General features: G+C 30.9%; 5 protein-coding genes and 1 long non-coding RNA gene across 7 annotated transcripts; 3 read left to right on the forward strand and 3 right to left on the reverse strand.

The window, feature by feature from the left end:
- The first annotated feature begins 368 nt into the window (after positions 1 to 368).
- LOC137822904 (uncharacterized) lies at positions 369 to 3,819 on the forward strand. Of its 2 annotated transcripts, none has more exons than XM_068627927.1 (7): positions 369 to 763; positions 856 to 955; positions 1,029 to 1,149; positions 1,368 to 1,489; positions 1,606 to 1,727; positions 2,885 to 3,044; positions 3,129 to 3,819. In XM_068627927.1, the coding sequence occupies exons 1-7, from the start codon at positions 604 to 606 to the stop codon at positions 3,154 to 3,156; spliced, it is 813 nt and encodes a 270-aa protein (XP_068484028.1). In that variant the 5' UTR covers positions 369 to 603; the 3' UTR covers positions 3,157 to 3,819. The 2 variants fall into 2 exon arrangements, with proteins under 2 accessions (XP_068484028.1, XP_068484029.1); XM_068627928.1 differs by having other exon boundaries at positions 414 to 763; positions 3,134 to 3,269.
- Positions 3,820 to 13,822: 10,003 nt separating this feature from the next.
- LOC137821843 (NDR1/HIN1-like protein 13) lies at positions 13,823 to 15,013 on the forward strand. The gene has a single exon (XM_068626618.1). The coding sequence runs from the start codon at positions 14,107 to 14,109 to the stop codon at positions 14,887 to 14,889; it is 783 nt and encodes a 260-aa protein (XP_068482719.1). The 5' UTR covers positions 13,823 to 14,106; the 3' UTR covers positions 14,890 to 15,013.
- A 707-nt stretch (positions 15,014 to 15,720) lies between these two features.
- On the reverse strand, positions 15,721 to 16,278 carry LOC137822839 (uncharacterized). Its single transcript, XR_011083006.1, has 2 exons — positions 16,117 to 16,278; positions 15,721 to 16,016 (listed from the first exon to the last, which is right to left on the reverse strand). It is a non-coding gene; the product is annotated as an uncharacterized lncRNA (long non-coding RNA).
- A 5,020-nt stretch (positions 16,279 to 21,298) lies between these two features.
- Positions 21,299 to 22,219, reverse strand: LOC137822234 (uncharacterized). Its single transcript, XM_068627130.1, has one exon. The coding sequence runs from the start codon at positions 22,217 to 22,219 to the stop codon at positions 21,299 to 21,301; it is 921 nt and encodes a 306-aa protein (XP_068483231.1).
- A 10,363-nt stretch (positions 22,220 to 32,582) lies between these two features.
- Positions 32,583 to 38,513, forward strand: LOC137821186 (probable ADP,ATP carrier protein At5g56450). The gene is made up of 2 exons (XM_068625657.1): positions 32,583 to 33,358; positions 37,585 to 38,513. The coding sequence occupies exons 1-2, from the start codon at positions 33,017 to 33,019 to the stop codon at positions 38,215 to 38,217; spliced, it is 975 nt and encodes a 324-aa protein (XP_068481758.1). The 5' UTR covers positions 32,583 to 33,016; the 3' UTR covers positions 38,218 to 38,513.
- Positions 38,514 to 42,988: 4,475 nt separating this feature from the next.
- Positions 42,989 to 43,734, reverse strand: LOC137821966 (glutaredoxin-C10-like). The gene has a single exon (XM_068626791.1). The coding sequence runs from the start codon at positions 43,581 to 43,583 to the stop codon at positions 43,209 to 43,211; it is 375 nt and encodes a 124-aa protein (XP_068482892.1). The 5' UTR covers positions 43,584 to 43,734; the 3' UTR covers positions 42,989 to 43,208.
- Positions 43,735 to 66,597: the final 22,863 nt, after the last annotated feature.

Here is a 66,597-nt window from a genome sequence, read left to right on the forward strand (position 1 = left end):
CCAGATAAATTGATAATTTTTTTTATATACATGATTAATTTTCGGATTATATAATTTGAAAATCTTTTTTCAAATACGTGTCCGGATTATATAATCCAAAAATTATTTATGAGGTGACAGAAAAAGAATAAAAAAAAGTATTTTTATATTTTCTATGGAGCTGACAAAAGAATTCATGGAGGTGCAGGAAGAAACTCTTGAGCCACCTCAATCTATGAAAGCAGAAAAAAAAATGAGAAAAGGGTGGGACAAAATCACGTTAGAAACGTTGATTTCATAGCCACGTGGGACCTACCTAAATCAAATCAAAACGGCGAAGTTAAACGTACTTTTATCTATTATTTATTTGCGTTTGAAGGAAGAAAAAAAAAATAGGAAGTCAAAATCAGAACCGCACTGAAACCCCAGAACCCAAACGACAAATTTTCTCTTGGCAGTGTGGGGACACTGTTGTGTTGGGAGTGCAAACAGACGAAAACACTTTTTCTCGAAACCCAAACACTCCACCTTCTTTCCTTTCTTCATACCTTGAAACCGCAAAATAAGAAGAAAGAAAGAGCGGTTGAGACAGAGGAGAAGAAGAAGAACAAGAAGAAGAAAACGATGGATTTGGGTTGGGTGATGAATCAACAATGCAGAAGGTGGACGACAAGTCGTGTATGTGGAGCAACGTTTCTGTGTTGCATGTGCTTAATCTTCTTCACTCCCACAATCCCTCGCTCTCCCAAGCACCACCAATTCGTTGACATGCGCAATCTTCTCGGTAACCACCCACATTGTGCACGAGATCATAATTTTGGGGTGAATTTTGTTTCGGTTGCTTCATCCATGTTCTCATGATTTTGGGTTCTCCAGGAGTACCTAACACGTTGAATGTGATGACGAATTTCCCGTTCTTAATTGTGGGGATTCTGGGCCTCGTACTTGCCCTCGAAGGAGGTGTCTTCAACATAAGGTTTTGGTTCCTGCGTAACGAAATTGGTTTGTTCCTTTCCAACCGTTTATTTGACATCGTTGTGTTGTTGCAGTTCCCAAGGTGAGGTTTGGACTTGGGCACTGTTCTATGCTGGAATAGCTGGGGTGGCTTTTGGCTCTGCTTATTACCATTTGAAACCCGATGACCACCGTGTGTTGTGGGACACTTTACCGGTTAGTTAGTATTCTATGTTCTATCTTCGATCCTGCTATTGCTCTATTGTTTTCAAACTGGTTGATTTATTCGGTGCCATGTGAGGTTTTCTGGTTAAATTAACTCATTTCAACACTAAAATTACTTTCCTTGCAAGTTGTAATTAAGTGGGGTCACTCCTTATTGTCTCTGTTTTTTTTTTTTTTATTGTAAAGCTCAATGGTTTTGTGGATGGCAGATGATGGTGGCCTTCTCCTCACTTTTCTCTAGCTTGGTTGTTGAGAGATTTGGCCAGAGGATTGGGCTGTGTTGTCTGTTTGCACTTATTGTTGCTGCCTTTCTATGTTTAGTTTATGAACGGTTAGTTTCTTCTTTCTTTTAATTCATTCCTATTCTGTCTTGGATGCTTATACGCCAAGTGAAGGTGCTGAAGTAGTCAAGTTCTATGCTGAATTCTGTCTGCTAGTTGGTTGCAGAATTTATAATGATATTCGGTTCTGCGTGATATTCCAGTTGACTCTGCCTCTAACTATTCCAGTAATAGCACTCATGTACCGCTCCAAATATACTCACTCAAGATATTGGTTTTTGTCTACAGGTAAGCCGTGGACAATGTAATTCTCTAGTTTTACTTAGCAAAGTTTCTTTAAGACTCTGTTCCTGCTTTTTTATGTGGAGAACTACTTCCATGTATAAATTTTAAATGTTAAGTAAATATGAATTTTTCGAGCCAGTGTCTCATTCAGGGAGCAAGTGCCTAGGATATATCGTAAAATCTAATATAGGAGCATTTGTTTGTTAACTAAGCAACTTGAACTAAAGTAATTTTAGTATCTGTTTATAATGTTTCCTCTTTTGCGACCTGCTGTCATTTCTCTAACCAAGTTAGTAATAGATTAACAGGAAAAGAAGACTATACTAAAATATGTAAACCTTATGTCGTTAATAGCGTTTAAGGTAACACTCTATTTACTGAGTTTGGGAGGATATCTTGTGCTATCTTTAGAATGCTTGATATGAGAAAGGATGCTGTCATTCCACTTCTTAGTCACATTAACTACATAATTTTGAACTTAAATGTTTACTAATAAGGACTTATTTGATAAATTTCTTTATAAGTATTTATTGGTGAAAAAAAAAGGTGAAAAGAATTGAGTATTTTCTATAAATATGTTATATGTTGTGAGATGGGTGAAGAGTGTTGAAGTTGGTTTACAGTTGTGTGATTCAGAATATTGCCTCCAGTCCTGATTTCATGTATATTGTAACACGAAGTAGGTTTAAGGGCATGCCAACCCCATATTTATGCTGTGACATAATTGTACTTTTATTAGGAGACCTTCTCAGAAATAATGATTATTCATGAAGTACACCTTCCATTGTATGTTTATGGGATATAACTCTTTCAAGTTTTTGTAAGCCACCATTTTCAATCTATCCATTAACTTTTATCTCTAATTGGCTGTGTTGTTTTGAATATTATATTGGACAAAGTTCACCGTTATACTTCAGAAATAAATCTTGATGTCTGTATTTCACCACGTATTGCATGTCAGTGTTGTGGTCCTGTAAAAGTTGAAACATGCTTCACTTATAACCCACTGCCCTCAAATGTGTTATTTTCCTGAATTATGCAAATTTTAAAGAAAATAAAGCAGCTGCTAACGTATGATTTGAGGATATCCAAGTTAAGCAGTGACCATAATCTATTAAATGTTGTGCATATGCTCTGAATCCTGAACTTTCCTGCCACAGGGATTTATCTGCTTGCAAAATTTGAAGGTGTTACTGACAAGAAACTGTACCATGTAAATAACTACGTTATCAGTGGGCATTCTTTGGAACACTTGTGCTTAGCACTGATCCCAATTTCACTCACCGTAATGCTCATCTACAGGGAACTTAAGTTTAAAAGGTAATAATCAAAATGTCTTGTGGCTATGCTTAAAAATTGGTATACTGTCATGTTTTTCTTATACGTCTATTGGGTTGATGACAGAGTAGTTGATGTTAAAGATCGACCATGAGAGGCACAGAGAACTGATGATTGTTATTTGCTCCTGGATGGTCGAGAGACGTTGCATTGCAGTAATGAATGAGTGAAAATGCCTTAGGATTATATAAACCATGGTCGGCAAATTAGATGAAGTTCTCCTCCATAACTTGTAAGTGTTACTAGTTTAGCTGTATAGTGGGGCCAAATTCCTTTATCTTTATTTATAAGGGAATCTCTGTAGACACCAATCTGATCTTGCCTGGTGGGTCGTCATGTGTATGAAAGCTTGTGCTTTTCAGATTATATAGGGATGTCATATGTATGGTTGAGGACAAGAGGTTTCTAACTTGACTTGGTTTTTCTTTGTCGTTGTTCATTGCCCTTCTGAAAACTGTGACAGCATTATTGATGCACCAACGTGAGGCATTGAGAATTTTGTAACTAGTCTGCGCAGTGTTTATATTTCGTGAGTTTGTTTTTTGGGATGTGAGAATAACTAACATGCAGAAAGCACGATAGATTCTGCTGTGAACTTGTGACAGACTTAAGATTGCGTTCTTCTGTGTTGGCCTTGTGGATTTATTATGGATGAATCCAGGTGGCAAAAGATGATTGGGATTCCCATTAGTAAATTTCATGGCACGTGTTGGTGCTTTAGATGCTTACCTGGCAAATATATGCTCCCTTCACATGCTCTTGCTTTGTCCTTCTGAATAACTTTTATGTCTGCTTATTTTATGGCTCCTAACATATGCATAATCATGTGCCTTGTACCCATATTCACATAATTACTTATTTGTATTACGTTCAGTGATCTTTCGTTTCTTCTGCCCCCACCCCCTTCTCCATTATGGTAAGGGAAGATCAAATATGCTTTCAACATTGAAAATTTGTAAGATAATACTTAAAAAGATCAAAATCCTTCTTAGAAGGATATGAGGTTTTTCAACTTACTCTCTCATACTTCTCTGCCTTCACACACTAATGCTATGCCTGTAAATTTATTTATAATATTTTAATAACTTTTACAAGGATGGGTCTAAATTAACTAGATTCAATAATCTTAATATCTCATTGAACATTATAAGTAGCTATTGTCGATTTATGAGCCTACATACATCCATACATTACCTGCTTAGATGATAAATTAAAATGTTGGCTTTATAATCCGCTAACGAAGCCACAACACATTTTGTTCTAGGATTAGGAACATTTGTGACAATAAAGCTAAAACGTTGTGTTTTTCCAAGAAAGAAGAAACGCAAATAAAAGTTATTCAGCTTTCATATTGTTTTTTCGTATTTGGGATTCAGCTTTCGTTTGTGTTCTTAAAACTAATTTCAACAGACAAGTTTCACTTGGATAAACTGAAACTTAGTAACTTTTAAAAATGGGTTTCTAGGGCTAGCTACAGTACCAAATTACTATCTCAACCCGGAGTAGTTAACCTCAAATGTAACTTTCATACAAAAACTGTTATATGCTATATCGTTTAAATTCGATAAGATCAAATATGGATTTGAACTAAAAACATAATTTGATTTTAAATAAATTAGCTACAGATGTTAGAGATTCCACATAAGAATTTCATAATATATAATAATAAGCAATTTAATAATTGATTAGGATGAGTTTTAAGGCAAAACAACCCACTTGATTTGACTCTAGAAACTAGAAACATTGCAGTTTAATTTGAGTTTATTTAAATACAATTTCAAATCCAATGCAGTATTTTTTTCTATTAAATAAAACACCACATATAAATAAAAAGGTAAATACGTATTATTTAAATTTAATATATTTATTAAAAGGAAAATTTAGCCAGTGTAGAGTTTATTCGAATTTATTCATTCTTTATATAAACACACGTGTTTTCCATTTATGCATGTTATTTTCAAATTAATTTGTATAAAATCTATTACATGTTCATAATTTTATTTAATTACAATGAAATAAACAAATAATAAAAAATGAACTAATTCAAATAATATTTTTAGTTCAAATATCGAAAAAGTTTCACTGAAATGGTGATTATGTTGCGATGTTTTAGTTCAAATCTAGATTGAAATTATGATCATATTTATTATTAAATTTCACTCGATCTCACAAAGTTATCATTTATATAATAAACATTTTTGTGTTTTACATACACTTTTATAATTATACACATGTAAAATAATATAAATTTATAATGTATTTAGAAAAAAAATATTTTAGTTTATAAATTAGTATTGTTGGACAATTCAAAGGAAGAAATAACCGGAAAAATGTTCATCCATGGACCCGGAGCTAATCACATGAATTAACATGATAGCGTCTTAAATTTAGAATCATAAAATAATGTTTTTATTTATATGTTCTTCAACTTGTCTATGCTTTACATAATTTGAAATTCCAACCTACACTTAAACTAACAATCTTTTTCCTGCACATGGATCCCTTTTACATTGATATATTTTCCTTGGAGCAGAAAAAATTATCATCCCAAAAAAAAAAAAAATATTTGTCATCACTATCGATTTATAATTTTTCCTTAATAATAAACATTCAATCCAACAAATAATAATTTCATAATCATTAATATTTTCTATTCTAACATAATAAATTTAACAACAAACAATTAATTAAAAATTATAGTATTTGTACCGATACGGTCCACACGACCGATATTCTGATTCGGCATTTAGTCAAATACCAATGGACACATCCAAAATTGTTACGTCTAAACATAATTAATAAGAATAATCAACATTTAAGTGCTAGGTATGCATTTCTAAGCATGATCCAGCTTTCTAATATGGCCCAAAAATAAAGGACGCGTGGTAATTGTATAAATAAGTACAAATTCCAAGAATCAGGCACGTCATCATACAATATTAATAGCGCTGAGTGTCGTGTCAAATACCAAATTCTCACTTAAGCGTTGAAGCGTCTTTTGCATGTACCATCTGAGGACGAGAAGTAAAACAACGAAAGGAGAGCAAGAAGTTTGTTTCAAGAGGAAGGAAAGAAGAGTTAACTGACCGAGAGAGTACTCGAATCGTTCTTTTGGTTCCAATCCCATCTGAGAACAGTATTAATTTTAAAAGAATAATTTTTTTTTACATAAGTATTATACAAATTTTATTTTAATACAGTAAACAAATTTATCAGATTTCAATAATAATTATATATTTGTTAAGTTTTCAATAAGATTCATAAATGTTACATCTCCAAATGTCTAATGCCTAAAAAAACGTGCCATAATAATGATGACATTTATCTCTAGCTTAGTGATATATGAAGAGGCATTGGACTTTCAATATTTGACACTTTTAAAATATTTAAAAAAATCGCCATTGAATACTATACTCGTGCTGAAAAACGTACGAAATACAATGTAAGAAGATAAATCAACTCATATCTACGTGTATTATTCAACTTTGCTCTAATATTAATGTAGAATTTTACATTAACTATATATTAATACGAGCATAGTATAGAATTAGTATAAGTAATATGTGATTTGTGAAAATATGTATGTATATATTTGTTATGTATTTATTATTTTAGTTTTTGTTTCAAATTATTAAAATAATCTTTATTTATTTGATATTTTATTTTAAAATATTTGTAATTAGAAATTTTTATTATTGTTTAACATAAAAAAAACAAAATGCTGTTAATAAGACTCCATGAATATTTCTCTCTAACTTTTTTATAAAGGCTAGATAAATGTATTGAAGTCATTTGATTTAGTAATTAAATTAAAATAATTTTAATCTAATTTTTTAATGCAAGGTTAGATTGTTTATCATTAAGAAATGATATTATGGATAAAGTTAGATTTCAAGTTCTTTTTAACAAATTCAATAATAAACTTAGTAATCAGTGTTTCAAAAAATTATATGCAAGAAAGTGTTAGAAATATAATACGATAAAAATGTGATTTTGAAATTTTTATATCAAATAATAAATTAGACGCTTAAAAATAAAACAAAAATAAAGTATATTTATTCTCCCTTTCTTTCATCAACAAATTTATTATTGATTTTTTAATTAATATGTTATAAAATTATTATGTAAATTAATTAAATAATATGACTAATGTGAAAAAAAAATTAGATTTTGAATTTAAGTGTGATTTAATAATATAGAATGGCTCAATGGTTAATGTTAATGTGGGAGGTTATATGTGTATAGATATTGAAAACTGATAAAAACTTAATAGAGATTGGAAATATTAAAGAAAGATGATTATGCATTACTCGTAAAAAGGTCAAATCAAAAGTTAAACCTCATAGTTTATACACTTCTTTGTTTGTTCTTGACAGTCCTTCGGTTGATATTTCAATGGATTTTGGGTTTGTCATGGACTCAAGGAGAGAAATATTTTATTTTTGTGGTTATTGACAGATTTTCCAAAATGACTCATTTTATTTCTCGTAAAATTGATGATGCTTACCATGTAGCTGATTTGTTTTTCAGGGAGGTAGTAAGACTTCATAGATTACCAAGAAGTATTGTGAGTGATAGGGATACAAAATTCCTAAGTCACTTTTGGAAGAAATTATGAGGTAAGTTAGGTATCAAACTTTTGTTTTCGACTACTTGTCATCCACAAACAAGTGGCAAAATAGAGGTAGTGAATAGAACTTTGACTATCTTACTTAGAACTATTTGGAAAAAAAAATTTGAAAGCTTGGGAATTATGTTTACCTCATATTGGGTTTGCTTACAATAGGGTTGTTCATGTAGCTTTCTCACATAGTCGGCCTTAGTCTGTCTTGTGGTGCCTCCCTTTCTCCAGGTTTTCATTGTTAATGTTTTTAATTGATTCCATTCTGTCAAACAAGGTTTGATAAGCCTAAGGATGATCGTCACAAGAATTGGTGAATTCTTTAGAAGATCGCAAGATGAAGGGAAGAACCCTAGCATAAATATATTCTCTCTATTAAATTGTCAAAACATTCATCCTCATTCTAAATTCCAAAAGTGTATAAATACAAATTTAGTTATAGGTCTTGTCTCGTTTGTAAGTAAATAAAATAAAAATACAATCCCTATATTTTAAGAAAGAGTCATTTGTCCTAGTGATTAAGTTGATACTTTATAATTGGTTCAAATCCTAACTCCAAGCATAATAATAAATTATAATAATATTATTTTATTCTAATATTTCAAGCATATTGTGCATGTAATTAGCTTAGTCTTTTTAAAGTGTGGGTCATGCAACAATTGGGTCTCCAAAAGATTAGCCACCTCGTGTTGCAATGTCTCTTGGGCGCCTTTCTCTTGTCATGGGTCCACCTATGTCTATGTCTGGAATTATTTCTTGGTCAAGTTTCTCCTCACCATGCCCTTGGGCTTGGATGTCCACATTATTCCATCCCTCTTGAGAAAGACTTGACAAAGCTTCATCATCCCATAATGTCCTCCAAAAGCGAGTTAGGAATTTTGTATCTCTATCACTCACAGTACTTTTCGGTAGTCCGTGAAGTCTTAATACCTCCTTGGAAAACAAGTCAGCTACATGACAAACATCATCAATTTTTTTACAAGAAATAAAATTAGCCATTTTGAAAAATCTATCAAAAACCACAAAAATATAATCTTTCCCTCCTTTAGTTCGTGGCAAACCCAATACAAAGTCCATTTAAATATCAATCCAAGGACTATCAGGAATAGGCAAAAGAGTGTACAAACCATTAAGTTTGACTTTTAATTTGGCCTTTTTACAATTAATGCAATTTTTACAAAACTTTTGCATGTCACATTTCATCTGAGGCCAATAAAAATGTTCACGCAGAGTGTCAAAGGATTTTTGATCCCCAAAATGCCCCATTAGCCCTCCCTCATGTGCTTCTCTTACTAAAAGATCCCTAATGGAATATTTAGGAACACACGATCTTTTCTCCTTAAACAAATAGTCATTGTTCCTGAAAAATCCATTAGTGTTAAACTTTGTGCAAACATTAAAAATTTCATCAAATTTAGAATCACGTGAATACATTTCTTTTAAAAATTCAAGACCAAACACTTTTGTTTCAAGAGTAGCAATCAACACATGTCTTTTAGACAAAACATCATACAATTCATCCAGTAAATCATCTAACTTGGGAATAGGGTGTATATACTTAGTGCTCTACAATATGTGCACATCCTTCAAGAACCATCCTTTTTAGGCGTCAAAATGACTGGAACAACACATGGGTTCATGCTCTCTTGTACCCATCCTTTGTTCATCAATTTTTCAACTTGAGTTTGGAGCTCCTTTGTCTCTTGAGGGTTGCTTCTATAAGCTGGCCTATTAGGCAAAGATGCTCTTAAAAGAATATCAATGTGGTGTTCAATTCCCCTTAAAGGTGGGAGTCCTCTAGGAATTTCAATTGGAAACACATCCTTGAACTCCTGCAAAAGAGAGTCAACACTAGGAAGAAAATTAATTTGGTTAGAATGGTCAAGCAACCAAAGTGTTTGTTTTTGCAATAAAAATGTTTGCTAGAAAATAGCAACTTCTTCACTTCATTCACTTTCAGTAATCCACTTATTTTTCTCTTATGTGTTTCTCTCTTCTTAGGTGTTTCACTCTTTATATGTGTATATATATTGAAATTTGATAAAAAAAAACTTAATAGAGATCTAAAGAAAGACGGTTATGTCTTGCAAAAAAAAGGTTGTTTGTTGGCCATCAAGAGTGTGACAAGAAAATAACTCCAAAAATAGATTGAGAAACTACTCGTATAGCAATTGTCTTGGGTCAAAGTGAGTGTTTATATCATATTTATTATAATCGAATGTACAATATGTGAGAATCATAGATAATATCATATATTTAATATTTTTTTATCACTATACGACTATAAATTAATATAAAATAATTGACTAAATTATGTTTGATTTCTTGCATATATCTTATTGTGTTGTTTTAAATCACTTTAAAAAGATTGCTACTTTTAAATCATTAACATTTTATTAGTGTTTTTAATTCTTATTACTTACTATAACTATAATTAATCAAGCACAAAAAGATATAAATTAGATTTTTATTAGTATAAATTGTTCAGACATCAAGTTCCTTGAAAATAAGGTTAAGGGAACCTCGTTTCATTTATGGAACCTCGTTTCATTTTCACATACGACGTTAATGTTTCGACATCAAGTTTGTTGAGATATCATTGCTATGGTCAATCACCGCATACGAGATATTGTTCGTTTTGGAGTTTGGAGCTCTGTATGGTTTTGTCCTTAGAAGGCGTCTCGTATGGTTAAAGGAGGAATGTGTATTTAAACTGTCATTGACCTAAACCCGCAAGCAATGTAAGACCATCAAGACGTCTTTTAAGAACAAAACTATGACGAAACTCTGAACTAAAAAATGGACAGTACCTCAAATGCGCTGATGGATCCTAGTGATAATATCTCAATAAACTTGAAATCATAATATAAATCAAAATATTTAATAATTTTGTATAGATAAGATAGTTATATTTTAGTTTTCATCATGTTCTATTAACACTCTTGTTATTTATGATAAAAAAATCTTATGAAGAATCACTTGTATATTATTTCTAAAACAATAAATCATTTTTATTTTTAAAATATTATTTAAACATAACTAGTACATGAAATATTTTCTTTCTAATTATATATTATGAATAAAATCTTTTTACATTAGTTTTAAATGGTATACAAATGAAAAAATTATTATTATTTTTGTATTCCATTCATAATTTGTAATTATAAAAACATAAAACATATATAATGATTTTAGTATTTAGAGATAAAATTCATATTCATGATATCTTAGAAAATAAACGAGTTCACAATAATTTAAAATTTAATATAAAAAATTATATATAATTAGTAAAATTACAAATGCTTAAATAAGTTATAATTATTTTCATAAAATATAATGTTAAAAGGTAAATTATTGAACAAAAAATCTACATAACTATGTTATTTATATCAAATAATGAATATATTATTTAATTGAATCACATATGTTAAAGAAAGTTAGTTATCCTAATTTAAAATATATTTTTGTTATTTTAATTAATGTTTTTGTTTTGTTTTAAGCGTTATATTAATTATATTTAATGACAAAAGTCATTAAAAAATGTCATGATCTGAAATTAATAAATATTTTTGCATAAACTAAAAATATATTTTAATCGATAAAAAAATTAAAGTTCAGAAATGGTGGGACTACTGATTGGAAATTTTATTTAGAAGTTTAAATAGTGATATTTCATTTAATGCAACTTTTCCAACTTCCGAGGTAATAGTTATAAGTGTTGATAGGAACTTGCCCCCCTGTCAATATTTTTTTAACACTTCGACTCTTCAAAAATGTATCTTAACGATACAAATTAATAGTATTTTGGAAATAATTAAGATTAAGTTACCAAGTTACGATGCTGTGGTACTTTCTTTTCCTCATAAAACCATATTATTTTAATTTCTTAATTAACTTTTTTAAAGATATTAGTTAGTATTTTCCTTTGACTTAATTTTTTTTTATAAAAAGTTGTTACAAACAAAAACTCATGAAATTTGACATGCCATGTGTACTTTTTAGATCTCTAGAAATAACTTTTCTGTCACACTAAACATATCTATTCTATCCATGTGAAGTTTAGTGAAAAATAATAAGAACAAAAAGTGTATATACTAAATACTATTATATAAACAATGTTACGAAAAAGATAAAAGAAAAACAAGGAGTGAAAGTTATGATCGTTAATTTATATAACATTTGGGAGGAGACATTTGATGTTGGAGTGTTTTTTATTTATAAAAACTAAATAAATAAGTTTATAAACAAGTTAAGTTATGAAGAAGAGAATAAATCTCTTTGAGATAAATTTTTTTTATATATCTTTACATTTTTATTTTGGAAAGTGAAATTATAAATATGTATAATCGTTTTTGTTAGTATATAGATTTTGGTCTATTTTTTTCATATTTTTTCTTTTTTAGTAATATTTTTTTTATGTGATGATAGATGATTATTACTGCTTGAGAGGTGTCAGTTTAGCTGAGAAGTCAAGTTACATAATGATACTTAACATGAAAGTTTTTATAAAAAAATTTATGAAAAATATATTATATTTCATCTCCTTAAAAAATGAACTTAAATTAATGAGTTTTTTATTAATCTATATATTATAAAAAAAAATTAATTGATCTGTAATATCAGCAATACTCTCTTACATCTAAATCCTTCAATTTGGTGATTATATATTTATAAATGATTTGATATCAATTTAATAGTAACTAATATGATAAGTGAAACAAATTTTAATTAAATAAATTCTAAATAATTGTGATATTGTCGTAAAAAATGAAATTTAAATCTAGTTTAATTAACTTATAAACTGAATTTTTGCATTCATATTTATATAAAAAAAAATTATTTTATTTTTAATTAATGAGAGTTTTTTAACAAGTCTAAAATATTAAGATCACATTTTTATAGATTTTTTTACAGCTTTAGTATTTGTAACTAGTAGGAAACTTTTTTACTCTTACTTAAATTTCAAATAGTATTTATGCGAAATCCTCTTAAAAATTGAAAGAAATAAAAATGCAAGTGTCGGCGCTTCTACCCTGACAGTAGAGATTTGGTTAGGTTGGGATAAAGCAGATAGCCACTCACTGCTCTCATCCTTTTGTGTACAAAACCATTCATACTTTTTTTATTTTCAACTTAAACCTCTCTTTTCACTCTTTGAATATTACCAATTGCTGAAGAAATAAAGTATGTATCCAAGTAGGATTAAAGTTAGAAATTGAGCAGAAAGTAGGTTGAGAGGTAAGGTAATTATTGACTTTGGAGTCAAGCAAGTGCAACAACCAAATTCATCACAAAGCTAATACTTATTATAGTTACACTGTCAAGTGTCAATCACCACTGAAACAAATTCAATGTCATCCCTCACAAAGGGTTAAAAAGAATCAATACTTCCTACTTTTAGCCTTATTCTTTAGTAATAATAATAACAACTCAAAATGATTAATAAATTATTGCATGCCAATAGTCTTTCATTACTAAACTCCATCCACTTAACCATCTGATTTTGACCAAGCATATTTCTTCTAGTTACACTTTATAAAAGAGTTTAAGCAAGTTCTTCCTCTAAAAATAAACCTCATTCAAATATCACAGTACATTTTCTGCATTGAATACATTTAGGAAAGAGTTAATATTTATTAAAAGCATTTATAGTGTTACAACTTGAAATATTTAATATTTACCTTTTCAATTAATAGAAAAATTTAAACGATATTTAATATCTGGCTTGATACAGAAGGAAAAACGTATGGCCATAAAATCCTGAGACCTGTGTTATTCTCTGTATCAAGTTGTCAATTGAATGCAAGTATTTTCTTTACACGGGTGTTTCAATTCGTTTGTCTTTAGCATGTTATGTAAGACATTTGGCGAATTTAATTCAAGTAGAGCAAACTTAAGACATTAAATTTTAATATAATCATGTTTTTAAGAACAATTCTTGGATTTACGCCGTAGTAGGTTCGATTTGTTTAATGTAAATAAATGGAAAAAACAACATGTGTGAATGTGAATAAAAAAAAATGAAAAAGGAGTGGACCCAAGGTTACCGAGAGTTCACTCAAGACGACATGTTAGGAGCAACAAAGTGAGTAGAAGAGAACATAGGAGAAGCAAAACTTGACTTGGTTTTAAAGTTTTATAAAACTAATAAGAGCTTTATTAAGTAAATGAAAAGAAAAAGAAGAGTTACTGCAAAAGAAGGAAAATAAAAAAAAAATGAAAAAAAAGAATCGAAATTGGTGAGGTGGAAGCATCCACTTTTGGTTCTGGGTACCTATCTCTCTCCATCTCACTCTTCTCTATAGCCTCTACAAAACTTGTTCCTCTCTCAACCCTTTTTTCCTCACTTTCCTTCTTCTCTTCACTCTTCACTCTTCACTACATTTTCTTATTTCACATTTTCTTTTTTCTTTTATCATCGAAATGACGGACCAGTCCTCCAAACCCAACGGAAACGGCGCAATTAACGGCGCCGCCGCCACTAACGGCAATCCCGCACCCGTTAAGTCCCAATTGTACAACCCCAACCGTCAAGTTTACCGACCGCAATCTCACTACCACCGCCGCGGCCAGCGCTCCCACCGCAACATCTGCTGTTGCTGCTGCTTCTGGACCATCCTCACCATCCTCGCGGTGGCGCTCCTCGCCGCCATTGTCGGCGCCGCACTGTACGTACTGTACCGCCCGCACCGACCCGAATTCTCCGTCACCAACCTCCGCATTGCCAAGATGAACCTCACCTCTTCCGCGGACTCGCCCTCGCACCTCGTCACGCTCTTCAACCTCACTCTCATCGCCAAAAACCCCAACAACCACCTTATTTTCTTCTACGACCCCTTCGCCGTTACAGTCTTCTCCAATTCCGTCCCCATCGGGAACGGCTCCGTTACGGCCTTTACCTCCGACAAGAACAACCAGACGAGCCTCCGCGCGGTGCTGTCTGGTTCGCAAGATCTGGACACTGATTCGTTGACTAACCTGAGATCGGGTCTGAAGATGAAGAAGGGTTTCCCCGTCGAGATACAGATGGATACCAAGGTGAAGATGAAGATGGATTGGCTCAAGAGCAAGAAGGTCGGAATTAGAGTCACGTGCGACGGAATCAAAGGAACGGTTCCCGCTGGCAAGTCTTCAGCGGTGGCTTCCGTCGCGGACTCCGAGTGTAAGGTGGATCTTCGAATCAAGATCTGGAAGTTTTCATTTTAATATTAATAATAATAATAATAATGTCTTTTTGGTTGATTGATTGTTATTATTATTGCAAAATTCGTTATTATCATCGACATCTTATCAATTTCAATAATCAATCCAATCATGGATTCCTTCTCTCTCTCGTTTTTTTTTTTCCTTTTTGATAATTGCCTTGAGAGAGATGGATTGATTATGATACATGCGGCGAGAATTGAAGGTGAAATTTGTATGGAGGAAAATGAATTTTGAGCTTGTAATATGAGATTTAGGGCAGCAGGTCCTGAATTTAGTTTTTTTTTTTAATTCGTCATTGTAATTTGTGGATGTAATTTGATTCAAAGTTCTTACAGTGATGCAACTGAAAATTATTACATGTGGGTTTCGAAATCTAAGTGCCTAATCTGACCAATCCCGTGTCTGGTTTTCTTCAATAGATCTATGTTTAATGGATCCCCGATCTGCCCATACGAGATTCTGTACATTGGTTTCGGTGAATCAGAACAATACACGATGTAAACAATTAAGTAACCAATAAAGGAAGCCAGAACACTGTATATTGCTTCTTCATTTACCAATAAATCATTAAAATATACTTTAAGTTCCAAATGTGTAGAGCTTTCAAAAATAATAAAAACTATAGACCTTAATTTCGGTATATCTGTAATGTTTTAATATTATGAATTAATTAAAATATACTCTAAGTTTTAAATAATTATAATAAAATTCATAACTTTTAATCATACTACAATTAAATAAATAATAGGAATAACATAATAGACACATGCTTAACTTATTTTTTACATATTTATTATATGTGATCACTTTATGAAGTGAACCAGTGAGATGTAACGTAATAATTTATAGTAGATTATATATGCGTAAAACAATACATTTTGAAAATAATGAAAGTTAGAAAGTGACAATGTGTTCTAACGAGTGAAGTTCTGTTTGGCATGGCAATGAGAATGTGAGAATAAGACGAGGAAAATGACTTTACGAAGATTTGAGAGTATGAAGTTTGAAGGCATAGAAGGTTCAGGACTTGCTGCCAAACGCTGTGCTTCTTCTATCTTTCTGAATTCTGAAATGTGCCCCCACCCAAATTGCTTTCCTACGCGCCTTACTCTCTCCATTGCACTGCACTGTTAAAACCAGTTCCACCCTTTAATCGCTTTTATTCTGCTCACCGAATTAAACATCTTATCACTCTGCACTTAACTCATAATTAAAAACAGCTTTTACCTTTTTTGGCCTCCAATTAGCAACAAACGAAACAAAGATTTGGAGTAGTACACAACACAAACACTGTTGCTGGGTTTAGTTAGGTAATGATTGCTTCATCCCACGCAACTTTACTCGTGCGCATTTTGATTGAGACTTTGAAGTCGACCTTCTTTATCAAGATGTGGCATAACCCAAATGCTGGAATGACTTTCTTTATCAAGTGGAGTGGTCAAATTTATAAAGATTTTAATTTTTTTACATTCATTCCTCTTTTTTTTTTATATAATTCTTCTCTTTTTCCAATACACAGTGTGTCATGATTTTGACTTTTTTTATTGGGGTGTGAGAAAAATGATATCTGAAATTTCACTTGGGGCCAAAGCAGAGATCCCAAAACATTGTGGTAGTGGATCTGAAGGCAATGGGTCGTGGTTAGTGTACGGATATTTAAAAGCTTTCTATTTTGTGCCCTTCCTATGGGTACCTATCTCTGCCGGGGAAATCCCAATTTCCTTCCTAAACCACATGTGAAGACTGATGTTGCATTAGATCCCAGGGACCTACCTGCTACATTGATATCAGATAGAGAGATCCTAATCAGTTTTTAGAAAAAATGAGCGAGACAAAAAACAAATAAGGAGAGAACAAGTTTTCTATATACTCAAGAGAAACCCCTTTCTTTTTTCTTCACAAACAACATCTGTATAAGGGATTTTTCATTTATCACCATCAAGTGAAGTGCATGACAGTGATAGATAGGGGTGTCATAATTCAGATGCACGTGGTTACCATGGGTTCTTGGTCTAGTCGGCAAGGCAGTTAGATTTTATATATCTTCCAATTCTTTTTCTCAGTTTATGTTCCCTTTTCCCCCATACTTTTCTTTTCCTTGGTCTGCTCGTGTTCCTTGCATAATATACTTACTCATAGTTCTGATATGACTTAACTTCCTACCTAAAAAATACATGTGTTTTCTCTCCCAATGCAATTGTCAATGACACTAATTAACCCAACCAACCACGTGAACCCATTTGAATAACAGCCGAATCCGGTTTCTCAAACTCACAAGCAAAGGGCATAGCTATATATATATATATATGTGTATCAAATTTCAGAACAGAAAAAGCGATCCTGAGAGTGACATCATGCTCTAGTTCTGATTCTTGGGAAGGGTGCGTGCTCCTCCAAGTATCAAATTTATGTTCATGGGTTCTTCGTGTTTAAGTTATAGTTTTTGTGTCACACGCATCATTTGAGCATCATGAGAAATTACGTATAAATGGGAAGGAGAGCGGTCGTTTTGATGATTGTGACTTTATAGCTATAGATTGAGCAAAGAATGAGAATGCTAAAGTGGATGGTCAATGCAAATGATTTGTTGCTACATGGTCAAGTAAATGATTGAAAGCATTGTTCAACTGCATTAATCATTGAACAGTTCTAGCTAGCTTACGATCAAAGAAACTATTTTCTCAAGCCTTATATATCTAGTGTTGTTTTGTTTAAGAATTAATGTGATTAAACCTTTGTTTGAACCGCAGACAAATAAACCAGATCCAGCTGTGCTAGTTTGTTTAACAAGGTCATGACCTTAATCTGCAAAATATCAAACATTCTGCTTACCTATATATTATTAACTGCTTTTTAAGTTATTGAATTTTGGTCTTCTCATCAACGTGTTAAAAGTTTGAATGTATGATCGATTTCCAAAGATAAAATTGAATTTCTAAGAACTAATTATGAAATTGAATAATTTCTAACTACTGATTATTGATGTTTTGTTTTTTCTTTCCTAATTACTAATCTTTGGTGGGTCTAGTAGAGGTTGGGTGGATCAAGGGTGCTTGATCGGAATTTCTGAGAGGAAGAAAAATATTTGTTAGAAAATGTACAGTTTAGACTAAATCAATCAATGCTGAATATACTAAACTATTGATTAGTTTTTTTTTTTAAAAACTATGATATCCATAAAAATCCACACGGTAAATAAAACCATTCAACAATCCTTTATAATATTATTTTAATATTTAAAATTAAAAATTAAAAATTAAAAATAAAATAAATAAAATATTTATTTATTTATTAAGAATATGTATTTAATGTGTGCAGTGTCAAGGTATCAGGTCCCTATAATATTGTAAACACCAGGTTTATTTAATTTAAGCATAGTTTTTTAATGAGTAGTACCGTTTCTTCTTTTTAAAAATAAAGTATTTTACCCGAGTATTCCCCTATAAAGAAACCCTGCCCCAGTGCTCCTCGCAAATCTCATCAATGAAGCAAGTTCATGAAAATTAACCATCACGCACTCTATTTTAGGTAGAAAAAGAAAGAGAGATCAAACAAAAAAGAGAACATTTTTTTTATAAGTGATATAAGAGAAAAAAATAAAAAGAAAGTGATATGAAAATAAAATAAAATAAAAATAGATTAAAATATGAATTTATACAAATAAATTCTTATATTTCATATAAATGAGATCTTATTATTATTTATTAATACATCTAATACACAATATATATTAATATTACCAATTTATATTGAATTTTAGAAAACTTATTATATTAAATATTAGCTTTAACTCACTCTCTCTCTCTCTTTATATATAACTAGAAATTGAAACAAATATATAGCATAAATATCAATATCATTACTATTTGCTTTCTTTTTTAATATTTTTTAATAACAAAGATAAATTTGTAAACTTACATTTTATATTTTTAAAATAATTTTTAAATTATCTTTCAACTATCACATCAGTCACAAATTTCAATAAACTATCATCACAAATCCACTCTATCATCCTTCAATCCAAACAACTTAACATATTTTTGCACATCTTCTTTACAAAGTGTACCTGAGTGGAGAGATGGGGCCCAGGCACGGTCGGTTGATGTAATGAGATTGCTGACGTAAATGGATCGACGTGTCGATCTTCTTCTCCTTCGGTCGGTCGTTCCTTCTTGGTGTCTCCTTCGGTCAGGCGGGGGAGGGTACCTGCGAAGGCACTCCGACGCTCAAGTAAGTATGAGATTCTAAGCGCGGTTTCGTAAGTGAATGAAGACGTCCCTTTCTCTGGCTTGAGCACAGTATTTATAGGATTGCCTAATGGGCTTTCTATCCCTTGGGCTCAGGGTGGTTATGGATATGTCTTGTCAGTCGTGCTCCGGAATACCCGGGGAACATATCTTCTCTAAACGCATATTCCTTATTCTTCGGAGGTGTATCTTAACCACCTTAGCTTGTCACATAAATGCCCTTACATTTATTGTGTACACGGCCGGTCGGCCACGTGCGTTCGTCCGGTGCCTACCAGTACACTTGCCCCCCAGGCTCGAGGTGAATAAAAGCCGAAGAGTCGTAATAATTGTTGTGCCTTTCGAGTTGTCAGACATTAAACTTAACGGAATGGCGGGACGTTCGCATTCGCGAAGAATATTTTCGGTTAGGCATCGGACAAGCGGCCTGCCTGCATGGAGCACCCCTGGAGGACGACCAGTACGACAGAAAAAATAATAGTTGATGGAAAGCTGGTGCCGATCAACCACGATGATAATTTAAATGAGGAGGCCGAGGGGGAGACCCCTGGCCCACAGCCTGACGCCTCTTTTGAAGAGTTAATGAACAATGTGGCATAGAAAATTGCTGGATCCGACATGTGGGCAATGCACACTTGCATAAATAATTCTGATTACATTAAAGTAATAAGATAATTCTGATGCCGGACGAGGCATAAATAATTCTGATTACATTAGTAATAAGATAATTCTGATGCCGAACGAGGCATAAATAAGTGAATAATTCTGATGCCGAACGAGGCATAAATAAGTGAATAATTCTGATGCCGAACGTGGCATAAAAAAGTCTGATTACGTTAAGGTAATAATTCAGATGCCGAACGAGGCATAAGATTGAGTAAATAATTCGGATGCCGAACGTGGCATAATAATTCTGATTACGTTAAGGTAATAATTCAGATGTCGAACGAGGCATAAGATTGAGTAAATAATTCTGATGCCGAACGTGGCATAAATAATTATGATTACGTTGAGGTAATAATATAATTTTGATGCCGAACGAGGCATAAATAAGTGACTAATTCTGATGCCGAACGAGGCATAAATAAATGAATAATTCTGATGCCGAACGTGGCATAAAAAAGTCTGATTACGTTAAGGTAATAATTCAGATGCCGAACGAGGCATAAGATTGAGTAAATAATTCGGATGCCGAACGTGGCATAATAATTCTGATTACGTTAAGGTAATAATTCAGATGTCGAACGAGGCATAAGATTGAGTAAATAATTCTGATGCCGAACGTGGCATAAATAATTATGATTACGTTGAGGTAATAATATAATTCTGATGCCGGACGAGGCATAAATAATTCTGATTACATTAAAGTAATAAGATAATTCTGATGCCGAACGAGGCATAGATAATTCTGATTACATTAAAGTAATAAGATAATTCTGATGCCGAACGAGGCATAAATAATTCTGATTACATTAAAGTAATAAGATGATTCTGATGCCGGACGAGGCATAAATAATTTGTTAAAGTAATAAGATAATTCTGATGCCGAACGAGGCATAAATAATTCTGATTACATAAAAGTAATAAGATAATTCTGATGTCGAACGAGACATAAATAATTCTGATTACATTTAAGTAATAAGATAATTCTGATGCCGAACGAGGCATAAATAATTCCGAATAATTCTGATGCCGGACGAGGCATAAATAATTCCGATTACGTTGAAGTAATAAGATAATTCTGATGCCGGACGAGGCATAAATAATTCTGATTACATTAAAGTAATAAGATAATTCTGATGCCGAACGAGGCATAAATAATTCCGAATAATTCTGATGCCGGACGAGGCATAAATAATTCCGATTACATTAAAGTAATAAGATAATTCTGATGCCGAACGAGGCATAAATAATTCCGAATAATTCTGATGCCGGACGAGGCATAAATAATTCTGATTACGTTGAAGTAATAAGATAATTCTGATGCCGAACGAGGCATAAATAATTCTTAGTGTCTGCTATGCGGAATGGTCCTTCCCAACTGCTAGAAAACTTGCCTCCTTCCTTTCGGGCGCTACTCCGCATTCGCCATACTAAGTCTCCTTTGTGGAACATTCTTGGTTTGACCTTGGAGTGGTTCGGACGGTTCGTTCGGTCTCGACTTATCTTTCTTTGCTCGGGGTTTGGTCTTTGAGGACTCCGGATCCGACGGCTTTGAACCGTTGGTGGTAATCAATGTGTTCCTCGATTTGCATGAATTTGGTTGCTCGAGTTCGAAGGTCTTCCATGTCTTGAGGCGGCTTCTTGATGAGACTTTCAGTAAAACGGCTCGGCCGGATGGCCGAGACCAAATGGTGCAATGCAACTTCCTGCTTGAGCCCTCGAATGTTCATACATGCTTTGTTGAACCTATCTAAAAAGGTTCTGAGAGATTCACCTTTTTCTTGTTGTATCGCTAGGAGAGACATGGAGGACATGTGATGCGGTCGGCTGGTGGCATACTGAGTAGAGAATTTTACGGCTAAGACGTCGAAGTCGTCAATGGAATTCGGAGACAGCTCTGTAAACCAAGTAAGAGGTTCTCCCTGGAGCGACGTGGGGAATACTTTACACCACACATTGTTATCTGTGGTATACAAAGTCATTTGCGTCTTGTAAACATTTAAATGCTCGTCCGGGTCGGTCGAGCCGTCATAGAGTTTAATGGCGAGGCCTCTCCATTTGTCAGGAAGTGGTGTGGTGATGATTTCGTTTGTAAAAGGATGAGCCCTTTTACTTGACTTTCTTTCGACTGTTTTAGCTCTAGAAGCAGGATTGGTGTCGGCTGGTGTAGGTATGCGAGAGGCGGTTCGGTCGGCCATATGGGATTGGCCTTCTCGTTCGGGATTATCAACCTGTCGCTGGAGTCGCGCATTCTGCTCTCTCAATAAGGCGATTTCCTCCTCTTGGCGGCGTTTATCCTCTTCGTGTTGACGACGGTCTTCCATCCCTTTTTGCCGCAGTTCCTCCATCTGAGTTTGGAGGGTTTGAATCATAGTCATCTGTTCCGCCATAGCGTTGTTGTTGTTCCTTGTTGCAACCATTATAGCTTTAAATATTGAAATCTTGCCTCGGCCCCACGGTGGGCGCCAATTGTACCTGAGTGGAGAGATGGGGCCCAGGCACGGTCGGTTGATGTAATGAGATTGCTGACGTAAATGGATCGACGTGTCGATCTTCTTCTCCTTCGGTCGGTCGTTCCTTCTTGGTGTCTCCTTCGGTCAGGCGGGGGAGGGTACCTGCGAAGGCACTCCGACGCTCAAGTAAGTATGAGATTCTAAGCGCGGTTTCGTAAGTGAATGAAGACGTCCCTTTCTCTGGCTTGAGCACAGTATTTATAGGATTGCCTAATGGGCTTTCTATCCCTTGGGCTCAGGGTGGTTATGGATATGTCTTGTCAGTCGTGCTCCGGAATACCCGGGGAACATATCTTCTCTAAACGCATATTCCTTATTCTTCGGAGGTGTATCTTAACCACCTTAGCTTGTCACATAAATGCCCTTACATTTATTGTGTACACGGCCGGTCGGCCACGTGCGTTCGTCCGGTGCCTACCAGTACACAAAGTGTTTAGTTATGGGGTGACAGTGTAGCAAAGACGGATGAGAGGGTGTCACCCCATTTGTTTGAGTAAACATTTGAGGGTGAGGGTGCAGGGCATAGAAAGTGGAGGATTTATAGTTGGTCCTCTCAACAATGAAGAGAAAAAAGAGTATGTGCATTCAAATATATGTTTTGCATACTCTTTATACATTATAGTAATCTAGATTTTGATTTATTAACCAAAATACAAAATCTATTTAAATATTTAAATTCAAAAAATATAAATAATAAAATTCAATTGATATATTATAGTAATTCAAATTTGATTTTATTAATGAGAATTTGAATATACAAATTCTATAAATAAAAATAATAATATAATTATTTTATTAATGTAATTATTAATTTTTTGTTTTATTAATGAGTATCCATTTTAATATTGAAAATTTAGAATAATTTATATATTTTATATTACACTAGTGATTTGAGACACTCATTTAAATTAAAAATATTTATGTAATTACTTTTTCTGAATCTTTTATTAATCATATTTTAATTATTCAAATTTAAAAATTATAAATATTTGTTGTCATCAACATTTATTTTTTTATACTAGACCATTTTTCATGTTGAACATTGTTAAAATTGTTATTTAATATTCAAATTTTCATGTTATTTATTATTATTTAATATTGCTTTCATACATCATAATATTGTTGAATTTTAAACATACACACAAAAATTCTTATCCAAATTTTAAATACTTGTTGGAGATCCCACAACGACTTGTTCAAGCATGGATATTAATAGTCAATGGATCCAAAGTATTAAGAAATGGACTTTAAGTCTAACTCAACCCCATAAAACCGGCTCTTGAGGTTGAGGATTACACCTACTTATATAAAATGAAAGATTCTAATATCTAGTCGATGTGAGATCTCCAACAATACTCAATTACTTTTTAAAATATATTAACCTTTTCATAATAATAATAATGAAAATCATCATTAATATTAATATTCTTATAGGAATAAAATTATATACTTCATATATATATATATATATAACATAATATAATACAAATTAAATAATAAAATATAAATTATTTTAATTAACTAAAATGTGCTTTAAATTAATTAATATTTTATTTTTCTATTTTTTTATATACAATGGTAAATTTATAATCTTACATTTAACATAATTTAAAATAATTTAAAATACTCTTACAACTATCTCATTACTCACGTATTTCAATAAATTTTTCTCACACATCCACTCTAATGTGTTTGGATTAAGGAGAGGATGTGTGAGGATTTATTTGAGGGAGTAGATGTGTGAGAATTCGAGAGAAAAGTATGAAGAAAGTGAGTGTGTTTGGATTGAAGGTATGCTAGAATAAATTTATAAGAAAAGTTTATTGGAATTTGAGAGTGAGGTGATGGTTGTGAGGTTTTTTTAATTATTTTAAAAGTGTAAAATGTAAGTTTACAAATTTATCCTTATATTTAAAAATATTTAAATAATGAAATAAGATGTATTTTATGTAGATTTGAGTTAATTGGAATATTTTAAATTGTTTTCAGTATAATTGAATAATTTATTTCTTTAAATAATTACTTTCGAAAAAAATAAAAGTTACTTAATATTATCGAAACATGAAAAAAATCATAACTATAATATTATCTAAGCATATACAAATTTATTATTATATTTATTTATGAATTTTGAAGGTTTTTTATATTCATTGATTTATATTGTATGTAGATACATAACCATGTAGATATCTTAGAAGACATTTTATAATAAAAAGATGTTATATATAGAGTGAATTGTACAACAAATTTATTTATAAAAAAGATAAAATATATAGAATAAAGTATAAAATATTATAATATGATGAAAAAAAAAATATATATATATATACATATATATATATATATTATTATATATATTATTGCATGAATGACAAAGTAAAAAAAATGCCAAAAAGGGAAAACACCACCATTTTATGTGGCTTTCCCTTCAAATCTTTGCATATCAAGAGGATGAGAGAAATCAATATTCATGCAGATACACTCTTCCCCCCTGCACATTCCTTTATCTAAATAATGGATATCCCTTCACATCCTTCCTCCTGAACAGTATAACCCTTTGAAGAAAACAAAGCCTAAGGTCTGTTTGTTTCTGTGGATGTATTCTTCAGTGGCAAAAGAAGTAAAAGGATATCTATCATTTGGTTTCAGGATTTTATGACGAAGAGAAAGAAAGGATATACATGTGAACAATAAATATCCTCCTCCTGTAAAAATAAGAGATGCAGAGGGAAAGTCAAGTCAACATGTGTTATTTTTGAATTTATCCTCATTTATTTTATTCTAATATAAGATTTTTAATTAAAAAATAATTTTTTATTTATTTATATAAGATGTGAATTATTTTACAATTTTATTAGTATAAGTTTAATATTTTAAAAAATTACTTCTGTTTTTATTTAATTTATTGTTATGTTTATATTAATATATTTTTGTTTATAATTATTATGCTTATGAGTTATAATTTATTTGATAATAATTTATTATGAAATTCTTTTTTATTGTTAATTACATTATACTTTTGTTGCTGTAGTATTTTTTTATTTTTCATTATTACATGGTTTTTAATATTAAAAATAATATTTTTTATTTATTTATATAAGATTTTATTTATTTTTTGATTTATTTTTTAATATTATAGTACATGTTTAATATTTTAATAAATTACTTGAAATTCTGTTTTTATTTAATTGATTAAATAAATATTTATTTTTTAATTATAATTTTTAAATTATACCTATTTACATTTAATATGTATTTATTTTCTAATTATAATTTTTAAATCTACGAATATGTGAAAATTATTTATTTTTAAACAAAAATAACTTATTTTATTATTATTATTTTTTTAATATGCAAGGATAAATTTGTAAAATAATAGTTTACAAAATTTTTAAAAAAAATTCTCTTACAGCCACTCACAAACACTGGATTCAGAAGGAGATGTGTGGAGATTTGAGAGAGTGCATGTGAGAAGAAAGTGAGGTTGTTTGGATTGATGTATATTAGAATGAATGTGAGGAAAATTTATGAGAGTTTGTGAGTGATGTGATGGTTGTGAGGAAATTATTATATTTTTTTAAAAGTGTAAAATGTTACTTTACAAATTTTCCCTTTACGTATTAAAAAAAATTAATAATAAAATGAGTTGTTTTTGTTTAAAAATAACTTTCACATATTTTTTATATTTAAAATTATAGTTAGAAAATAAATATGTATTAAATATAAATAGTTATAGTTTAAAAATTATAATTAGAAAAAATATGTATTCGACAAATTAAATAAAATTATAACTTGTAATTTCTTAAAAATATTAAACATGTATTATAAAATTGGAAAATAAATAAGATCTTATATAAATAAAATATATTATTTTTTTAATATTAAAAATCCTGTAATAATGAAAAATACTACAACAATAAAATAATTAACAATTGAAAAGACATAAAAAATTAGAATCAACTAAATTATAACTCATAAACATAATAATTATACACACAAATATACTAATATAAACACACAAGCAAATTAAATAAAACCATAACTTAAAATATTTTTTTAAATATTAAACATATATTATAAAATTGGAAAATAAATCACATTTTATATAAATAAATCACATTTTATATAAATAAATAAATAATATTATTTTTAATATTAAAAAACCTTTTACAACAACAAAATGTAACGTAATTAACCATAAAAAAAAATTCTTAAAAAATTATAATAAAAATAAAGATAAAAACGTATTAGTAGTAATCCGATATAATTTAATAAGTAATTATTACTATTTTATTTTATTAAATATTTGTGATAGTTAAATTTATTTAATAACTAATATTTATAATAAAGTGTAGTTTTTATTAATGAATAATATAAAAATACGTGAAAAATATATTAAAAGAAAAATGAAAATCATGTGTTGAAACTTTATTTCTTGTATTTAAGTAATGGAAAAACATATTGAAATTTTTTAAGTAATAAAAATGATTGATATCTAAAAAATTAATTTTTGTTATTGATAAATAATTTTTAAATTAGTATCTATAACTATCAAGAGTTTTAGTTACCAACTTTAGGATTTATATAAGTGGTAGTAGCTAATTAGATACCAATTTAAAAACTATTTATCAATAATAAAAATTAATTTATATATACGAATAATTTTTTTAATCTTTTAAATAATATCCAATTTAATTAATATAACAATATGTTTTTTTATCTCTATTATTTGGTTTCAATCTAATGATTTTCTACTAGTACATGTTACCATATATATCAATATTTAATTGAAATAATTAATTGTCAATATTTTTAATTTATTAATAATAAAAAAATTGTAGAACAAATTTGTTTATTTATTAAATGTTGTGTAGTACGATAATGGAAAAATGTTAGATACAAATTTCAATCTAGGTTAATTTTGGAGATATGAAAAACTTATTTATAGTAAACAATTTTTTATTAGTTCGTAGTATTTTAAAAAAATAACTACTTCAAATATTTTTTTTAAATGTTACTATATAATTTTATATTTTTATAAGTTGTTTCTTTTCCTTCTTTAAAATATTTATTTATCTCTTTTGCACTCATTTGTACTTAATTCATGGTTATATTATATTTTTTTTCATCAATTCATATAAAAGATATAACTATAATATTTTTATCTTTTTTTTACATAAGGTAGAAGTTTCATATTTTTTTATTATTTCGTTACATAAAATATTGATAAGGTCAGAAATTATTATTATTTTTCATTGTTTTAAATATTTTTTATATTATGATGTTTATTTAAACTATTATATTACTTATAATATTTAATTTACATTTTAACATTATACAAAGTCATTTATATTGATAGATGATAAATTTATTTTATTTTAGCCATGGTTATATTATTTTTAGCATTATATTTCAATCATTATACTAATTAAAATAATGAAAGTGTAACGTCTAGCTAAAATATATTATTTTTATTTTAAATTTGAGTAAAAATACTGGAGGTTATGGTATAGTATTAATAGTAAAAAAAATTAAAAATAAAAGAAACAAATATTTGATATATTTATATATATAGTTAGTGTGTCTATATATATATATATTCCAAGATATATTTTATATTGAGATAAAATTAAATTTATATGATATTTTAACATATAGCTTTCTAAAATATTTATAATTGAATAAATATTTTAGCCGCTTCAAGCTCCTAACCAGTAATTTAAAGTTAAGATTTAGTTTCAAATTTTAAACTTATTTTTTCAAAATTTCAACTAGTTTTTAGAGAAATGTTTCGGTAATTGATAAATTAGAGAAAGAAAAGATAAATTCCATAAATGCTGAGCAAAACTAGTCATATAGTTGTCATATGTCTCTTATGTGTGTGTTTTGTGAATTAACTAAGCAAACTTTGTTCATTTTAGTCATTTATTAAAAAAGAAATACCTGTTTTACATATTTTGTAAATAAAGAACAAAAGAATATATATTGTATTGATTAAGTAATTGATTATGTTTCAAAGTACTTTGTGAAATCTTTTGATTTTTTTTAAGAACTTTCTTTACCGTTTATATTTTTTTCAAATTTTGTTGTTTAACATTAATAACTATAAAGAAGATTAAAGGAGTTATGAAGATTTGAGATGAATGAGATTCAATTTATCTTGGAAGAGTGAAACTCTTATGCATCAACCATCCTTCTACGTGCTAAATAGTAGAATATAACTTTTCTTTCAGTTCATGGAATGGACTTTGGTTTCATTTTTTGCTGCTCCTTTCTGTAACTCCATATCTTTTTGTTCCATCCCCAGGTTTTATATTTCAAAAATATCCTTTTTTTAATATTTTGACTACATAATTCAGAAGTTTTGTTCTAGATTCAGAATTAGTTTTCGGATTATGTAATTCGGAAGTCTTTTGTGATTAGCTTCTGGATTACATAATCCAGAAGCCCTTTTTTCATATGTGTAATTAGTTTCAAATTACATAATCTGGAAGTTTTTTTTGAATATGAGATTGACTTCCAGATTATGTAATCTGGAATATATTTGGATTACATAATTCATAGGCTTATTTCAAATCCAAAAAAGAGTTATGGATTTTATAAATCTAAAAAACACTTCCGGATCCCAAAAATATCTTTCGGATTATGTATAGGGGTGGCAAAAAAATGATAAAACATATTTTCACATTTAGTATGAGGTGACACAAGAAAGTATGGAGGTGTAAGAAGAAATAATCTTCATCTTTTGGATTTTCTATTTGGGCTAAATATAGCATGGTGTATATAGTAATATAGAGTCTAAATAGAGTTACAATTGGGCTTCATTGAGCTAAACTGTAAAGGGGTGTGTGTCTAGCAATATGGAGCAATCCCTCTTGACATGCTGAGAATGAACCTTAGTAAGGAGAGCAACATGCATATGATATCTGCTCAATAAAGAGGATTTATACTAATGAAGATAGACCACTTGTCAAGCTCCAATTTGACACAACTTAACACTACAAATAAGAGTATCAATCCTCTTGTAAAAATCAGTTTGAATGAAAAAGTTATGATATTCATTTTTTGTCATAAACATTTGTTTTTAAACTCTTTCTAAGTTAAGTTAGTCTCTTGTGTAGCCTCCCTAAAATCATTCATAGTGATTTAAACTTCAAATTCAGATTTCATATTTTACATTCTCCCAAATCCATATTTTACCCTTCAAATTCAAATTTCTTTTCCTCCATTCCAACAAGTGTTGGGTATGAAATCAGGACCAATTGGGTTGGGCTGAGTAGATACCATGTTTTAGTGAGTGAGCTTAATCATTGTGTCCCTTTATTATCTCTATTTAAAGAGATCATTGTTTGTACTTGTAATTGGTGTGCAACAGAATATAATGTAAACCTAATAGTTGCCCGTGTGGATGTAGGTTGCAGTTGGCGACCGAACCACGTTAAATCTTGTGTCCTTTATTTCCTGCAGTTGATTTGTGATTATGTGTGTTGTTTTCGCGTGCGTTTTTACTATCAAGTGGTATCAGAGCCTTGGTTCGTTTACACACTAGAGATCCGATCAGTAGAAATTAATCGACGAGATGTGAAAATTGCAGTTGCAGTTGCAGTAGCGTCCCAGAGTTAGGGTTTCGCAGAGGCGGCAACAGTGTCCCAAAGTTAGGGTTTCGCAGAGGCGGCAGCAACATCCCAAAGCTAGGGTTTTGCAGAGGCTGTAGTAGCGTCCTAAGGCTTAGGGTTTCCCAGATTTGCTTCACAATAGCGGTGACCAACGACGGTGGTGGTGCGGAGCGCCAGTGCAGTGGGGACTGCGACCAGGTCTGTTGGTGAGTGATTTTGGGTGGTGCAATTTTTGTGTTCTTGATTTAAAAAAAAAAAGATTGTCAAGATCTGAAATCAGTTGTACCGAGTATCTCGTCTAGTCATTTGAGATGACAGAAGAAGGGAGGTTCCGAATTGAAAAATTTGATGGTATAGATTTCAGTTGGTGGAAAATGCAAATTGAGGATTTGCTAGTTCAAAAAGATTTGAACGTGGCTTTGGATGACAAGCCAGAAAAGATGTCTGATGCAGAGTGGGCAGGTTTGGATCGGAAAGTAAAGTTATGTCCGTTATCCGACTCTCTTTGAGTAAGAATGTTGCGTTCAACATTTTGAAGGAGAAGACGACGAAAGGTATCATGGAAGCATTGTCTAACATGTACGAGAAGCCATCTGCTGCAAACAAGGTGTTTCTGATTAGAGAATTGGTAAACACAAGGATGAAAGAAGACAGTTCAGTTACTGAGCACATCAATAAAACGAATTCGATCTTAGCCAGACTTATGTCAGTGGGCATTAAGTTCGATGATGAAGTTCAAGCTTTACTACTGTTATCGTCTTTGCCTGACACTTGGTCTGGAACAGTTACAGCAGTTACCAGTTCAACGGGATCCGATGGATTCACTTTTGAGAAGATTCGTGATCTCATTCTTGGCGAGGATGTCCGAAGAAGGAGTTCTGGGGAATTATCTAGTGAATCGCTATATGTCATGAGAGGTAAGAGAAATATCAGAGATAGTGAGAGCAAGAACAAAGGAAGGAGTCAGTCAAAGACTTGGGATTGCTCAAGTGTAACATGTTGGAACTGCAAGGAGGTGGGGCATTTCAGGAATCAATGCCCAAATGATAAACAAGTCAGCATTGCAGAAGATTCCGCGGACAAGGACCTCTTAGTCTGTTGCGCGGAGAGCAGTGTGGATTCCTGGGTCATGGATTCTGGTGCTTCATTTCATGCTACCCACAACAGTGAAGCATTGCAAAATCTAGTTATTGGGGACTTTGGAAAGGTAAGACTAGCGGACAATAAAACTCTTAAGGTAACAGGTTGTGCTTCAACTAAGGTTTCTAGACGACAGTGGGTTGGGAGAACCAATATTCCAGCGGTTGAAACTTCTACAGAACATTTTTTGTTGAATATGGAGAGTGTTTGTTCTCAGGTTGTTCCAGGATCTGGCAGTTCCTGTAAATGGAAGTTGGTAGGAACAAAGAACGGGTAGTGTTTGTTCTCATTGTTCCAGGATCTGGCAGTTCCTGTAAGTGGGAGTCAGTAGGAACAGAGAACGGTCAGTGACTGACGTGTTGAGACTCAGAGGAGTTTTAACGAAGTCTTCAAAATGATTAAGAAGGCTGGTGGCAACTAGAGGTGGAACATTGAGTTTCGTCGACAGATTACAGAAGTACATGTACACAGTTGAAGCGCAGGTGAACATTGTTCCGTGACTTCAAGTGGGAGATTGTTGGGTATGAAGTCAGGACCAATTGGGTTGGGCTGAGTAGATACCATGTTTTAGTGAGTGAGCTTAATCATTGTGTTCCTTTATTATCTCTATTTAAAGATATCATTGTACTTGTAATTGGTGTGCAACAGGATATAATGTAAACCTAATAGTTGCCCGTGTGGATGTAGATTGCAGTTGGCGACCGAACCACGTTAAATCTTGTATCCTTTATTTTTTGCAGTTGATTTGTGATTATGTGTGTTGTTTCCGCATGTGTTTTTACTATCAACAAGTTTATGCAACTCCATTCAAAGATACAAAACAATGCAAAGAGAAAAGAAGACACCTATCATTTTCTTAAAAAAGAATAAAAAATTAAAGGATCAATTCACCTAAAGTTAAACTACCTGAGCCAAGCCAATCTTTTTCTTAGGAATAATTCCTCTCACTCACGATTAAATTCAACACACTGAGAGGAAGCATTGTTCATCTTGATGCTTGATTGGGACAGGTGAGAGATGATGAGTGACAGAAAGAGACAGAAATTGAGGAAGAAAGCTTGAAAACGTTCTCATTACAAACATGACTCAGTGACATACTTCATTCAAATATCTAAATATTTCTCTTACCAATAAAGGCCCATAAACACCCACATACGACTAACATGCTACTCAACTCATTTCACGTATAAAATATTTACATGTATAAAACAAAACTATCTATACAAAAAAACTATTACATAAATATTCCAATCCCTTAAAAAAAAGATTATGCATAATTTAGGAAAAGATCAAAATTTCTAAAAATAGTAAAGTTCCAAAAGAAAAAGCCAATTTGATTGCCCCAGTGAAAATAAGCAACAACTCTTCTAAAGTTGTTCGCTTGCTCTTACAAGCATTTCGTCAGCATGCATTCTCTTAAAACTTATTTTTTGCAAATTCTTTTTAAATAAAGAACAACATTACATAAAAATGAATTCTTTAATAGAGTTTATTTTTTATTAATAATTAAAAAATTAGTAAATTTATTATATTATTATGAGATTAGTACAAAGAATGAATTGTTTGTGCGAAGATTGAAAGTACACGTGGGTAGATCTATGGAGAGAAGGTAAGAAAAGTATCTTCTCTTGCGCTGCGAGGAGTGTTGTCGATGACAGGCCAGACCGGAAAGTCAAAATGGAATAACCAACGAATTTGTTCCTTCATCAGCCACGAGACTACCACGTCTTCAAATCAACTATCTTTCATCATTCTGCTTTTTTACTTTGCTTTCTCACTCACTGCAACAAAATTGACGAAATTCCGCAAACGGATAAGCTCGGTTCCAAAATGAAATAAATTACTCCGGATTGGGTTTTCTGTGAGATAAAAACAAATGAAATTGATGGGTGTGTTCCCCTTTGAGCAAAGTTTGTGACTTGCAGAGGCGGTGGCAAGGAATCGAAGGATGAGCGCAGAGGACGATGACTCAGAGGGGAAAAGATTGAAACTTGGGCAAGAGAAAGCGTTGAATTGTGGTGTGAAGAATTTCCAGCGCGATCTGGTGGCTGGGGCCTTGATGGGTGGTGTCGTGCACACGATTGTGGCCCCAATTGAGAGGGCGAAGCTGTTGCTGCAGACCCAGGAGAGCAATTTGGCCATTGTGGCGAGTGGGCGTCGCAGATTCAAGGGCATGTTTGATTGCATAGCGCGTACGGTCAGGGAAGAAGGGATTCTCTCTTTGTGGCGAGGCAATGGCAGCAGTGTTATTCGTTACTATCCTTCTGTGGCCCTCAATTTCTCTCTCAAGGTTAGGCTTCCTCTTCATTTCCATTTTCTAACTCTTTTCTTTTTGTTTTGCTTCTCGTTATGTATCTAGAATAAGATTCTTCCATTTGTTGCTTTCGCAAGTTACTTATTTGTGTCATCGCTGTTTGAGGGTTTACTGTGGAGGAATTGTTAGCAGCTATTTTTTTAGTTTATCCCATGGCTATTATGATGCGTCTGCTTTTGTGCCAATTGTTTCTTGTGAGCATATGCAATTAAATACCATCTGAGATTCTGAAAGCACACCAAATTAGTCTCAGAAGTTACTAGCACCCATCAATTTTAACTACAAAAATATTATTTTAATTGGTCAAATTACCAAAGATTGGTTATTTTAGTCCTTTTTCATTTTCTGTAATTTCAGGGACTTTAATAACATTTCTATTGTTTTGGAGATTAGACTGACTGATTCTTGTAAACTCGTGGAATAATTTGGGTTATTACTCAGAAAAATTACAGTTATCGTAGTACTTTTATCTTCTTTCTTTATTATATTACTTTTTTGGTTGAATAAGGGGCTAATTTAGTCATTTATGTTGTGTTTGAAAACTAAAATAAATAACCCTGCACTGAATGCTTCATGTGACTATTTGGAACTTACACTTCATGATGGTATGTTAGGATTCAATTGCAAGGCATGGGACTTGAGTCCTACATTAAAGTAAGGGATTCGTGTGTGGGGTTGATAAGGCCTTGGCTCTAACAATAATGTCTAGTTTTTGTGATGTGGTTCTCCTATGGTTCTTACCAATTTGTCATAGAGTGTTTCAGCACGTGTCTCAGCTGTAAATGAATGGCATTGGCGGTGACACCGACTTTGCAGTGTTCACCTCAAAGTATTTAAAGGGCTAGTGCACAACCGGTCTGTTGAGTGCAACGGATATGGAGCATTGTGGGATGCTAGGATCCAATTGTAAGGTACGGGACTTGAGGGTCACATAATCATATTGGTAGCATGAGATTCTAGTGTAGGGTTTATTTGGTCTTTAGCTCTTCAAACACACGGCAAGCATTTGTGGTCAAGTTCTCCTAAGATTCTTATCATTGACTTTCTTCCCAGCCTTTCATGTGGTATAAAGTCTCTATGGTTTTGTATGGTAGCTCTAACATTACTGATTCACATATGGCCTGATATGTTGAATGGAAAATGTCATGTCCTCATGTCATATTCAGTTAATTAGATAAGATACTAGCATGACTTGAGAAGAAGGGCAAGGAGAGTTGAATCCGTCCATTGTTATTTGGATCCTTTTGGGTTTGGTTATCTCAAGAAAAATTAGGATGGAGGCTATCTGCAAAACTGTTACACATACTGTTTGTATTAATTAATCAGCTAGTTTTTCACTTGTCAACAGATAACTGTATAATGATGATTGAGTCAAATTAGTTTCCTGGAAGTCTTGAATTCACAGAAACATGTTTGTTACTGAGATCCTTTAAATTGTTGTGCAATATATGTAGTTGTCCTGTCCATGTGTTTTAGGATTTTTCATTCCAATATTTTCCCTATTTTAACATTAAAAATGTAAAGCAATGTCAAAATCATATAGAGCAATGCTAAGCTGTGTTTCTTTTAAAATTGTAATTTACCTCCATAGTCCTTGGGAATAAATAAGCATAATAATTTACTTTCAATGTTGTGCTTCACTCATGGCTTTTATTGACTTAACATAACCCATTCTTTGTCCTTCACCATATTATGGTTTTTGTTGTCCTTTATAGTTAACAGATTTTTCTCATTCATCATGTTAACTGTTTCTCACTTCAACATTTTCTTTCTTTTTTTTACTTCTGTCATCCATATACCCTCCTTGCTTTTTAGCACTCCAAACATTTTTTACCTAAATTTCCCAGACTGCACAATGTTCTCCTTGTATAATGTACAGGATGAATTTTGACAAATATCTGTTAACATAATTAGTAATGACTCGAGAAAAAGCTCTAGTGTGCACAGTTTTCAGTCATCAAATATGAGGGGAGAACTTCCTTTTCTTCTGCAATGCCTTTCTCTTTTTCTTGCTACAACAATGTCAAGGCTGATTGTTTCAACTGTAATTCATTCCCTATCTCTATGCAGTAGGCTGACCTGACCTTTTAAAGAGAGAATAAGAAGTAGAATGCAGTTTTATAATGTGCTGCACCTTATTTTCGTGGCTCTCTCTATATTACTTTTTCTTTAAGATGTACCTTTTCCCAGCTCCCTGCCTTTTGGATATTATCAAGGACTGTCCACTGTACAGTTTTAATGAAACATCTCTTTCTTTGTACATTAATAGATTTTACTGGACCTTTGAGTTTTTCTTGAATTGCATGATATTGTAATTGATGTTTCTGAGTTTCTATGACTTTCACTTTCTGCATTTTTAGCATTTATTGAATTTGAGACATAAATTACTCAATGACCAGAAATTTGTTATGAGATTTTGTCTTTTCTTTTTCGTGTGTTTATTAGAAACTGTTTTTCAGTCTTTTTGGTGGGAGTAAGACCTCTTCCACAAATGCACACGTGTGTATGTATATATATTTGTATGTATCGATATTTTAAAATTTTAAACTAATAACAGGATATAAAAATACTTATCAATAAAACAATTGACTCATTGTTCAATAGGAATTTCATCTAGTCGGAACTTCTGATCCTTTTTTATCTGCTTGTGGTTCATTGATTATTTATTTGGTTTGAAGTTTGATTCCTTGATGGTTAGGATTTTCTTTGCTTCTCCAGAATGATACTATATATTACTTTGTGTGAGCAAAATTAATGGAACTTTTCAAATCAATTTGATATGAGATAATTAGACTATTTGAAGCGCAACAACTAATTTAGTAATTTGATTCCATTATTTTATTTAATGAAATGATTATGCAAAAGAAAATAAGGTAAAACTTAATACAATACCTTGGGCGTAAAAAAACTGAACTGAACTGTTCTTATAAAATGATTTGGTTTGTTTTGGTTCCATTCTTTAAGAAATTCAAACATGTGTGAAATAGATAACTGAACTGAGCCAAATCCACAAAAAAACTGTTTTGGAAATACAAACCTCTCCATTTTATAAAAAACAGTTTGACTTAAACCAATTGATTTTATTAAAATGGTGACGTATGGTTCAGTTTTTTTACAAAATCCAATCCTTGCAAAAGCATAACAAATGAAATTGTCTTTTAATCTCAATAAACAATGCCTTCATCTTGTTAACTAAACCCAGCTGCAATTATTGAGAAGAAATGACAATTTTGATTGGAGGATGGTATGAACTATAATTATAGTACTACATCTGATTTTTGTCCAATAAAGGCAGACCTATTACTTATACATAGGTCATGTCCAAAAGAAGAAAAGGGAACTGATGAATTCTGGGCTGAGCTGAGTCTGAAGAAATTTGCTTCTTTAGAAACAAAACACAGGCACTGTTCAGTGAGGTGAATTTCCAGAATATATAGAAATTTCAGAACTTTTCTCTTCTATCCAGATGCACTTTAAAGTTGCTGCTCTTGTTGAAGACCCCTGGTGTAGCTTCCCAATTAATGCAGTTATAGAGATTTCAAATGACAACAGTATTTTTTATAGCAAATAGTAAAGAATGGTTTAAGAATAAATTCTTGTTTAAGGTAATGCATTAGTAAGGATGTGACTTACATGATGTGAATGTGTAAAAGATGTTGTCTTGTGCTTTTGTAGAAGATGACCAGTCTGATTATTGACGTGTGAATTAAAATGTGGACTTTACAATTGTGTTTTTGGTGTCCTAAACTAGGGTTGAGATGAATACATGGAGTGCAATTAAGTGCTAGAAATACCAACCCAGCTATTACACTCTAGAATCAAGGTTAGTAATTAGTACTTCAATTTCCAAAGAAGTAACAATCTTGGAAGTGTATCTTTGTTAGCTTTGGTATTTTCTCCCTTTCCCCTGGCGATTCTTTATGTCCTTTAACAAAAATCACATTTTGAATGGTTCATACAAAGGTGCCAAGTAGAGAATGACTGGCAGAACAACTTCACTATCTATGCGTTTCATGAAATAACACACAACAATAAAAAAAAGTTCTATTTCCATGCTGGCATACTAGAACGTTTATTTATTTTTTCTGTTCTTCTGCCTGTCATCATTCACTCGTAGAACTGTTGAAAAATTATAATTGAAGGTTAATGTTACAGTAAATGTAGAGCCTTGATATTGATAGATCACCTATTGTGTTCAACAGGATCTTTACAAAAGCATTTTAAGGGGTGAAAACTCTAGCCATAATAATCTTTTGCCAGGTGCCACTGCAAATTTCGTGGCTGGCGCTGCAGCAGGTTGTACAACACTTGTATTGGTATACCCCCTTGACATAGCACACACGCGCCTTGCAGCTGACATTGGAAGTACAGAAGTGCGCCAATTTCGTGGTATTTACCATTTCTTGGCTACCATATTCCACAAGGATGGCGTTCGGGGAATCTACAGGGGCCTTCCTGCATCTCTACAAGGGATGGTGGTACACAGGGGTCTATATTTTGGAGGCTTTGATACCATGAAAGAGATACTGTCTGAAAAATCAAAACCCGAGTTGGCATTGTGGAAGCGGTGGGTGGTAGCTCAGGCAGTCACAACCTCTGCCGGGTTGATATCTTATCCGTTAGACACAGTTCGTAGGAGGATGATGATGCAATCTGGCATGGAACAGCCAGTGTACAATAGCACCCTGGACTGCTGGAGGAAGGTGTACAGGACAGAAGGGTTGGCTTCATTTTACCGTGGTGCAGTTTCTAATGTGTTTAGGAGCACAGGAGCAGCTGCTATCTTAGTCTTGTATGATGAGGTTAAGAAATTTATGAACTGGGGAAGATTTTAACAGCACCAACGTTCATTGATTTCATTTTGATACCAGAAACTCAACTTCAATACGTCAAACATCATGTTATGAACCTTGAGGCTTAGGATAATTTTGTGAAGCACAAATGAGCTCCATTACAGTTCATTAGAACGAGTCTTTGATGTCATTCCAACGCTAAGGCCACGCTACTTCTGTGCCTTTGCTATACTAATTTTCCTTTGTAATTTTCAGGACAGGCAAAGATCAGAAATCAGATATGATGAGAGGGGATTTAGATTCGTAACTAAACAAGAACTTCCGGGTTTTTATTCTTTGTAGACATCTCATTCATTGTTCTTTGTCTAATTTTCAAATGCCAGATGTCTGAAATACTAAATTACCACAACTATGTTCCTAATTTACCAATAGTTAGCCTAAAATTCTTAAAAGTAACAAGAAGCCACTAAAATAGTGAAATAAAGCTAGCAAAGACAACACCACAAAGCCACCTTTACAAAAAGGTTAACAAAAACATTGTCTTTTGAAAGAGTTGCTCGACTAGATCATTGGTTGAATGTTTGCATAATTCTATTGATTAATCACGTTAAAAGTATATAATTATGAAAAATCCTATTGTTTAGCATGGCAAATTTTATTGAATTACATATTAGAACTGCAAAGTAAGGATTGGTTTCCTCTAAAGTGAGACACTTAACTTTAGAAGATAAAGCATAATAATTAAATATAAAGTCAACTGCGATGATTCTTAATTTCAAATATTGTTATAATTTTAGATAGTTGATTTTATAATCGGTTATTATTATTATTATTATTATTATTATATTTTATTCTGTAGTTTTCTTGGTTTAAAGGATCAAATTCCCAGTGGCTATACTTACACAATTTACACATTCAATCCATTATTTTTTTTTCTGGACGGAAATTTGATTCAATTTTATGTCTTCACAAGATTTCCTCCTATCAGACTCTCTTTATCAGTCTTAGCTGTTTAAAGGAGATGAAATATAATTTTCTAAACTACAAAGAGTTCCTCCTAATATTAAATAAATCTTAAGGAGTTTTTGTTACTTAACCCTGTTAGAAACCTCTTTTATGACGCTCTGATAAAGTGTATATGGCATTGAACCTCTCCTAATCCAGCAAATGGCAAGACTCCAACAATCCCAATAAGCATCAAAGTTAAAATGACGTAACCTGAGTGAGATAGCCTAGAATTTCCAAAGTGACAAGAAGTCACTAAAATAATGAAAAATAACTTAAAGTTATTAAATGCTTTTGATATATGTAGCGTGCAAAGATTGCACACCTAAGTGACGCATTAAGCAACAAACCACACCCAAAATCTGCTTTGGAAGCACTGAAGCAGAGTTAAGAAAATCCTGTAACCTTTTCAGAGTTGGGTATATTCTTCTCAAGCACAGAATTTCCAAGCAATATCTTCTGCTCTTTTGGGAGTTTTTTTTTTAACAAATAGTTACAACTTCATTTTGATAACTCACTAGATGAAAACTAACAATTGGCTGCTAAACTATAAAGAATTTGGAGACCATCCAGAAAACCAGGTTTATTTTAATCTTATTCTGATGTCTAGACTTTGGAGAACAGTTCCTCACTTGAGTGCCTTCCATCTACCCCATCTGATTTTATACAATACCTGTTACACTCTAACACAGTATTTTTGAACTGAAAATTAAAGATTACTTCTTCAAAGTCCTAAAACTCAATTAAGGGAATAATGTCTCTTCTCACACTAAAACTACTTTCATTAACTTCTATTTTCACATGAGTTAATCTGAAAGTTCAATCATTAAACTAAACACACACAAAATAAGAAACTGAAATGTACACATAACACATTACTATCAACAATAAAGTGATCTTTCATATTATATCTAACTATTTACCTATGCAGACAAGATGAGATGAAAAAGTATAAAAGGGAAGGTGAGAATTCCATCAAAGAGTCTCTATACATGAATAAAGTTAAAATAAATATCACCCCCACTTTGCTAAAAAAAAGATGTGTTTATATGAGCTGGTGTTACTTCACAACCATAAAATAATTAAAGAGGTTTTTTGATGTTGAACTATGTTTTGAGAAGAGATTGCAATACCTAAAGCCCAAGCATAATGGAGCATTTGATTATGACTTCAGCTGCCTAAAGCAAATGCGTTTTGCCATTTTCCCGTCCACCCAATTGTGTTTGTATATGCATTGTAAGCATGTTGCATTTTAAAACCTTCAATGATATCTTCAATAATATTATTGTGGCTCCTCCAATTCCATACTTCTGTATCAGATGGAATCATTATGCTTACCTGAGGTTCTAAGATTCTACTAAGATCCACCATATTTTAAATAAAAAAACCACAGCATGCTTGCCACGTCTGAATTTGCATTATAGAAAGCAAAAAATTTAGAAAGTGAAAGACGCACTCAGACACTCTTGGATTGTTGCTGTATTTTGTTGTAGTTGCAGTGGTTGATGTTGTTGATGTCATCATCTTCTGTCTTTTCCCAACTCAAAGGAGAAATAATTGGATCACATAATCACATGGTGGGTAGTGGGGTTGGGATTTAGGACAGTTACCCTTAATTATCATCTACTACCTTCTTGGTTTTCCTTAATTGGGAAAGGATCCTACCACTATTTGTTTGTTTTCCTAAATCTGTATGGTGTGATACCAACTATTGTACCAGAGTTATTGATGATTAATTGGTTTTCATAGTACTGTTTTCTGGATTATATTAATAATTAGTTTGAATCAAGCAGTTATATACATGGAATTGTATGACTATAATAATATATATAAATAAGTTAATAATTTCATATAACTTTTCTAATTAAGTCATCTTCTTTATGTTGAAAAAATGAAACCGTGGTTATGTTGGCATAGCTATTGCAGTGATGATTCTAACTAAATTCTGATGAAAGTTTATGTGTTTTAAACTTTGAAAGGTTAGACCTTAAAGTTTAAGACCGTGAATGCAAGGATGTAACCAAACACATTCTAGTTCCTTGGTATGATGTAAATAATTTGACATCCTACCTCTGTTCTAACTTTGAATATATTTATATTTTTTTGCTGCTTTTGTATAGGGGCAATAAACTGTATCATGTTTAGTTTTTTCCTTAACTGATTAGTTTTTAATGTGAGATTTTTGGCATAAGTAAAAAATGAATAAAAATAAGATTCTGCTGTTCAAGAGTAGTTTTATTTTTAAAAGAAAGGTATTAATTTCTAGACTCAATATAATGAGATATTTTGCAATGAAAATATAAAGGATTAAGCGTTTTTGTATGCATCAAATATTTTTAAACCTATATATAGTTAAAATCCAATTTCTTTCAACATATAAAACTAAATAAATTTAATTTAATTCTTCTTAGACAATCTTTTTTATGTATATATAATCAAGATTCAAAAAATATTATTGCATTGCATGTATGATAATAAAAGAAAAAACAATAAGAATAATTATTCATTCACTTAAATTAACTATACACAATAATAATTTATAATATTTTTTTCTATTTCATTTTCTTTCTCTAAAAAGGTTTTTTACTTAAACTATAAATTATGCATAAAAAATTATTTAAATTTAAAATTAATATAATTCATTAAATTAATATATTATGATAAAATAAATGTGAGTGTTTGCGTTAGTAGTAACAATAATTAAAAAAAAGGTAGGTTTCAGAAGATAAAAAATTTAATTTTTAATTTATTTGCTAAATTTTTCTGATTTGAGAAAAAATAAAGATAAGAAATTTCACAACATTAACGTGTATTCGGTATTTGGAGGAAAAGTATTAGTACAACTAAAGAAAAAGAGAAAAAGAGAAAAGAATGCATGTGATTTAAAGGACTTACACATAATAATACTCCTGAAAGTCTGATACAAATACAGTATCTTTTAAAGGGTTTCGGGTTTCAATTTCATGCAATATTTTATACTAGTTGTAAATAGTCAATGGTTTATGCACAAATTTACACAAATTCTATTTTAAATGATAAAATATATATAAGTTTATGATCAATATTTGATGAGGAATTGATGTTTGTTTATAAGAGGATGATGATACTTTGAGAAGTAAATGATAAAGTATTATTAATTAATTTGTTTGTAATAAGTGAAGATACATGGATTTAATAATTTGATGAATGAAATTATATGGTATTCATGATATTCTTTACTAAAGTACCACTACTTTGGGTTGTGAGAAATGTTGCTAGTTAAGGACTTAACTCTATAAGGGACAAGGAGAAAGGCTATCATATCATGTCTCACTTAGATAGTATGTGTGTTAGGTCCCACTTACCCAATGAAAACCAGGTTGCCATTATTATTTGTGATCCCAACAAAGAAGAGGATAATGAAGAAAGATAAAAAGTATACTAGGTATATAAAAAACAAAGTGTCATAATTTTAACCTAGAAATTAATAAATTTACATACAAGGTAAAAGAGAAGAAGAGATCCAGAAACAGATAAGCTTAGGATTCTCGAAGCAAATTGACAAATTCACTGTCCAATCAACGGACCCGATTTCTTGATAATTGTCAATGGGACCAATCTACGGACTCGATCAATCTACCCGATAGCGCATTGAAGACAAATTAATGTTATTGTTATTATCACACAATGCCATGGTCATGAATGTCATTCCTGTACACTTTCTTTCTTTTACATTGGGATCCACCGAACCCCAGAGAGTCAAAGCAGAACTCCCTCACCCAAATTCTGTTATGCAAGTTTCAATAACAACACCCAAAACACAAACACAAACACAAATTCAGATTTCATTTCTTCATTTCACAACCCTAAATTATACAATTAGCCATGTTTTTTTGTTCGTTTTGGAAGAGATAATGATAATAATAATACTAATACTAGCTAGGTAGGGTAGGTACTAGCTAGCAATTGCATAGCATATATAAAGATTAACTGAGGAGAGGAATGAGACAATGGTATGTAGTGTAGGAATATTGAAAGTGTGTGGTGGATTATACCCAGAGAGCACCGACTTGAACGAGTTTAGGGATGAGGTGGCCACTGACATGGAGGGCAACCAGAGATTCAAGGCCACCGATGCAGGTGCCGCCGATGAAGGCTGCCGGAGCGACGACGTTGGGGAGGGGAAGAGCGACGATCTCGTTGTCATCTAATTCGATGACGGCGGGATGAACACCGATGGTGGCCAAGAGCTTCTTCATGACATGACACATGCAGCAGGAGGATCGGGTGAAGATGATGACTGGATGCTCGGATATGAGGCGTTGGATCCGAGTCTCGGTGGAATCGTCTAGGTCCATGGAAAGTGAGGAGGAGGAGGAGTTGTTGCTGCTCATGGTGGGACTCACTTCCTCTATGGCTTGCATTCCCTCAGCACAGTGGTGCAGTAGAAGAATAGAAGAAGAGAAGAAGAAAGAGAGTGTTGGTGTTATATTTATGTGTGAATCTCAAAGCATGACAAAGAAAAGCGCAGACAAGTGGATGGATGGATTATAATAGGTGGAACCCAGTTTGAGGCTCTCTTTATTTTATAAATCACACCCTAAATCGTGCTTCCTTACATCAACAAAAAACTACTACTGTTTCTTTCTCATTTTCTACAATCGCTCCCACGCGCCCTTTATGCAGATACCATTCTATATACCCTCTTTTGTATTATGACTATCAAATCCACAACCCCAGAAATGTTTGTAAAGTTACTAGTTTCATATGTATGTGTTACGCTATTTGGATTCGTCAAACAAAAGATTCGACTTCTTTTTCTGTTCAAATGTGCTGATTCCTCTATAAAAACTAACTCACTCCTGCTTTTATTTTTTTAGTAATTCTAACTATTAATGTTTGACAAGATGCATTGCATACTCATATTCTAATGTGTGTTTTTATTTAACTACATATATGGAAAACATCAACTTTGATTGATGCACGCATGGATACGAGATCTTTAGACTCGAACTAGTAGTGGTTGTGAGACTTTAGAAAATAAGGAGCCTGACCAAAGAACACCAATAAATTATTACTAGTTACTACAATATCATTTATACTTTGAAACAAAATGAGTGGGGAGACAAGAGAGCGCGTGATCAAGCTTTTTACCCTTGTGTTTAGCAACATCAATCAAAAGTAAATAATCATTTCAATTTCTTCATCATTCTAATTGTAAAATCACTCTCAATCTTTGAAATTCTTCTTGCTCTTGCTCTGCCATTTTATTATTTTAATTTCGTAAGATACATTTATGCCATCTTAGATATAAAAAAGCAGCCAGAAATTTGGTTTGAGAAGATATTAATTGATACGAAATAAGAGTATGCGAAGAAAATGTGTTGTGATGACGTGTTATATAACACTTCAACCCACGAACATTCATTTAACAATTATAATTTCTCCTTATTTTTTTTCTATAAAATCATGTCATGTTACCAATTATATCGACATTTTTTTTATTAACATATTCATTTTTTTATATCATTTTCCATTAATTTAGTTTATAATTCTTTTAGGAGTCATAACTGTTTTAATAATTTAATACATTTAAAATAAAATAGGGGACCATGGCCCCTATAGCCCCCTCTCTTTTGTCAACAAGTGATCTTCTGCATGGCAATAGGTTTGAGTTCCTTCAGTAAGCAGTGATGTTTATAACTTTTTGTGAATAAAAAATCCAATTAAAAGAAGACACTTTACCTTTAAGTGCCTTTAAATTCCATGAAAGAGGTTAATTTGGTGAACAGACAAACATTCCTTATTATCATGTGTGAAATTCAATTTTTACTGACACAATTAAACAATTTATCAATTTTAGTATTGATAAATATAACGTACTTTATATTTTTATAACAAAAACCGAGTAAACAAAAAAAATTCTCTTTGACGTCGTGTGGATGTGGTAAAAAAACTCTCTAATTCAAACTTGTGAATTTCTAACATTTCTAATAATTCAATCAAACAATTTATTAATTTCATCACATATAAGTATAACATATTTTAAGGCATGGTTGGTTGAAGTGGTGGGAAATACTATTGATTTTGATATCCTTGTTGAAGAGTGGATCTCTGATTGATTAAAAATTTAAGAATTTGGCGGAAGATATAGAGGCTAGTTAAGGATGGGAGATTTTTGCTGGTATATTTGGAATATTATGTTCATGAATCAAATGTTTTGTTACAAATAAAAAAGGTTTTCGCCTCATGAAAATCTCAGCTTCATATTAAGACTCTCTCATTTCAAATATGTAATTAATGCAACAAGTCATAAATAAATTAGTTATCAAACAGATTACTTGTAAACTTGTTTCTCAAGATTTAGTCTTGTTAGATTGTTTTGAATCTCTTTCAGGTGATGAGTGTAAGGATTTAGAAAATAATCTTAGAGTATAAGTATTATATTTTAAATGACACCTGAATATTTTATTATTTAAAAAAAAATTATAAATAGAAAATCTTGTTAAACTAATCATCATCTCTCTAAAACTTCTTTTTTCTTTTTCTCTCCCTTCTCTTTAATATTTTGACCTCCTCACTCATCAGTTTGACTATCAGAGACAGTAAACTACAACAGTAAAATATTGATAACATAATTAATCCTTAAAATATTAACTTCTAAAATTTAAAATAAACATAAGGATGGAACACTGTTTGAACCAAAAATAATATATTCAACTTATAAATGAATACAAATATATTCATATAAATATTAATCTTGTTCTAAATTTTTAACTTAAAAATAAACATAAAAAACCAATATCTTCAACATATACATTAATAGAAATATATTCATATATAAATATTAATCATAGTTATAAAAATTTTAACTTAAATTTATGTTTCCATATAAATACTAATCTTAATTCTAAATTGTTAAATTAAATTTTGGTATAAATTTTAAATAAGTACTAATTTCAGAATAAAACAATATATAATATTTTTTTTAATAACTAACCTAATTCTCCTTATTGATGCGAGGCATAGTGCTCGTTTCTTTCTTGGCAACAATAGGCTGTGTGATGCTCCTTTCTTTCTTGCTAAGAATGGTGGCGCAGAAGCGTTGCAGGGAAGAGGTGCCAGGAAGGGCCCAGGATGCCTTTAATTGATTCCTTAAAATTATTTTTTTATTTTGTTTATGATGTTTGTTCTTTAATATTATTATTTTTTTTCTATTTTTTATCGACAAAAATAAATAAATGCGACTTACTTTACGAGTACTTTAATCTTTATACAGAATAAAGATTAAAAAAAATAAAAATTTATAATTTTGTCACCAACTATCTACACAAATAACATTGGTCTTCACGATTTATAAATTAACAAAAACTTTTAATGAATACGAATTCAAGGCACTAATCAGAGAAGGAAGAGTCCACCGAAAACACCTTAATTAAAATCTAAAACTAAACATTTAATTGTGCCATAAAATATATTTTAAAATGATTAATAACTCTATTTTAAAAAATAATAATTATTTTTATATCTCCAGATTCCACTCATCGCAATTTAAATATTTCCTATAACAAAGTTAATGGTACAGATCCAACAAAATGAAAAATATGAAATAGGAGTTTTGAAGTTAAAGCTTTCATTATATGACGTGGATTTTTCATGGCCACATTGGTTTTATATTAATTAATGAAGAGGCACTTCAATTTTTTTGGAGTGTTATATGAATTGTTAATATTTAAATACAGTTATCTTGTAACATGAGTTAAATATGCCAAATCATCTTCATCTACATCATTTTAAGAATATATAATCCAAATATATTTATCCCATGTCAAAAAAATTGGAAGTTATGGAGAGAAATTTATCTTTTAAGTTTAAAATTTAAATACTTTTCTTACTCTTTTTTACTCGATTCAAAGAACTTCGCTTTCAACTCTGATTCAATTGGTTTCTTTTCTCTTTTATTCTCACTTTTCATCACCTACTCTTAACAAATTTTTTTTGTTTTGATGGGATTGATAGAAAGTGAAGATTGAAAAAAAAATGAAAAATGAGTTTATTTGAACAGAAGGAAAGAAAGTAGAAAGAGATGATAAATATGTAAAAAATTTATAACTATGACTAATTGATTTGAAAAAAAATAATAAAGAGAGGACAGTTAGTTTTTATGCAAAGATGATAATGTTATTACATGATATATTACTTTAATTTAAATGCTCAAATTAGAAAATGTGAATATATGGAATTAGAAAATGTGAATAATGAAATGATATTCTAAATACAAGCTATTATATTTCATAAGATTCATAAATGATAATTAATTATGAATATGCTTTTTTATCAGTAATAAGTAAATAAATAAATATATAATAGTGTTTAAAGGATATTTTATTTTTTATATGAAAAAAAATAATGAAAGTAGTCTATCAAAACATTTGATCCACTGTATATCCTTTCCATATAAATCCACATGATTTAAATAAATATCAATCTAAAAATTAAACATAAAAACTAACATAAGCGAAACAAAAACATCGGTCAAAATTATAAAAAAATTACATCCGTTAATTCAACATAAATGAAAACATTTGATGACAAATATGTATTCGAAATTATTTTATCATTGTCTTTGACATTAATTAACTCTTTATCTATTGAATTAAAAATATTATGAGTTCAAAGTGAATTGAATTTCAATATATTAAACTTTTCCTCACTCATTACGTATATTTTTTGCAAAATAATAAACAAAATATTTTTCAATCATTAAGTGCTAAAAATAAACTAAGTAGAAGCCAAAAACTAGTACACATAAAGTGTATATTTATGTAAAAAAAAAAAAGACCTAATTGTTTCATTGCCATAAAAACTTAAATTTGTAGCAGAAAAGGAGTTGAATGAATATTAATTATGTTGTTTCACTGCATGCATGTAATGAGCATGCGCTTTAGGGTTACATAAATCAGTTTTGAGTCGAAGAGAAGTGAGGAAGTTGTTGAATCCAGAATATGAGTACAAGCTGAAGTAGAAACACACGAAGAGCAAGTCAAAGTTTGAGGTAGAGGCAGAGGTTCAAGAATAGCAATGTTTAAAATAAGTTAGGCATGTAAAACATTTTCAGATGTAAAAGTAAAAGGCATTTTAGGATTTTGTTTTATCCGACCATGTCTTTCTCCCTCATTCATTACTTTTCTTCTCTTTTCTAAGCGTGAGAATGAAGAATGAAGTCCACATAGTCCTTCCCTTCATTTTTGCACATTTGAACCAAAACAAACTCAATAAATTTGAAACAATATGGTCCTTTCCAGCCTTAAACACAACGATTCCTAAACAACCCTTTGGTGTACTACCCAACTCAAAACATAATGCTTTTAAAAACAACTTTTAAACAAAAAAATAATAATAATTTGGTGATAATATAACTACCATCGAATGAATGCATTGCACTGAGCTTTAATGGATTTGACAGTGAGTGGGTTCAATCGTAGGACTTTTGATTAGTGGTTGATTTTACAAGTTCTAAATTTCGACACATCTCATGTTCGATACTCTTCCATTTAAATCTGTCTATGTCTCAATCTCTAAATTTATGGAATAAAGAAATCTTGTGGATCTAACTTCATTACTTAGCATATGTCCCATAAAGTGGAAGTCACATGTCATGGTTCCGGCCATTAACCAAAGTTTTATTCCTTCCTATTATTGCTTCCAATGCCCCAATTTTATTACGTATGCTCATAAACCCTAAACACAATTCTATTAGCTTCACTTTCTCATTCATTTTTATTTTCAAAATGTTACTTTCCCAACAAATCATAACTAAGCAAAATGCTGGTTTCCAAAGATTTGTTTTCCTCAAATTCCACCAATCACTACAAGAAAATTATAAAATAAAAATTAATTTTAAAAACAAAAATATTAATTACTATTGTGACTAAATTAAAGATCATTTTAGGGACTAAATAAATTTTTGGTCTATTATTATTAAATAATTTTTAAATTGATATGTAATTAATAACTAAGGTTTTTACTCTCAAATCCTAAATTTTTAATAAATTAGTTTATCAATAAACATGTGCAAGGATGTATAATTTATTAATAATCATATAACTCACTTATAGTCAAACTTAATAAAATCTTTATAGAGTACGCAATTCTTTCTACAAATTACATAAATTTCAATAGAATTGTATTTGTAAGATTTCAATTCAAAATTTGTAATTATTTTAGAATAACTTCCTTACATGTTGATTCATTCCTTCAGTAGTAATAATAAATACTTTAAGTTTTACATTTAAATAATTTAAATTCATGCATTTTCTGTTAATCAACCCCTACGTTACACGTTTTTCACTATAATTTTACTCCTTAAAGTTTAAAAAATCGGAAATAAGTATACCGTCATCAGTTACCTTATGTATTGTCACGATAAATTACTTTATAATAATAATTAATTAAATCATTAAATACTATTTTGTAAACATAACTGTCTTTTATTATAATTTCATGTTAATCGTGAAAATTATTATAATTTCTAAATTCCGAATACTTATATCGATCATTTATTATAACTTTGCGTGTGAATACTTTATTATAATTATAATTTTTACTTCTTCTTCCATAAATTATTGGTTTTTAGGATTATTTAAGAGTGTTTAAGAAAAGATAAATATTATTCGTTCATCTATTTTTTTTTTTGGATTGAGATGAGGATGAAAAAAAAAGGCAGAGTGAATAAAAAAAACGAGATCATTTAAATTAAGTTGAAATGAGTAAAAAATTATAATACATTTGATTGGTATGAAAGAAAAAAAATTAAAAGTAATTAGGTTATATTATCATTTACCAAAACGCCCCTACTTACTGCTAAATTATACAATAACATAATATTATATTAACTGTGTTTTCCTTAATTTCTATATACCATTGATTGGGAGAATTTAATTTAATGTTAAAAAGAAATAAATATCAAACACAACCCCATGCTTAATAATTATAACTTTATATTATATGCTTAATAATATAAATTTTATTTTTTTATAACTATTTAAAATCTAACCAAAAGTTAAAGATTTAAATTAAATGTAATAATGAAGTATTATAATTTTGATAAAAAGCAATATGATTGAGGAAGGAGAACAGTGACATTGACAACAAAGAGAAAAGACATAGTAAAGGTCTCTCAGCACCTTGAATGAAACTTTTAGTATGGTCTCATCATTGACATAATAGAATAATATCAAATTTATGCTTTAGAATGGTAGGACAAAATGGTAATTCAATAAACTTTAATTTCTTTCTACTCATTGGTTAGGGGGAACAAACCCACCTCTCCCTTCCAATCCGCCAGCGCAAATCAACAATAATCACTACAAACAAACGTAATTGATTCGCGTCCATTTAATTCTTTAATTCTTATTTCAAATTTTAAATTAATATTATTTTCTTTATTATTTATGTATTTTACTTAATTTTAATTAGTTTATATATTTATTAGATCTATATATGATATTTTTTGTTAAAGTTATAAAAAATTATTAGTTTTTTAGAAAGAACTTTAAACATTGAAGGTAGGATTAATAAATGGTATTATTTGGTATTTTTAGTTTTTTTTTTAAATTGGTGTAATGTGTAGATGAAATTCTTAAAATATGTAAAATATTTTTTTTATTTATTTTCATAATAGCTAAGTCGTGTACTTGCTTATGCGCTTTAGGAGGGGACTGTATAAGAAAAAATGTGTTTGAAGTTCACGATTTTTCTGTAAAAAAGTTAATATTTTAAAATTATTTATGTCAAAAACGATTTTAATATAAATAACTTTGTAAGAGAAACATAAATATTAAGTATGAGTACCGATAACAGTGAAGTTGTGGAAAAAAAATTATGAATAAAATATTAAAAGTGTGCCGTAATAAATATGACTCCAACACAATTTATATGTATTTTTAACTAAACTCGTATTTGGGATTAATAATTATTTAATTTTAAACACGTTTTTCTTGTAGGGTGTGTTTGGATTGAAAACAAAATTTGAGGAAGTGAATTAAAATGATTTAAGAAAAAAATGATATGGTTTAGATTGAGGTATTTTAGAGTAGATTTGTGAGTACAGTTTGTTAAAATTTGTAATTAGTGTAAGGATTGAGAAAAATAGTCTTAGAGTAGAAGTGGTAAAATTAAAATGACACATGAATATTTTATTATTAAATTTAAAAGAGCATATAAATAGAAATTCTGTTATTCATGTTTCATTTTAAAAAGAACCACCATATTTCTATAAAGTTCTTTTCTTTCCCTCTCCTTTCTCTATAAGATTCTGACTTCCTCGCTCATCAGTTCGACGATCAGAGTCCATCATCAGACTCCTGACAGTGAGTACTACAAGACTGCCCGATCATAATCTCTAATATAGTAAGTTCATTTTTCTCCTCTCCTTGAGTCAAATTTTGAACTTGTTAGGTTGTTTTTGTCTTTGCTTTGCATGTGACCTTTTTAGATTCAGGGTTAATCTCTGTTAGCTCAGAGTCATAATGATATAGTTAGATTTTTTATTAGGACTCTATGGTGCAGATTATGTTACCTTTAAGTTTTTGGTGGATTTGGAGCTCTTAGCGAATATATGCTAATTTTCAGGTAAGGAAAGCTAGCCTTAATTTCCAATAGAACATTAGGCTAGAAGATCTGGATGTGAGGGTGATGCTCAAATTGATTGAGATTTGAATGTGAAATTGATATATGGTTGTTGTTATACAATTATAATGTTGTTAAGTATGGGTTGTTTGATGTTGATTTAGAGTAATTTCAGCTATAACATAGACTTTGTTATTTTGTGTGCTATCTGGTGTAATTTAGATCAACCTAAAATATTTTCGACCAATCCAAAATTTTTGGTGCTCTCTGGTGTCATTTAGATCAACCTAAAATATTTTCGATCAATCCAAAATTTTTGTGCTCTCTGGTGTCATTTAGATCAACCTAAAATATTTTCGACCAATCCAAAATTTTTAGTGCTCTCTGGTGTCATTTAGATCAACCTAAAATATTTTCGATCAATCCAAAATTTCTGGTGCTCTCTGGTGTCATTTAGATCAACCTAAAATATTTTTGATCAATCCAAAATTTCTGGTGCTCTCTTGTGTCATTTAGATCAACCTAAAATATTTTCGATTAATTCAAAAAATTTGGTGCTCTCTAGTGTCATTTAGATCAACCTAAAATATTTTCGATCAATCCAAAATTTTGTATACATATATGGATATTGATATTATTATTATTTTAGCATAGTTTATTTTGGATTACTATTGTTAAATAACTTTTTGGATATATTTGGATTGTTAGAAAGTTTAAAATATATGTTATGATTGAATGGTATATTGATGTGTTAAATGAAGTGTGCAATGATGTGAAAGTAAGATCAAAACATAGTATTTTCAGGAAAGAAAATACCGTGTTAAGATTTTTTTAGGATGTGCATTGACTAGGGATTCGTCTAGAAGGAGATATTCTGACTCTACCGAGATAATGAAATCATATAGATGAAGTTATTCAGGTGAGAGTCGAAGGAGGTTCATATGGATGGGTAAGTTGTTTGAAAGATAACTAATTTGACCTGTTATATGAGTTAACCCTGTCATGGTAGGAGAGAGATGATATTGAGATTATTTATGTGCATAGTTGTGTGGATTTCACAGTGTTTTAGTATGACAGGTGTCGATCTCTGAGTCTAAGTTAACGCACGAGTCTTCAGGAAGTAGAGTCAAGTGTCTATGTGATATGAGTCAGTGAAAATTTGACATGTGAAAGATGAATATTGAATTTTAATAGACACTTGATGATTTGAGAATTTGTGTGACACTTGATGACTTGAGAAATTGTATGAAACTTAATGATTTATGTTTACTAATTTCAAATTGAAATTATATAGAATTTTGTTTTATATAGCTAGCTTACCCTGTTATTTGTTTGTGTTGTTTCTTATCTGTGATGATCGTGTAATTACACGGGAGCATATGATGTTACAAGTGATTGAGCTCCTCGAGAAGCTGGATGATGAAATTATTTTAGTTGAAATTTGAATATTTGTTTTAATTTTGTGTAGATATTAAAGTTTTATGAAGAGAGATATGTTTTGTAACATTTTAAGAAAGAGTGGTGGACATATTTGTATTATGTTTATATTTTCTTTTTAATATTTTATATAGATTTTAGTTTTTAGATGTGGGAAAATATAGGTATGCTACAATTAGTGTGATATTGTGAAATAATTTTTATTTTTTTAAAATGTATGTAAGTTTATAAATTTGATAAAAGAATTTAAAAATATAGATTAAATTAAAATAAAATTAATATTAAATTTAATAAAAATATGTATTAATAATTTAAATTAATCTTTTATTTATTATTTATTTTATTATAATATGAAAATTAATATTAATGGTTAATAAATAAATTATAAATGTTATATATATATTAAAATAAAATTTGCATATATATAATTAGTATATAATTTATTAATTATTTTTCAAAATGATAATGTAAACTTATTCGCAAATTTCTTCTTCGCAAACCTCTTCATGGAAAAAGAGAAAATTTTAAAAAAAATTGCATTTTTTTTTATGTATTTATTCATTTATTTATTCATTTTTTTAACTTGTATTACACTTTCTTTATCATCGTCTAGATACAAACATGCCGATAAGGTCCTGGAAAACATGTGCACAAGTTACTTGTTACGAAAATTTAAAAAAAAAATGTTACACCAGAAATGTTACACGCATTTACCCAGAAATTTCACATTCATATTACACCATTTTTGAGAAAAAAAAAACTCTAGTTTTTAACATTATTCTACGCCTTTGCGTGGATCCAATGCTTTGTCATTAATGCGTGTCGGCGTTCAACTGATATTTATCAAACGTGTTTTGAATTACTAATTTATTTTCGTAAAATACTCAAATACGAAATTCGTATTTTAGTTTACGTTCTTATTAAAAAGATATCATTCAGAATTTAGGGTTGCATGTGGGTGACGCAATCAAATGCTTAGCTTGGCACGTGGGTGACGCAATCTGATGATACTGTACGGTGTCGTTTGTTGATTTAACTAAAGATGACTTCATTGTCACTTTGTCTATTTGTACCTCTATTATTAATTATTATACAGTGCAATGAATCATCTCCCATAAAACATCATCTGCATTATTCCAAAATGTTGCTCATGTCACCCTAATTTTAAAATTATTTTTTATAAATAATAATATTAACTTTTCATAAATACTTTTAAAATTTGATCCGACAAATATAATCATATAAGTATTTTTTTTTTAAATATTTACTTCAGAAATATTTTATTTTCAATTTTAATATAGATTTATAATTAATTTTTTTATAAATTAAATATTTACAAATATTAAATATTATCAAAATTAGAATTTATTGGTGTTGTGATTGTGAAAAATATGTGATTAAAGTAGAGTATATAACTTATTATTACTATGCTAAATAAATTTGTCTCCATTAGTAATTTTTATATTTTAAAATATTTTAAACTTACAGTCAATTTTGAAAAAAAATATATTTCAAAATCAGTATCAGACCATTTTTAAATATCTAAACTATCTTCCTTTAAAAATATGAATTTTGATTCAATACAATTATTTGGATTTGGATGTATAAAAATTTAAAATAGTTTTTTAGGTAATATGAATTTTCATTTAGTTTCAATCCAAATTATTTAAATATATAATGAATTAAGTTAGCTCAACAATGTATGAATTCCAATTGTCCTGTAAGTTATATGGAGTATACAATTATATTGATATTCATTGACATATATTTATTCTATAATCATTTACTGAATCCATTAAATAATATACTTTAATATAAGAAATTGGACAGGACTTAGTAACATGAGTTGTGGATAGATCAGTCTAAATATAAAAATCATTTAAAAAAACAAATGCGGACTCACACAATTGAAATAGTAACAATATTTAGATTTAAAATAGCATTTTTATTATAATAACAAAATTTAGTTTAATTCAAAATTGAGTTTAATGATAATAATACTTTTTAAGTTATAGTTATTTTGATTAAATACTTTTTTAAAAATAAAATGCAAAAATATTTATTATAAAGAAAATACATTACATAATATAGATTTACTCATATATTATATTTAGTATTTTAACTATTATAAAAATTAAATATTTTCATTTGCAGCTATTCTGTTCTAGAAATAAAATTATTTTGTATGTTTTAAATAAAGAAAAATATTTAGAAATATAAAAGAGGAATTTAATTCAAATCCAAATATTATAACATAATTACATAATAAAATTTACTTTGAATATAATAATAATGTGTTTATAAAAAATAATATAAATTAGTTTAAATTTTAAATAATATTAAACATCATAATTTAAAAATAAATAACTTATTTTAAACTCAAATTTAAATAAAATAAGACATTAATAAATAGTAGTAGTAGTAGTAATTTAAAAAATATAAAATGTATCTCTTACTGACAAAAATTATCAGGAGTTAAGTAAAAAGTTAACACAATATCAGTCATCATATTTTTGGTGTAATATACTTCATTACTAGTATAAACACAGTAAATATTGTTGGACGAATTTTGATTAAAAACGTGTTTTATAGGAGTTATTTAAGAAAAATAGTGATTTTTACACCTTTTATTCAATAAATAAAAGTAAAATTATATTTATATGTGTAAAGTTGATTTTGTAAATGTTCACGGTGGAAGTTTCGACACTGAATTTTTTTTTCTGATATATTAACACCTTTAACATTTCACACCTTAATAAATTAATATTATTTTTATTTTATTTTTTGATTTAAAAATATGATTATATTATTATATATAAGTGTCATATATATATATATATATATATATATATATTATTTCATTGTATCAACAAAACTTTTCTCAAAGCGTTTTTATACTTTCGCTCACTACCATATTTTATTGAAATGAAAAGAAGATAAGTCAAAAAAAAAAAAAACAACAACAGAGAAATGTGATAACGGGCCAAGCCCATTTTTGAGTTTGATATGGGCCTCATCAAGTGCATTTGTTTGTTTCACCCATCCCATGCTTAGCCCTCGATATATTTGAAAGACAGTGTGATAGTAATAAAAGAAGAACCAAATAAATAGGATGATATTGTACTTATTTTAATTTATTTTTTATTGGTTTTACTGTTTATTATTATTTTTATTTATCTTTATTGTGGTCCCATTAAAATCGTAATAAAAGTTCTTTTGATTTTTAGTTACATATGTTTTAAGTAAAGGGAATTAATCTTTTAAAATTTTATGATAATGTTTACTTTGATAATGTGTTTTTCAATGTGAACATAATCCTAGATACTCATAAGAATGTATTTTTTTTGTGAGATGTTGTGATTCTTCTTGATATTTTATTTTTTATTCCAGCTTTCACAGTTTAGATGTATGATATATATATATATATATATATATATATATATATATATATATATATATATATATATATGCATATTTTACCTTCATTTAAAAGTGTAAAAGATTAACTGTGAAGTCAATCACTATAAGAAAAAATGGTTTTAACGAAGGTTTATTTTTACATTATCTAGGGTTAAAACCTCCATTAAGTCATTTACCCATGGTTGTAGTTTTCTCCGGTAAATCATCTATGGGGAATGTGTTCCTCGGAGGTTTTTTAAACCTCAGGAAAAGCCTTTAGAAATCCTTGTTAAATACCATGGGTTTAAGAACCTCCGTAAAATACCATGGGTTTCAAAACCTCCGTAAAATACCATAGGTTTCAAAACCTCAGTAAAATACCATGGGTTTCAAAACCTCCATAAAATACCATGGGTTTCAAACCTCCGTAAAATACCATGGGTTTCAAAACTCCCATAAAATACCATAGGTTTCAAAACCTATGTAAAATATCATAGGTTTCAAAACCTCCATAAAATGTTTTAGAACCTCCTTAAAAAATACCATAGGTTTCAAAATTATGAAAATTTGTTTTTTTTTATTCATTTACCATTTAGGCATTAATGTGTTTTTTAAACCACAATTATTTGCATCTATTGTATTTATTTATCTATGTTTATTAAAGTATTTGCATCAATTTATTTATTCATCAGGCATCATTTCACTTGATCTAGGACGCATATTCTCATCATCCTCCACGTTATCATCATAGAATTTTTTTTTGAATGCGTCATTAACCATGACACGTATGAGATCATTACCAGAAACTTTATGCTCATTTGATTGGAAAACTGGAGGTGTTTCATTCGTATTTTGTACAAAACTTGTCTCGCCATGTAAAAGCCAGAATGTATAACCTTTTGAAAAAGGATGAAGAATCAAGTGCTCATGTGTTGCTTCTCGAGTTTGCCATTTTTTAAGATTGCATTTTGGACATGGGCAAATTATCTTACCCTCAACGCTCTTATTAGCAAATGCAAAGTCCAAATATTTATTCAATCCATCCATGTACTGACATGTATTTCGAGGCATGTTAATCCAAGACTTATCCATATCTAAATGGAATTGTTTGATAAAAATAAAGCAAACCTAACATGAAAGTTAAAAAAAAAACATGTGTCAACAAGAGCATTAGAATGCGTAAAAGAATAGAAGTGAAATTAGTGTATAAAGAAGTTGTACAAAGTGTATTTAGAAGATATGAAAGTGATAAAAGAAATCTATTTTATTTCTATTTAAACTCAATTAATTATTAATTAGTATTCGAATCTGGATACTCTCAATTAAGACATGATCAAGATTGATCTAAAAATGATTAACATGGAATATTACATGTGTGGACATTCAATTATGAAAAGCACACATCACAAGTGCAGTTAAGGGTAAACAATGTTACAGATGAAAAGCAATATTTAGTGTGTACAAACAAAGCATATGTGAAGTTAACACCTAATGGTGTTAACCAAGGTAGTTGAATTGACACAAGTGGCTCCAAAAAACATGAAAAATATAGAAAATTGCAGCATGCACTTGTCTGTGTGGATCACAAAATGATATATATATTGATGAATGTAGTGATTAAGGTTAAACTCACGTTTTTGGTTGCGGAGCTGAAAGCCTCCTTGTGTCTGATATTTGGATTACTAGCCTTAATCCTTTAGATTTCCTCCCTGCAAAATCAGACACTTGAAAAGATTTGCTATTTGTTTTTACTCAATGGAATCATCTTTAGTCTATTTTCATGTTTTTTTTAAAAATTATTTTAGAATTATAAGAGATTATTTTTACTGAACTACGTACTCCATATATTTTAATAATTCTTTTATGTCTTAGTCATTTCTTATCATATGCAACATTTGAAACTTATTTCTCTAAAACTAAAAAACGACCAGGAAAAAAGTTGTCTCATCTGAAATTGTGAAAAATAATAAAAAATTGGTGTTATGGTACTGAGTTTGATGATGGAAGAATTGACAGTGGCACTTTTACTTCAATTGTTTTGGACTTGTTGGTGATGGAGGACTCCAACATTGACCTAAAGTACATATAAAAAAAATTGAGACGACCACTGTACGCTAGGTTTTTCCTCTATTAATTAGAGTTAAACTTGCAAACTTAGGGTACAATGGCATAATGGTATAATGACATTAGTTAGAAGATACCACAATTATAGAATTAAAAGCATCTAGTAACAATGAAAAAGCTAGAGTAATAAATGTCAAATAATTTATGTAAAGCAGGTTTTTCATGTGGCGGTGCAGGGGAGTTAGTCTGGGTGGTTAGCAATGTTGAAGGGAAGGTATCTGGTGTATAGGACATGTTTAAATCACAACAAATGGGTTAACAAAATAATTTAGTAGACGGTGAGGTTGGTACTAAAAACAGAATTGGATTATCAAACTTGCTTTGGAGAAGCTACTTCAATGAGAACCTTTTTATGATGATGCTAGAATCTGCAGAGAAAGAAAATTGGGCATAAGGTTTTAAAGTAGCAATAAGAGGGCAAAGAATGTGTTGCAACAGTGAGGAAGGATTTTGTTAATTTATGTGGCAACAACAGTGAATAAGATAGAGTAATTATTCACTATACTTTTCAGATACATTAAGAAAATAACAAAATAAAAGTAGTTGGTTCAATTATATAATAGATCTTAGCCTCTTATGCACATCCATTGCTATTTGGCACAACAAAAAAAGAAGTGATAATTGGTTTACCTGTGACAAAAGAAGTATCAAGTATGTGACTGAATAGGAAACTACAAGATTCTGCCAAAAGTTAACCCCTTTGAATGGTTAGTTGAAATGATTACGCCAGAAAAAAAAGGAGGAATGCAATGCAAATTCTTGTAATTCTACAGAAAATAAAATTATTTTGGTAATCTATAAGATAATTGCGAGCCACACAAAGAAAACAAGTACAAAGTCCTTCCAATAGATGTTTCCAAGGAAGTTCACCTGCATGCATAGACCTTCTTTTATGGCATATAATAGCTTAATTTGATCATGTTAAGAACAAGTGGACAAGTGTATACCAACCTTAATTTTTCTAGTATCCTTTGCAGCCCCTTCTTTTACACAACCTGGAAGATACTCAACCCATTGACTAATTGATGAGGCATTGTGATTTGTGAGTTTGTTATACCTGGAAATCCACCACATTGCACTTTTGTCAGATGTTTTAGTTTAAATTAGGTTATAGTTTTTGTCATAGTCTAGCATTATTATACATACTAATTTGTAATGGGATGAACAGTAACACCTTACATCATTAGTGCATGACCTATGTACTCCTAAATTAGCTAGAAGCATAAACTACTCTTTAAATTAACTAGTAGCACAATTATTGGTCCAAATGTTTATTTCATGTATACACAATACTGGTTGTGTAGTGGGTTTTGGTTTGAGAACATTGTCTGAAAAAGAATCAGTTACTACTATTTCTTAGTGGAAGCATTGTTGTTATAAAAGATTATAAATGCATGGATAAGATATAGAAACAATTTAATGTTGTCGGCACTGTTAATTGTAGTTAAATGGATCCTTACCAAAAATAACCTAATTTAATTCACCAACAAACCCAAAGAAAACACCAATTCATTTTTTCCAAGTAAAATGCTAAATTCCTCCTTGACAAGCAAAAATTAAAGATAGTGATTTTATAAGAAGTAAAATAAAAATAGCAAACTCTACAACAGGTAGCATAAAAAAGCCAAATGAATGTTGAACTTGAAATATCTAACTAGAGCAGGTTACATTGAAATTTGTATTTCAAAGTTAAACATATTAAAAGAAATGAGTACAAGAATTTTTGTTGTTGTTATCTAACTAAACAAACTAAAATAATATATTGTATTAAATAAGACCTATAAGCACAAACTAATGAGTTCACGAAGAAACTTCAACCCTCTCTTCACAATAGCAGTCTTAATTCGAAAGTTTATAGGTCTTATCATAACTTAGTGGTTGATGAGCATATATTTATTCACACTCACTAGCCTTATTCATAGATTATTGGACTATAATAATAAATAAATCCATTGTTTTAATTAATATTCTTATAATTGGGTTTATTTGGGCCTTAACTATTATTATTGTTAATTTTGTGTTTTTAGAGTAAATTATTCGGAGGAAGCATCTACCTTTGTGAATGGGCCAAATATGCAAAAGTCCAAGTTGCTTCTTGAACCAAAACAGAAAACAAATTCTGAGGAGAAAAAAGAGAAAATAAAATCTACAATATCTTAGAAACAGAATTGGAAGCAAATCTTCTGCAAAATACAAGAATTCTGGAAAGATAGAAACTTAGAAACGGTTAACAAAATATAAACTACAATATTCTCTCAAGATCCTTGGAGCAGAAAAGCCTATAAAAGGACACAAGCATCAAGGAGAAAAGGGAGAGCTTCATAGGGTTTTCTTAGTTTATTTTCCTCTTAGTAATTCTTTTGTTTTGCCTCCGCATGGAAGGCTAAACCTTTTTGGTTGAGTCCTTTGTAATTTCCCATTGAGTTCTGAGGTTTTATTCAATAAAAGTTTCGATTTTTAATTCTCTATAGCAGTTGTTTTTATTGTCTAATCTCCTGGAAAACTAGTTTTTGTGAGAGGTTGTACTTGAACGCATGATTGAGAGTCTTCCTTATCTTAAACTTTGGTTTCTTAGTTAGTTCGCATTGTTCTAATTAATTTCTTGGGCGCATGATTCAAGGGAGAGGAGGTAAGCATTCCCATGGAGTATACGCATGGAACAAAGTGGGTATGGATTAAACCAGTAGACGCATGCTTTACTGGTGAGTTTCAGTTGAATCAGATCGGCGCATGTTCAATCTGGTTTAGCTCTGTTGAAGGATTGAGAAAAGATTAATCTTTAGACAACCTGTGAAGAATTCAATGGTGGAAGAACTTGGGATCAACAACTTTTTATTTGCTATTTTAATCTCTTTTATATTTTCTACACAACTATCTCAAACCCCCTTTTTATCTTTATTGTTATTGCTAACTTTTATTGCTTGCAGATAGATTTTAAACCCTGATCAGCTAATTTTACTATTGGATTCGTTGGGAGACGACTTGGGGACATTTGTCCACAATTATACTATCATCTCTCTAGTGTTAGACAAGTCTACGCTAGAATCATATTAATTTGACAGCAAAACGACAGCTATCAGTGGCCTCGTATTTGTTGGACCTGTAACAAAATCGTCAACATTTTTATTTCAGTCAAGCGTTAGGGATTATGCTTCAACTACTGATTCAAATAAGCATTTTGAACACGACACAAACAACTCAGAAAATTCAATGCCAACTGAAGAAATCGACAATGGAATCGGAGAAAGGATAATGAAAAAAAGAGCAAAATCGATGGTGATGACGGTAGTGCTGTGTTCGCCGGAAAGACCAATGGTGGTGGAGCGTATAGGGGCGTGAGAGAGAGAATATGTATTGAGAAGAGGAAGAAGAAACCAATAACCGTAGTGAAGCAGCAAAAGTAGGTCCGTGGTGGAGCAGCAGAAGCAGGTTTGTAGTGGAGGAGGAGAAACAGGTCTGTGGTAGAGGAGGAGAAGCTCTGTGGTAGAGGATGAGAAGTAGCTCTATGATGGAGGAGGAGAAGTAGCTCTACGGTGGAGGAGGAAAAACAGTAATGGATTTTTTAGTCAAAAGTTTGAAAAAGTGTGAGTATTTTCCTAAGGTTTGAAAATAAATCTTTGGAAAAGTTAAAAAAAAGATAATTTTTCTTTTTTTATTAAAAATATTTATATAAAATAAATAAATAATTAATTAATTTTAATTAAATAAATATTTAAAATTAAGAATATTTTTTAAAAAATTTATATGTTTAAACTTACACTTTTAAAAACTTTAAACTTTCAACAACTTTAAGAATTTAGTTATCAAATATATTAATTTTTTTAAAATTAATTATATTTATTTATTGAAATTTGAGAAAATTTAAAATATTTTATTGATGTTTTATAATAAACATTTCAAACTTAATGAAAATTAAAAAAAACTCCATTATTTTGATGAAATTTTAGAATAAATTAATGAAATTTAACAAAAGTTAAAAAGCCTCAACTATTTTGCGAAGGTTTTAAAATAAACCTTTGAAAATTAACTAAGGTTAAAAAACCTCCATTATTTTGAGGATGTTTTGAAATAAACCTATGAAAATTAATGAAGGTTAAAAAAACCTCAGTTATTTTGTGGAGGTTTTAAAATAAACCTTTAAAAATTAATGAAAGTTAAAAAAACCTCCATCAGTTTGCTGAGTTTTTTTTTTTTTTTTTTTTTTGCTTATATGTATTTTGAGAGGATTTAACCGTTCTTTTGTAGCTTCAATGAAGGAATGAATATCACAAAAAAGGAGTGAAATATGAACCAAGGAGGAACATCTTTCTTCTTCTCAAACTTTCCCTTCAATTTTAAAGAATCGGATTTGTGGAAAATTTTCAAAAGATGGGGAAGGGTGAGCGATGTCTTTATATCTCATAGATAAAACATTAAGAAGCAAAGATTTGGTTTTGTTAGATTTCAGGGAGTACAGAACATCAGGGGGCTGGAATATCATCTAAACACAATATGGATTGGGAGCTGGAAGTTGTCTGTTAATAGACCAAAATACAGTAGGGCAGCAGATACAAGAAAGGAGTGGAATGTTAAGTTGAAGGAGAAGGCAATAGAGTCTGAAAAATATGTTAAAAAAGAATGGAGGGCAAAAGGGTTAAGAACGTACGCAAACACTATAAGGTATGGTCATAGAGATAGAGCACAAACGCAGAACAGAGATAACCTGCACGCAATTCACTTTAGAGCATAGGAGACTCCCAGAGATTGGCTAAATAAGTGTTACATTGGGAGAGTCTCGGATTTAAATAAGGTATCTAGCCTAAATGAAAGCTTCATTTTGGGAGGCCTAGGTTACATTAAGGTCAAATTTCTGGGGGGTTTCCATGTGCTACTGAAGGGGGAAAATGAATTGAAGATCAAAGAAGCCATAGAGGAGAATAAAGCTTGGTTTGAAGAAATGTTTGACACAATTATCCCATGGGAAGAACGTTTGAAGTTAGTTTGGGTGAGATGTAGAGGACTTCCTTTGAAGTTATGGAATACTGATTGTTTCAAGCACATCGTAGCGCTACTGGGAACACTTATTGAGGTTGACGAGGCAACTATGGACCTGGAAGAGCTCGAGTACGCAAGGTTCAAAATTAGAGTTTCGATGGGTTGCGAGGCGAAGATCACTAGTTATATGAAAATCAACGAGGTGCTGTACCAGGTTTCGGTGGAAGAAGAATGCACTGTCCCAGACTATAAATTGTGTCAATGCCATTGGAGTGAAGAATCTGAAAGCATGGAAACAGAGGTGGACTCAATCGCGTCAAATGCATCAGTGCGTTCGGGGAGTAGGGACTTCGAGCATGGTAGAAAGGTTTGTAGAGGAGAATTTGTTGGCGGAAATATGTAAAGCCCAGCACTGTTGGCACAAGGTCACCAGAGATCGGAGCCTATCGTACCGACTGGTTGTGGCGACCCCCTTTTGGATAGACCTATAGGTCATTTTTTTGCACCTATCTTTAGTACAATCATTGGAAAGGATGACCTAGAGTCTAGAACTCCAACGGCTCCAAGCAGGGCTGACGTGGACAAGCGGTTTAGGCCTCCAGAAATGGCCCAAGAAGGGGAGACTCATGCATCATATGTGGTGAAGGAAGGAGGGTGTAGAGGTAAAAACCTTAACGAGGCTACGCGGCTAAGTGGCCCAGTTTTCCATGGAGAGGAGCAGCTCTGGATTGGGCCGCTTGGAAGCCTGACCATCTCCGAAAATTTCCAGGATCTCAACGAATCAGAACAGGGAGGCCAACTTGGGGAAGACAAAGCCTCCTCACACCATGAGATATCTAGAAATGAAGTAATCACAGCACTCCCCTCTAGGTCGTTGGGGGCTACGGAGGAGAGCAGGAGAAATCTTCTTCGCATGAAAAGAGTGGAAGTGAAAGGAGCAGAAGGTTCAACCGTTCAAGCATCGACGATGGCGGAAGAGAATAAAAGGGGGACTCTCGATTCATCTAAGTCAGTATCGAGGGTGGATGATTCATTAGGAGAGTTACAAGAGGGGGAGGCAAACCAATTTTCTAAGCAACAGCCCCTTGTCGTCACGAAGAACAAACATAAACTTAGGCAAACCCAATTGGATTCATAATCAAGCAGAATCAAAGACACATACTTTCCTTTCGGCAAGCAAAGGAACAAGGGGATCCAACTGATCGTGGATGCAGGGGACAACCAAAGAAAGCAAGTCAATAATTCGATCACTACTAATTCTTCTACAATATTGGAAAGGAGTGTTCTGGGTGGGTGAATCAAGCAAAAGTAGCAAGCGGGAAGAACGTAAGAACATAAGGTCAGTACTATCTCAAATTAGTAATTTTGCTTTTGATTCGGCCATTAATAATTGTAATCGTTTATTTTGGTTGAAACATGGGAGTCTTGAAACAATTAGAGTTTGGGAATTGGGTAAACAACTAGGGGCTACATGTGGGGAAGAAGGAAAAGTTATGGTAAGCCTAGAAGAACTAGAAAAAAAAGACAGGTTTATGAAACTCAAAAGGGAAGCGGGGGAGGCTATAGGTTGTTAATGATAATTCTTTCTTTAAACGTGAGAGGGTTTGAGAGCGTTGTAAAGTGGAGGTATGTTAAGGAAACGATTAGAAAGGAAGGGATTAAAATGTTGTGTTTGCAAGAAGTAAGAATGAATAATTTCAGCTTAAATTTATGTTGTAAGTTATGGGGTGACAATGACATTGATTTCTTATATAGTGAACCATCTAATGGGTCAGGGGGTATTCTTATGATTTGGCACAAAATGTTCTTCCAGTGTAATAGTAACATAATCAATAGACGGTTCATAGTGTTTTCTGGATGGTCTAAGGAGAAAAATATCTCTGTTGTTATTGTAAATGTGTACTCCTCCTGTATTGTACATGAGAAAACGCAAATGTGGAAAGAGTTATTGGAAATTAGACAAAGGGACCCGTGTAATTCTTGGTGTATATTGGGGGACTTCAACTCCATAAGAAATGAAAGGGAACGAAAGGGGGTTAATAGTGTAAGAGGCAATAAGAGAGAAATGCAAGGTTTTAATAACTTTATTGATAATATGGAGCTGATTTATATACCCTGTATTGGAAGAAAATACACTTGGTATAAACCTAATGGTAAAGCAAAGAGTAGGCTAGACAGGTTTTTGTTGTCTTTTGAATGGTTACAACATTGGCCAGGAAGTAAGCAATACATCACAGAGAGACAAATATCTGATCACTGCGCTAGTGCTAAAATCAAACGTGGCAGATTGGAGTCCAAAACCTTTTAGGTTTCTTGACATTTGGCAGGAAAATAAAGAGTTTGAAGATTTTGTTAGAAGTAAGTGGGACAGTTACTTGGTTCAAGGTAACAAAATCTTGGTGCTAAAAGAGAAACTGAAAATGTTAAAGAGCGACCTCAAAGGTTAGAATAAAGATGTTTTTGGGTATACTGATAAGATAAAATATGAGATTTTGAGGAAAATACAAGAGCTGGATTCGAGAGACGATGAAGACGGTTTGGATGAAAACAGGATCATAGAAAGAAGAGAGCTTATGAATTACAGGTCATAAATGAGAGAAACGAATCCCTTTTACATCAAAAATCAAGAGCATTATGGATTAAGCAGGGGGACTCGAACTCCAAATTCTTTCATGCTTCGATCAAATGGAGGAGAATGAGGAATGAGATAAGAGGAGTTAATTGTAATCCATCTGGGAACTGGGTGGAAGAACCAAACAAGGTAAAAGAGATGGTTTTGGATTTCTACAAAAATAAGATGTCGGCTATTGAAGATATTGGTGTTAGGTTGGATAATGTGGTTTTCAAGGAGATATCCGAATCTGAAAATATATT

This window comes from Phaseolus vulgaris, chromosome 9 (genome assembly GCF_000499845.2).
Source record: "Phaseolus vulgaris cultivar G19833 chromosome 9, P. vulgaris v2.0, whole genome shotgun sequence".
In the NCBI taxonomy this organism is placed as follows: Eukaryota; Viridiplantae; Streptophyta; class Magnoliopsida; order Fabales; family Fabaceae; genus Phaseolus; species Phaseolus vulgaris.

What these genes read in the sequence shown, in the direction of transcription:
- LOC137821966 (XM_068626791.1), bottom strand. Translation starts at nt 43,583, where the DNA reads ATGCAAGCCATAGAGGAAGTGAGTCCCACCATGAGCAGCAACAACTCC.
- LOC137821843 (XM_068626618.1), top strand. Translation starts at nt 14,107, where the DNA reads ATGACGGACCAGTCCTCCAAACCCAACGGAAACGGCGCAATTAACGGC.
- LOC137822904 (XM_068627927.1), top strand. Translation starts at nt 604, where the DNA reads ATGGATTTGGGTTGGGTGATGAATCAACAATGCAGAAGGTGGACGACA. An exon ending in GGAGGTGTCTTCAACATAAG is followed by an intron (nt 956 to 1,028) that starts GTTTTGGTTCCT and finishes GTGTTGTTGCAG; the next exon opens with TTCCCAAGGTGAGGTTTGGA. An exon ending in CTATGTTTAGTTTATGAACG is followed by an intron (nt 1,490 to 1,605) that starts GTTAGTTTCTTC and finishes AGTTGGTTGCAG; the next exon opens with AATTTATAATGATATTCGGT.
- LOC137822234 (XM_068627130.1), bottom strand. Translation starts at nt 22,219, where the DNA reads ATGGTTGCAACAAGGAACAACAACAACGCTATGGCGGAACAGATGACT.
- LOC137821186 (XM_068625657.1), top strand. Translation starts at nt 33,017, where the DNA reads ATGAGCGCAGAGGACGATGACTCAGAGGGGAAAAGATTGAAACTTGGG. An exon ending in CCCTCAATTTCTCTCTCAAG is followed by an intron (nt 33,359 to 37,584) that starts GTTAGGCTTCCT and finishes TGTGTTCAACAG; the next exon opens with GATCTTTACAAAAGCATTTT.